This window comes from Mustelus asterias, chromosome 24 (assembly GCF_964213995.1).
Source record: "Mustelus asterias chromosome 24, sMusAst1.hap1.1, whole genome shotgun sequence".
Classification (NCBI taxonomy): domain Eukaryota; kingdom Metazoa; phylum Chordata; class Chondrichthyes; order Carcharhiniformes; family Triakidae; genus Mustelus; species Mustelus asterias.
The window spans coordinates 35786814-35858902 of record NC_135824.1 but is presented as its reverse complement, the minus strand read 5'-3'; the positions used below and the strand labels follow the sequence as shown (position 1 = coordinate 35858902).

General features: G+C 46.6%; 1 protein-coding gene and 1 long non-coding RNA gene across 3 annotated transcripts; one reads left to right on the top strand and one right to left on the bottom strand.

Annotated features, from left to right (window-relative positions):
• Positions 1-27624: 27624 nt before the first annotated feature.
• Positions 27625-39224, bottom strand: LOC144511310 (uncharacterized). Its single transcript, XR_013500790.1, has 3 exons — positions 39137-39224; positions 37256-37392; positions 27625-27975 (listed from the first exon to the last, which is right to left on the bottom strand). It is a non-coding gene; the product is annotated as an uncharacterized LOC144511310 (long non-coding RNA).
• On the top strand, positions 36618-42196 carry tlnrd1 (talin rod domain containing 1). Of its 2 annotated transcripts, none has more exons than XM_078241549.1 (2): positions 36618-38116; positions 38432-42196. In XM_078241549.1, exons 1-2 carry the CDS (start codon positions 37944-37946, stop codon positions 39312-39314), a joined length of 1056 nt encoding a protein of 351 aa, XP_078097675.1. In that variant the 5' UTR covers positions 36618-37943; the 3' UTR covers positions 39315-42196. The 2 variants fall into 2 exon arrangements, with proteins under 2 accessions (XP_078097675.1, XP_078097676.1); XM_078241550.1 differs by having other exon boundaries at positions 36618-38144; positions 38448-42196.
• Positions 42197-72089: the final 29893 nt, after the last annotated feature.

The window sequence follows — 72089 nt, the reverse complement described above, 5'->3', positions numbered from 1 at the left end:
CAGGACTCTAAGGGGCAATTTTTAACCTGGCCAATCAACCTAACCCGAACATCTTTGGACTGTGGGAGGAAACCGGAGCACCCGGAGGAAACCCACGCAGACACGAGGAGAATGTGCAAACTCCACACAGACAGTGACCCGAGCCGGGAATCGAACCCGGGACCCTGGAGCTGTGAAACAGCAGTGCTAACCACTGTGCTACCGTGCTGCCCTTGGAGTGTCGTATAAAGGTCTGGAACAAAACAGGTTAATGTGGACTGAGTACATTACCACCCACACAGTGATGTAAGAAGACACCAGGCCCAGAGCAAGGGCCAGTCTGGAGATGGATACAGTTCTCAGCGACATGGCAGCACAGTGTTTAGTATTGCTGCCTCACAGCGCCAGGGACCCAGGTTCAATTCCGGCCTTGTCTGTGCGGAGTTTGCACTTCCCCCTGTGTCTGTGTGGGTTTCCTCCGGGTGCTCCAGTTTCCTCCCAAAGACCAAAGATGTGCAGGTTAGGGGGACTGGCCAGAGTAAATTGCCCTCAGAGTCCCAAGAGGTGTAGGTTAAGAGGATTAGTGGGGTACGTACATGGGATTACGGAGATAGGGCCTGGGTAAGATTCTCTGTTGGAGAGCTGGTGCAGACTCGATGGGCCAAATGGCCTCCTTCTGCACTGTAGGGATTCTATGATTCTTTGATTCAGTTGGATTACGAACTGGAATGGAATCTGTAACTGTACCTTCTACTGTAAGTAAGTATATAGTTATGACTTGTTAATAAAGCAGACTATAACGCCCACTTCAAGCTGTCTCAAGCAGGATTCTTCAGGGATGTTATGCTACATTTGGATGGAACATTAGTTAGACCACACTTGGAGTTTTGTGTACAATTCTGGTCGCCAACTCTGTAAAGAATACAGAGGCACTGGAGAGGGTGCAGAAAAGATTAACAAGGGTGGGAGCAGTAAACATGAGGTTAGGAAAGGATGAACAGGTTCAGCAGGCTGAAAGGTAACCTGATTGAGGTCATTAAAATTAGGAAACTGTTCAAATACACCGAGAATATTTCCAGTTGTGGGGAAGAGCAAAACTAGACACCATCAATATAAGAAAGTAACCAAGAAATCAGATAACTTCTTTATTGAGAATGTGGAACTCATTACCACACGGATTGGTTAATGTGTTTAGGGAAGTTGGGGGAGGTGAGAGGTAAATATATTAAAGTTTAAAGTTATGCGGGGGAAGGGATTAGGATACGTACACCCACAGTTCAGGGAAGACAGGAAGTGGCTCGAGTGGCATAAGCCCTGTCATGGACAGCTGGGGCCAAATGGCCTGGTTCTGATGCATATTCGGTGTAATTTGTTACCAAGCAAAAGGAGATATTAAGATAAATGATCAAAAAACTTGGTAGGTTATAAGGAGGGTCTGAAAGGAGGAGAAAGAGTTAGGGAGGAGGAGAGGTTTGAGGGGGAAATACCAGAACTTAGGGCCTAGGTGGCTGGAGGCTTGGTCATTAAGGGTGGAGGGAAGGATATTGGAGATGCGCAAGAGTCCAGAACTGGAGGAAGTCCAAGTTAGGGGCGGGACAGTGGCACAGTGGTTAGCACTGCTGCCTCACAGCACCAGAGACCCAGGTTCAATTCTGGCCTCGGGTGTCTGTCTGTGTGGAGTTTGCACATTCTCCCCGTGTCTGCGTGGATCTCTTCCCACAATCCCACAATCCAAAGATGTGCAGGTTAGGAAATTGTCAAATTTGAGATGGTGCACTGGGAGCCGATTTGGCTCAATGAGGAAAGGGATGGTGGGTGAGTCGGACTTGGTGTGAGGATGTGAACAGCAGAGATCTGAATGAGGTGTATAGAGAGTGGAAGATGGTGGGTTGGCCCAGAGAACATTAGAATAGTTCTTCCTGAATGGAGGAAACCTCTCTGTCGAAATCAGGTTTTCTCCAGTGGCAAAGGGTCCTCGAAAGCTCCTCCAATTAAATAATAACTCAGTGTAACTCACTTATTAATAGACATCTGTTGAATTGACTTGAGCGCTGTACCAGGTGTGATTCCCTAACGTTGAATCCCAATTATTTACAAAGGAATGGATAAGGAAGGGGATAATTTTAACACAGGTTTCAGGGCAGGAACCTGATGAGGGGATTGGGCTGGCTGTTCATTTAACAAGCTATAACCAGTTTACTGCCATTGGTTGTAAGGCCCTTGCCTAATATTTAGCAATCAAACAGCATCACTGTAACTGGAGAGCTGGCCGTGATAACATTGCTATTTGTGGGATCGAGCCGTGAGTAAATTGGCTGTCTGCATTACAACATTGACTACACTTCAGGAATACTTCATTGGCTGTTAAACAATGGGATGCCCTGAGGTTGTGAAAGGTGCTATATAAATGCATGTTTTTCTTAACATGGAGAGTAGTTGAACAACTCTGGAATGGCTGGTGCCTGCTTCCTCTGTGATCAGCTTAATCCAGAACTGTGCCCAGAATTATTCCGGAAAATTTGAGTCTCTAGCATTCATTTGTGGGGTGGGATTTTCGCCCCCCCCCCCCCCCCCCCCCCCCCCCCCCATCTCCCCCCACTCCCTGTGGCGTGTCTTGTGGTAGTGAAGATGGCGGAAGATCCAGCTGGCGGGAAAAGCTGGAAAATCCGAGTTTACATTGGCCCTGTTCTCATCAGGTGCAGTCAGTTACAGACACCGGATAGGGGGCGGAGGGAGTTGACGTGTTGACAGCAGCTGCAGCAAAATGCAAGCAATAGATTGGCGTCCATTTCCCCAATGTCAGGTCTGGACAGGACAGGGGACCTTCAACCTCTGGATCACAGAGACATCGCCCTCTCTATTTCACCAAGACGGAATCTGTAATAACCTTGTCAAGGCCAGTCTTCCGGGCGGTGGTTAGCACTGCTGCCTCACAGCGCCAAGGACCCAGGTTCAATTCTGGCCTGGGTGACTGTCTGTGTGGAGTTTGCATGTTCTCACCATGTCTGCGTGGGTTTCCTCCGGGCGCTCCGGTTTCCTCCCACACTCCAAAGATGTGCAGGTTAGGCGGATTGGCCATGCTAAGTGCAAGGGGTTACAGGGATAGGGTGGAGTGGGCCTGGGTAAGATGCTCTTTTGAAGACTCGGTGCCAACTCAATGGGCCAAATGGCTTCCTTCTGCACTGGAGGGATTCTATGGCACCATGTTGTTTTACTTAACACACAGAAAAGGCCTCATGTGCAGCAACACCAGTGCTAATGTCCAGACCTACAATATATCGGTCTGGTTTGAGGGCCCAGGTTTAAGCTCCTGCTGCTCGCCTCTCATTTGGTGACCTTTCGCTTGCTCAATGGGGAAACTCGTACTCCACAAGCCCATGGGGAGATGGATTGATGATGCCTCCTGATCATTATAACAGATTTCAAAACCTGAACTAACGCAAAGCCAACAAGACTTGAATCTACCATTTTAGAATATATTTATATAATCTTTAGATCAAAGAAAAATACCTTTTATTTAGGTTGTGGTCAATGTCCAGTTTTGTTCAATGATTCAAATTAGCTGATCATCTGTATTAAGTAACACAAGTAAGATAAAAACAGCTTATTGCTGAAAAGACTTCAACTTTCAGATGGATTGAATGAAGTAACTTTCAATTAAGAGATGGCTGTATACATTTTTCTTCTGCTTGTGGTGGCACGGTGGCACAGTGGGTTAGCACTGCTGCCTCACAGTGCCAGGCACCCGGGTTCAATTCCCGGCTTGGGTCACTGTCTGTGTGGAGTTTGCACATTCTCCCTGTGTCTGCGTGAGTTTCCTCCGGGTGCTCCGGTTACCTCCCACAGTCCAAAGATGTGCAGGTTAGGTGCATTGGCCGTGCTAAATTGCCCCTTTGTGTGTCCCGGGATGTATAGGTTAGAGGGATTAGCGGGGTAAATATGTGGGATGACAGGGACAGGGCCTGTGTGGGATTGTGGTTGGTGCAGACTCGATGGGTCGAATGGCCTCCTTCTGCACTGTAGGGTTTTTATGGTTTCTATGTTTCTATGATTTTCTGGTCACGCTCACCCAAAAACTGGAAAATCCTGCCTGAGGTCAACAGACCTTTGCATGGTCTGCCTCTTGCCCGTTCCGATTCCCGTGGTGGGTGGGATGGGAAAATTCACCCCAGTAATTCATTATGAAACATGTTGACACAAAATGATGATAAGAACATGATTATTACAGCTTCTATAATCAGGAGCTACACATGGATTATATTTGTAATTCCACAAATTTTGGCCAAAACTCAGTGGGTTGTCAAAGTCATTTTCGAAAAAGGATTCAATTGCAAGAGACAAACCAATAAGGATAGGATTTGTTGGATTTTCTTGCAAGTGACCTAAGAATGTGGATATGTTAGACTTTACCTCAACTATTTTGAGATTGTTGGGTTTAGACTGCTTATCTGTCGTGGAGATAACACACCAGAGAATCTCCATTTTCCATATTTGAACCAAGGCTGTAATGAGGTCGGGAGCTTAGTGACTCTGGCAGAACCCAAACTGGGCATCACTGAGCAGGTTATTGCTGAGCAGGTGCTGCTTAATAGCATTGTTGATGACCCCTCCCATCACTTTACTTTACTTGAGAGGAGACTGATGGGACGGTAATTGGCCAGGTTGGATTTGTCCTACTTTTTGTGTCCAGGACATACCTGGGCAATTTTCCACATTGCAGGGTAGATGCCAGTGTTGTAACTGCAGCTGTAAAGCCTTGTCTTTTCCACTGATGTGTTGGGCCCCTCCAGCGTTGAGGATGGGGTTATTTGTGGAGCCTCCTCCTCCAACGAGTTGTTTAATTGTCCATCACCATTCATGATTGGATGTGGCAGGACTGCAGATCTTAGATTGGATCTGTTGGTTGTGAAATCGCACAGCTCTATCACTTACTGCTTATGCCCTTTGTCATGCAAGTAGTCAGTCCTGTGTCACCAGGTTGACACCTCATTTTTAGGTATGCCTGGTGCTGCTCCTGGCATGCCCTCCTGCACTCTCCATTGAACCAGGTTTGATCCCCTGGCATGTTGGTAATGGTTGAGTGGGGGATATGCCAGGCCATGAGGCTGCAGATTGTGGTTGAGTACAATTCTATTGCTGATGGCCCACAGTGCGTCATGGATGTCCAGTCTTGAGTTGCGAGATCTTTTGAAATCTGTCCCATTTAGCACAGTGGCCAGCTTGGTCTGCAATGGTGCTTTCGAGCCACCCTTGGTATTGGACATTGAATTTCCCCAACTCCAGCTACAATCGCAAGAAGAGGATTTCACCATCATCCTGTCCCAGGAGTCCAGGATCAGCTAAGAACAGGGGTCTCAGGGCAAGCAGGGGGGAGGAGGTCGAATGTGTGTGGGAGTTGCGGGGGGAGGGGGGGTGCGCAGAGAGGGGTGGGGTGTTGGTAGAGAGGCTGGTGGGGGAGGGAGCACCCACAGGGCTGGAACCTTTGAGGGAGCACCTAATGTTGATAGGAGGCTGTTGATGGATAAGCCTCCCCCAATCCACCTCACCCCATCCCGCCCCTCTTCCCCTCCAAGACCTGAGCGGGGTGGCTTTCCGGGCTTCCCACCTACCCTTGAACTCCAGCTGCCAGCCCGAACATTGAGGTTGGCAGGAATCGGACCCTATGTGGTCATTAATTAGCCACTTAAGGGAGTCAATTGGGGTAAAAGCTGGAGGCTGGTGGGCCACTGTAAATTTACAGAGAAGTTGGGGCAACTGAGAATTGTACAGCCCCCACCCACTCCTTCCACCTACAAACGTGTGGGTGGGTGAGAGTAAAATTCTGTTCTGTTTCCATTAACAGTTGCATCAGTCCTGGACCACCCAGATCACGTCATCTCTTTCCAATGTGTGCTGGCTTATCCTGCAGGGAATGCAGGGTGGCCAGTATGTGCTCTGTTGAATGTTGTGTGAGGCAGCTAGGCATGTGTGTTGAAGATGCAGTAAGTGTGATCATGAGATGGATAGAATTCACATTCCTGCCTTGAAATCTAAGTGCGCAACCTCAAGCAGAAAGAGGAGCCGTGAAGAGTCACTTGGAGTTGGAGAAACGCTCGGGAAGCGGGCGTGGGGATATGGAATGATTGCCCCTGGTGCTGAAACTAAGGTCGGATGATGCAGGGCAATGCAGAGGGTAAAAGAGATGTGATTGAGGGGCTTACCTTACTAGCTCTGATGCGGTTATTAAAATATTTTTCCTGCATTTCTCCCAGGTCCTTGGATAAATATTTGTGTGGGTTCCATGTGCAGCTGTCCTCCCTCCATCTCCACGGAGCGCTGGGAAAGGAAGCTTCCTGCTTGCTGCTGACTGGCCTCTCCACACCAGCACCCTCTGGGCTCCCGGGCAACATTCATCGCTGAGTTAATTGGGAGAAACCATTTCCTCTTATTCAAAAAGTCCACTTCCTCTTGAAGTGACCTTTAGGCGGGAATTCCCCGATGTTGTATACCCTGCCCCCGCTGCCAGCCGGAACGGAGAATTTGATTCTCAGCCAAATCTCCATTTGCAGCCGTGGGATAGGAGAATCCCAGCCACAGGTGAGGTCAGAGAATTCCGGCCTTAATATCGGTATCCTGGTTAGATTTCCTCCTCTCCCACCGTGTCAGCTGCCTATCAGAGAGCTCAGTCAGAGACTTTTATTTTATTCATTTGTGGGACATGGGCGTCGCTGGCTGGCCAGCATTTATTGCCCATCCATAGTTGCCTGAGGGCAGTTGCGAGTCAACCACATTGCTGTGGCTCTGGAGTCACATGTAGGCCAGAGCAGGTAAGGCTGGCAGATTTCCTTCCCTAAAGAACATTTGTGAACCAGATAATGGACAATGGTTTCATGGTCATCAATAGGTTCTTAATTCCAGATACTTTTTATTGAATTCAAATTCCACCATCTACCATGGGGGGGATTCGAACCCGGATCCCCAGAACATTAGCTAAGTTTCCAGATAAATAGTCTGGCGATAATCCCGCTAGGCCACCGTCTCCCCTGACTGCAACAATGATGTCTCCAGATAGGCATCACCCAAGCATCACCCAATTTACACAAGGAATCAAAACTACTCCCACCATGTCAACAAACAGGCAGCAGTTATAGGTTAAACCACAGGATTACACAACTCCTCAGTTATTTCATTTCCTTGTATATTTGCTTCTGTTTTGCTTTATAAAGTCCCTTCCCTTTGCCCTGTGGAGCTCGGTTGTTGTTTAGTTAGCAAGCTGTCTACTCAGAGTCCTTGACTCTTTGCTGGTGCAGATACACTCTTGTTCCTGTTTTCTCAATTTCTTCTTTTTCTGGACCCAATGGTTTTCAACTCCAAAAGCAAGAGCTCATTCTTTCATTGTTCATAGAATCATAGAAACCCTACAGCGCAGAAAGAGTCTGCACCGACCACAATCCCACCCAGGCCCTACCCCCATATCCCTACATATTTACCCACTAATCCCTCTAACCTACGCATCTCAGGACACTAAGGGGCAATTTTAGCATGGCCAATCAACCTAACCCGCACATCTTTGGACTGTGGGAGGAAACCGGAGCACCCGGAGGAAACCCACGCAGACACGAGGAGAATGTGCAAACTCCATACAGACAGTGATCCAAGCCGGGAATCGAACCCAGGTCCCTGGAGCTGTGAAGCAGCAGTGCTAACCACTGTGCTACCATGCCGCCCTGTGTTCCTGTAGTTCCAAATACTTCCATTCAAAACCTGAACAGATGGAGACTTTTCAATCAAATAATGGAGCAGACTCAGCACGGTGGCACAGTGGTTAGCATTGCTGCCTCACAGCTCCAGGAACCCGGGTTCAATTCCAGCCTTGGGTCACTGTCTGTGTGGAGTTTGCACATTCTCCCCGTGTCTGTGTGGGTTTCCTTCGGGTGCTCTGGTTTCCTCCCACACTCCAAAGATGTGCGGGTTAGCTGGATTAGCCATGGTAAATTGCCCCCTAGTGTCCCATAATGTGTAGGTTAGCTGGATTAGCCACGGGAAATGTGGTGGGATACGGGGATAGGGCCTAGGTAAGATACTCTGTCAGAGAATTGGTGCAGACTTGATGGGTCGAATAGCTTCTTTTGTACTGTCAGGATTGTATGATTCTATTTGCCAATCGCTCTTCAATTATCATTATGAAGTGCTTTGAAAGGTTAATCATGGTACAAATTAATTCCGGCCTCACAGATTGCCTGGATCCACTACAGTTCGCCTACCGCTGCAACAAGTCCACAGCAGACACCATCTCCCTGGCCCTGTACTCAACTCTGCAACACCTAGATAACAAAGACACCTGTGTGAGACTCCTATTTATTGACTACAGCTCAGCCTTCTACACCATTATTCCTAAAAAACTCATCTCCAAACTTCGTGGCCTGGGGCTCGGCTCCTCCCTTTGCAACTGGATCCTGAACTTCCTAACCCACAGATCGCAATCAGTAAGGATAAGCAACAACACCTCCTCCACGATCATTCTCAACCCCGGGCCCCACAAGGCTGTGTCCTCAGCCCCTTACTATACTCATTATACACCTATGACTGTTTAGCCAAATTCCCCTCCAACTCCATTTTCAAGTTTGCTGATAACAACACTGTCGTGATTCGGATCTCAAACGATGATGAGACGGAGTACAGGAAAGAGATAGAAAATCTGGTGAACTGGTGCGGTCTTGCTCAATATCAACAAAACGAAGGAGATTGTCATTGACTTCAGGAAGCGCAGTGGAGAACATGCCCCTGTCTACATCAATGGGGACAAAGTAGAAATGGTCGAGAGCTTCACATTTTTAGGTGTCCAGATCACCAACACCTGTCCTGGTCCCTCCATACCGACGCTATAGTTAAGAAAGCCCACCAACGCCTCTACTTTCTCAGGAGACTAAGGAAATTTGGCACGTCTGCTACGACTCTCACCAACTTTTACAGATGCACCATAGAAAGCATTCTTTCTGTTTGTATCACAGCTTGGAATGGGCTCCTGCTCTGCCCAAGACCACAAAAAACTACAAAGGGTTATGAAGGAAGCCCAATCCATCACACAAACCAGCCTCCCAACCACTGACACTATCTACACTTCCCGCTGCCTCGGAAAAGCAGCCGGCATTGTCAAGGATCCCACGTACTGCGGACATTCTCTCTTCCACCTTCTTGACCAGGGTATTGAGTTTAAAAATTGGCAAGTCATGTTGCACAGAACCTTAGTTAGGCCGCACTTGGAATATAGTGTTCAATTCTGGTTGCCACACTACCAGAAGGATGTGGAGGCTTTGGAGAGGGTACAGAAAAGATTTACCAGGATGTTGCCTGGTATGGAGGGCATTAGCTATGAGGGAAGGTTGGAGAAACTTGGTTTGTTCTCACTGGAGCGACGGAGGTTGAGGGGAGACCTGATAGAAGTCTACAAGATTATGAGAGGCGTGGACAGAGTGGATAGTCAGAAGCTTTTTCCCAGGGTGGAAGAATCAATTACTAGGGGGCATGGGTGCGAGGGGCAAGGTTTGAAGGAGATGTACGAGGCAGATTTTTTACACAGAGAGTAGTGGGTGTCTGGGACTCATTACTGGGGGAAGTAGTGGAAGCGGATACGGTAGTGACTTTTAAGGGGCATCTTGACAAGTACATGAATAGGATGGGAATAGAGGGGTATGGTCCCCGGAAGGGTAAGGGGTTTTAGTTCAGTCAGGCAGCATGGTCGGTGCAGGTTTGGAGGGCCGAAGGGCCTGTTCCTGGGCTGTAATTTTCTTTGTTCTTTGTCCTTCTGCTGGGAAAAAGATACGAAAGTCTGAGATCACGTACCAACCGACTCAAGAACAACTTCATCCCTGCTGCCGTCAGACTTTCGAATGGACCCACCTCGCATTAAGTTGATCTTTCTCTGCACCCTGGTTATGACTCTAACACTACATTCTGCACTCACTCATTTCCTTCTCTATGTACGGTATGCTTTGTCTGTATAGCACGCAAAAAACAATACTTCACACTGTATGCTGATATGTGACAATAATAAATCAAATCAAAATCAATTCATTATAAATCTGTTGAAGGGGTTTGTTTCACTCAGTCTCTCTTTGTCATACACACTTTTACAACACACTTTTACAACTCCTCCCAGATTTATAGTGTTGATGGAATTGGGGGCATTGATAAGACCATAAGACATAGGACATAGGAGCGGAAGTAAGGCCATTCGGCCCATCGAGTCCACTCCACCATTCAATCATGGTTGATTTCAACTCCATTTACCCGCTCTCTCCCCATAGCCCTTAATTCCTCGAGAAATCAAGAATTTATCAATTTCTGTCTTGAAGACGCTCAACGTCTCGGCCTCCACAGCCCTCTGTGGCAATGAATTCCACAGACCCACCACTCTCTGGCTGAAGAAATTTCTCCTCATCTCTGTTCTAAAGTGACTCCCTTTTATTCTAAGGCTGTGCCCCCGCGTCCTAGTCTCCCCTGTTAATGGAAACAACTTCCCTACGTCCATCCTATCTAAGCCGTTCATTATCTTGTAAGTTTCTATCAGATCTCCCCTCAACCTCCTAAACTCCAATGAATATAATCCCACGATCCTCAGACGTTCATCGTATGTCAGGCCTACCATTCCTGGGATCATCCGTGTGAATCTCCGCTGGACCCGCTCCAGTGCCAGTATGTCCTTCCTGAGGTGTGGGGCCCAAAATTGCTCACAGTACTCCAAATGGGGCCTAACCAGTGCTTTATAAAGCCTCAGAAGTACATCCCTGCTTTTGTATTCCAAGCCTCTTGAGATAAATGACAACATTACATTTGCTTTCTTAATTACGGACTCAACCTGCAAGTTTACCTTTAGAGAATCCTGGACTAGGACTCCCAAGTCCCTTTGCACTTTAGCATTATGAATTTTGTCACCGTTTAGAAAATAGTCCATGCCTCTATTCTTTTTTCCAAAGTGTACAACCTCGCACTTGCCCACGTTGAATTTCATCAGCCACTTCTTGGACCACTCTCCTAAACTGTCTAAATCTTTCTGCAGCCTCCCCACCTCCTCAATACTACCTGCCCCTCCACCTATCTTTGTATCATCGGCAAACTTGGCCAGAATGCTCCCAGTCCCGTCATCTAGATCGTTAATATATAAAGAGAACAGCTGTTTTTAACTTTTTTTTCACCCCTTCAACTCAATATGGGGATTATTTCCCTCCTGTGGGGTGGGTTGGTCACAGTGCTGTCTTCTCCAGTTTGCACATTTCCAGTTTGATGACATTGCATTACGTTGATATTTTGAAGTATTTTGGTGATTGAAAGGTTTGTTTTGAAATTCACTCCCAATTTTCCCTCCAGATCTGACGCAAAGGTTAACTCCTGTGTGTCTAAAGCAACCAATCAGTTTATTTGGAAAGCCACAGGGGTTGATGTTATCTCTTTCATCTCGATGGGAACCATACGAGGCTGGATGGGGCAGGGGGTGTAAAATAAGGGGAGGGGGTGGGGGGAGGGCTGGAAATTAGTGCTCCAGACCACTGTAATTTTAAATTCCAGTATGTGTCCAGTGCGTGTCTTTAAATGGAGTAAGAAGTTTAACAACACCAGGGTTAAACACCTGGTGTTGTTAAACTTCTTACTGTGTTTACCCCAGTCCAACGCCGGCATCTCCACATCATGTCTTTAAATGTACAGATTTTGTTTTGCAAAAATATACTTTACTCATAAACTATCAGAAAGTACATTACAGATTACTGTGATTTATATAAACGATCTGGAAGAAGGTGTAACTGGGGTGATCAGTAAGTTTGCGGACGACACAAAATTGGCAGGACTTGCAGATAGTGAGGAACATTGTCAGAGGCTACAGAAGGATATAGATAGGCTGGAAATTTGGGCAAAGAAATGGCAGATGGAGTTCAATCCAGATAAATGCGAAGTGATGCATTTTGGTAGAACTAATGTAGGGAGGAGCTATACGATAAATGGCAGAACCATAAAGGGTGTAGATACGCAGAGGGACCTGGGTGTGCAAGTCCACAGATCCTTGAAGGTGACGTCACAGGTGGAGAAGGTGGTGAAGAAGGCATATGGCATGCTTGCCTTTATAGGACGGGGCATAGAGTATAAAAGTTGAGGTCTGATGTTGCAGTTGTATAGAACGTTGGTTCGGCCGCATTTGGAATACTGCGTCCAGTTCTGGTCGCCACACTACCAGAAGGACGTGGCGGCTTTGGAGAGAGTACAGAGGAGGTTTACCAGGATGTTGCCTGGTATGGAGGGGCTTAGTTATGAGGAGAGATTGGGTAAACTGGGGTTGTTCTCCCTGGAAAGACGGAGGATGAGGGGAGACTTGGTGGAGGTGTATAAAATTATGAAAGGCATAGATAGGGTGAACGGTGGGAAGCTTCTCCCCAGGTCGGTGGTGACGTTCACGAGGGGTCATAGGTTCAAGGTGAAGGGGGAGGTTTAACACAGATGTCAGGCGGACATATTTTACACAGAGGGTGGTGGGGGCCTGGAATGCGCTGCCAGGCAAGGTGGTGGAGGCGGACACACTGGGAACATTTAAGACTTATCTAGATAGCCACATGAACGGAGTGGGAATGGAGGGATACAAAAGAATGGTCTAGTTTGGACCAGGGAGCGGCGCGGGCTTGGAGGGCCGAAGGGCCTGTTCCTGTGCTGTATTGTTCTTTGTTCTTTGACATTACAAAATGCTCATTACAAATGGTGCAATGGTATATAGGTTGTCCACATGTTGCACTCTGAGATTCTTCAATACAATTAAGATACATTGTATATTTTCACCCTGAGTCATACAACCCGAGAGGTTCGATACAATTCTATACAATTCCAGCCCCCCCTTAAATTTAACTTTTGCAAAAATTATACTTTATTTGTAAAATATCTGAAAGAACATTGCAATCATTTCAAAGTGGCCATCACACAAAATGTAATAACATTCACGCTCTCTACATACATCGGGCGGGACTCTCCGCGCAATCCACCGCGTGTTTCACAGTGGCGGAGACGGACCGCCATTTTCCCGTGGCAGTGTTTCCCACTGAGTGTACCTCTCACTGCCGGCAAACCAGTGGCGGGGGGGTGAACAATTAACGGGACCAGACCAGACGGGACTGCCGGTGTGAATGACCATAAAATTTCAGCCATCAACAATCCCACCCAGGCCCTATCGCGTGGCACAGTGGTTGGCACTGCTGCCCCACAGCACCAGAGACCCGGGTTCAATTCTGGCCTTGGGTGACTGTGTGGACTCTGCACATTCTCCCCATGTCTGCGTGGGTTTCCTCCGGGCGCTCCGGTTTCCTCCCACAGTCCAAAGATGTGCAGGTTCGGTTGATTGGCCATGCTGAATTGCCCCTTAGTGTCAGGGGGACTAGCAGGGTAAATGTGTGGGGTTACAGGAATAGGGCCTGGGTTGGATTGTTTTCGATACATACTAGATGTGATAGGCTGTACTGTACTGTACTGTACTATCGGGATTCTATGAATTCTATGTTACACTCTGAGGTACTTCAATACGGTCAAAGAAACATTATAACCCAATACAAAGTGATCATTACAAACGGTGCAATGGTGTTTAAGTTTTTTACAGAGATCAAGTTACACTCTGAGGGCCTGATCTGCTATTCTAACCAGAGAAGTGATGGTTGCCCCACCTGGCAACACCTCCTGGTAACCAGAGACAGGAGTCACAGTGGAAAGCCTTTAACTTCCCGATTCTCAGTTTCCCTGTGAGGCAGGAGCAGAAATGCTTTTCTGCGTGGGCACTGTAAGGAAAACTTGGGCCTCTCCCACTTCCTGGTCATTTTGGTCAGGACTTGGGAAGTCAGCAAGTGACATGTTAATGAGGCCCAGCCATTAATGTCAGTATGATTCGCTGCTGCTGCACCCACAGGCCTGGAGTTAGAAATGAGCCTCTTGCGTCAGTGAGACTCATTTTAAAGCTGATCTGGATCTCATTGTGTGATACCTTTTGGTTCAAGCTGTCATATCAGTTGGTGGATTTTATAATTATTTGTGACGTAATTTCTGGTATGATTTTCCTTGTAAGAAGTCTCACAACACCAGGTTAAAGTCCTGTTGGATTCCTGTTGGACTTTAACCTGGTGTTGTGAGACTTCTTACTGTACTTACCCCAGTCCAACACCAGAATCTCCACATCATGATTTTCCTTGACATTGCTTTTCATAAGTAAGAGAGAAACAATAAGCTATGTGACCTATAGGCTATAGGGAACGCAGTGGTGTAGTGGTATTGTCATTGGGATAGTAATCCGGAGACCCAGGGTGATGCTCTGGGGACCTGGTTCAAATCCCACCATGGCAGATGGTGGAATTTGAATTCAACAAAAATCTGGAATTAAAAGATTAACAATGATCCTAAAACCATTGTCAATTGTTGTAAAAATCCATCTGGTTCATTTAATGTCCTTTAGGGAAGGAAATCTGCCTTCTTTACCTGGTCTGGCCTACATGTGACTCCAGAGCCACAACAATGTGGTTGACTCTCAAATGCCCTCTGGAATAGCCTAACAAGCTCCCTAGGGATGGGTAATAAATGCTGGCTCAGCTGGTGACGCCTCCATCCCACGGAAGAATAAAAATAAAGTTTAAGTTTAAAGTTTATTTATTAGTGTCACAAATAGGCTTACATTAACACTGCAATGAAGTTACTGCGAAAATCCTCTAGTCGCCACACTCTGGCACCTGTTTGGGTACACTGAGGGAGAAAGAACTTAGCATGGTCAGTGAACCTAAACAGCACATCTTTCGGACTGTGGGAGGAAACCGGAGCACCCGGAGGAAACCCACGCAGTCACAAGGAGAAAGTGTAGACTCCAAACAGACAGTGATCCAAGCCAGGAATCGAACCCGGATCCCTGGCACTGTGAGGCAGCAGTGATAACCACTGTGACACCATGCCGCCCAGGTATCCAGTGGAAAATTCTGCTGACCTGCAATGTTCTGAGTTCCTACCACCGACCCGGCCTACCCCTTCTAACATTTGCGTTACTGCAATTTAGCCACTATACATGATAGATGGTGAAAACATGTATCTTTAGAGTTAGAACATAGAAACTGATCACCAATGCCTGATGTTTGAAAGCAATAGTAGATAGGGTGAACAGATGTCCCAGTTTGGCTGGGACTGTCTGTATTTTTCACTAAGCGCCCTGCTGTCCCCACAACATTTTCCAAAATGTTCAAACGTCCAGGTTTTGAGCTCCTCCTCTTTTCCCCACCTCTCACGTTTCATTGGTTCTCCTTTCAGTGCCCTGATTTGCCAGTCTGTCAGAATGCTCTGATTGACCAATCAATAGAAGAGCCCAATGGGAGTGAGAGGGAGGCCTGTCGTACTTAACATCACTGCAGGGGCAACTTTACCACATAAACCACAGCAGTTCATGAAGGCAGCTCACAACCACCTTTCCGAGGGAAACTAGGGACAGGCAATAAACAATGACCAACATCCACACCCCGTTAATTGATTTGTAAAAAGTTGAAATGGGACAGCCAAAAATATCGAGAGTGAAAAGGGTGAAAATAATCCAAAACCAATGGTTCATGACACCAATACAGCAGCTGAAGACAAATACTGGAAACAGTGAGGGTGAGGTCCTTTCTGTGAATCATCACAGAGCGTGTCCCAGCATGCTGGAGAGACATTTCAGGGCTTGGACAGGTCTCAAAACATCCTACAATGCAATCAACCTAAGGTAACCAGGACTGTCGCAATCTACTCCTGTTGCCATCACTTCACCCTGCAAAGAGTTGTCACCTTGTAAGTTCCTGCAGTTAATTCAGAGGAATTCAGTGGGGCAGGGGCGCGGTGTGGCACATTGGTTAGCACTGCTGCCTCACAGCGCCAGGGACCTGGGTTCAATTCTGGCCTCGTGTGACTGTGTGGAGTTTGCATGTTCTCCCCGTGTCAGCGTGGGTTTCCTCCGGGTGCTCCGGTTTCCTCCCACAGTCCAAAGATGTGCAGGTTAGGTTGATTGACCATGCTAAATCGCCCCTTAGTGTCCAGGGGATTGGTGGGGTAAATATGTGAGGTTAAGGCCTGGGGTAGGATTGTTGTTGGTGCAGGCTCAATGGACCGAATGGCCTCCTTCTGCACTGGAGGGATTCTATGATTCTAAGGTGGCATTGAGAAGGACAAGAGTGGAAATGTCATTGGGACTTTAATTCTCCAAATTACACACAAGCAGTGATTCAGATAAATATCGCTGTTCCTTAATTGTTGCACACACTCGAGGTGACACGATTGTGGTCATTAAAATAACTAAAGGGCTGCATTTCTGGTGAGAGGTTATTTCAGTTTCACAGCTGGTGAGGACCAAGAAACATGTATCTGTGTAAATATAGAAATAGAATGGATGTGCGGAGTAATGAGCCTGTGTAGCTGATTGATGTGTCCATTCTGCATTGCCTCCCAGAGGATGATGGAATGGTTCATGACAGAGATTTCGAAGGTAAGTGGATGAAATTATCATTTTTATGATCAATGTGATCTCCTGGACTGGTTTCTATTGCCTTCGGGGAGGAGGTGGTGCAGGGAGTTGGGGTCACCAGGAGTGCCCAAGGATCTTCCTAAAACAAATTTTTTTTTATTGGTCCTGGGTTTCTTTTTCTCCTCTCCCTGGAGATGACGTGGTTGTCAGGGGCAACAGGAAGTCCCTAGTTGTGATGCTCTGGGCTTTATCCTTATATGTTTGCATGAGTCTGTAAATGAGATCCTGGAATCAGTGGCAGAAAACATTTGCCAAAATTCTACAGAAGACCTTTTCCTGAAGTGAAACTTTGTGCATTCTTGCCTGACAATGTCTGCGCTTTCCACTCAGCTCTGCAAATTCCCGTAAGTTGCAGTTTTTAAAATTCATTTGTGGGACATGGGCGTCGCTGGCTGGCCAGCATTTATTGCCCATCCCTAGTTGCCCGAGGGCAGTTGAGAGTCAACCACATTGCTGTGGCTCTGGAGTCACATATAGGCCAGACCAGGTAAGGATGGCAGATTCCCTTCCCTAAAGGACATTAGTGATCCAGAAGGGTTTTTCCGACAATCGGCAATGGTTTCATGGTGATCAGTAGATTCTTAATTCCAGACGTTTTTTTAATTGAAATTAAATTCCATCCTGAGATTCGAACCCGGATTCCCGGAACATTAGCTGCGTTTCTGGATTTATCGACTAGCGATAATACCACGAGGTCATCGCCTCCCCCCCCCCCCCCCCCCCCCCCAAGTTAATATTATACTGGAATTACTGTTACATTTTCTGGAGTATTATATTACTATTTACATAATATTACGATATAATATTACTATATATACTGTATAGAATTCAGACAGTGCAGAAGGAGGCCATTCGGTCCATCAAGTCTGCACCGACCACAATCCCACCCAGGCCCTATTCCTGTAATCCCACATATTTACCCTGCTAATCCCCCTGACACTAGGGTCAATTTAGCATGACCAATCAACCTAGCCCGCACATCTTTGGACTGTTGGAGGAAACTGGAGCACCCGGAGGAAACCCACGCAGACACAGGGAGAATGTGCAGACTCCACACAGACAGTCACCCAAGGTCGGAGTTGAACCAGAGTCCCTGGCACTGTGAGGCAGCAGTGCTAACCACTGTGCCACCGTGCTGCCCCCAAATATAGTATATTTACTACATATAATGTTACTATTACAGTTATATGGAATATCATGCAACCCTGTGCAAGACCTAACTTAAGTCCAAACATGTTTTTAATAATCCTCCGTGTAATAGCTGTGAGCACCTACTGCTCGCTTCACCGGTGCTTCCTCTTGTTGACATCTGTGACATTCACAGAGAGAAAAACCTTTAATTTCCATAATTGTATTTCATGTCCTCAGAACACTAATTAGTTTGGGAGTGCAGTCACTGCTGTCACGCAGGGAAATGCAGCAGCAATGAGATAATAAAGCAGGCAATCTGATTTTACCACTGGCTGTGGGGTAGTTGTCCCAGACACCAGGACAACTCTCCTTCTCTTCTTCAAATAATACCACCTGATCTTTTGCACCCAGTGAAACAGACAGTTTAAAATCCTCTCCAAAGGATACGACCATCCAACAATACCACATAGTCCTGGCCTGAATCATGTGGTCAAGTCCAGAGGTGGGATGGGTTTACTGAGCCAAGTCACTCTTATAGCCTGTTGGATCTTACCCTGTGATCTAACCTGGAACAATAGCAGATGCTGCCAGCAATAACAGCTTGGAGTTGAGGTGATGCTTCACATCCACAAGAAGCTGGAGTTTGATGGCCACCTGCCCCCCAACCCACTCCACCACCAATGATAGAGTAAAGGAAAGGAGGGATGCACAAGAGCCCCCCCCCCCCCCCCCCCCGCGCCCCCCAACCCACTCCACCACCAATGATAGAGTAAAGGAAAGGAGGGATGCACAAGAGGCCAGAATAGAAGAATAGAGGCGCAGAATGAGTGAGATTGATGGTGACAAAGACAAGCAGCGGCAAGGGATTTAAAACTGAGGATGAGAACTTTACATTGGAAGCATTCAGGAAGCAGAAGCCTCCATGGTTTAGGAATGACACGGATGGTGAATGAGCCAGACTCGATGTAGGAAAGGATGTGGGCAGGAGCTGAGCTTTGATAGGAGAATGGGAAATCAGCCAGGTCAACATTGGATTGTCTGGAGCTGAGAATTGATGAGCATTCATGTGAGTTTCAGAAACAGTTGGGTTGATGAAGGAACGGAGATGAGCAATGCTTTGTCAGTGGAAGCAGGAAATCTAGACTACTAAATTTCACAATGTGAGAGAGCCAAGAGGATTAGAAACACAGTAATTGGTTTCAGATTGTTTCACATATCAAAGCTAGTTCTGATTACATTAAAAATCTCTGCATTCTCTGCTTTATAACGATAGGCTTAGGACCACGACTCTTTTAATACATATTAATGACTATAACTTGCGTGTACAGAGCATAATTTCAAAGCTTACAGGTGATGGTGAACTTGGAAATGCAGTAAATATTGAGAAGGATAGTAACAGATTTCAGAAGGGCATCGGCAGACTGAGGAAATGGCTAAAAGCAAATTAATGCGGATGCTGGAATCTGAAACCAAAAGAGAAAATGCTGGAAAATCTCAGCAGGTCTGGCAGCATCTGTAAGAAGGGGCTCCGGAAGCTTGTGTGGCTTTTGCTACCAAATAAACCTGTTGGACTTTAACCTGGTGTTGTTAAACTTCTTACTGTGTTTAACCCAGTCCAACGCTGGCATCTCCACAGCATCTGTAAGGACAACATTTGTGTAGGCAGATGAAATTTAACACAGAGAAGTGTGATATGATGCATTTTCTTTCAGGAAAAATGAGGAGAGACAATAAAAAAGAAATGTTACGATTTGAAATGGAGTACGGACATACCTGGGAGCGAATGTACACAACTGCTTGAAGGTGACAGGACAAGTTGAGAAGGCTGATTTAAAAAAATATGGTGCCCTTGGTTTTATTAATTGAGGAATGGATACGAAAGCAGGGAAGGTATGCTAAACCTTCACAAAACTCTTGTCTGGCCTCCGCAGGAACTTTTGTGTCAATTTTGAGCACCATATTTAGGAAGGATGTCCAAGACTTCCAGAGGGTGCAGAGGAGGCTGATCAGACCCACACAGGGAAGGTGGCAGGTACGTGGAGAAACTAGAAAAGTTGGGATTCTTCTCCTGAGACCAAGAAGAGATTTATTAGAGGCATTCAAAATCATGAATGGCTTTGTTAAGAGTTGGGAAAGGGTAACTCTTTTCAGGAAGAAGTCAGTCACCAAAGAACACAAATTTAATGTAGGGGATGAAAGAAGCAGTGGTGACCAAAAGTGGTTTGTTACTGCTTGGAAAGGTGGTGGAGACAGATTCAATTAAGAAATCATAGAAACCCTAGAGCACAGAAAGAGGCCATTCGGCCCATCGAGTCTGCACTGACCACAATCCCACCCAGGCCCTACCCCCACATATTTACCCACTAATCCCTCTAACCTACGCATCTCAGGACACTAAGGGCAATTTTAGCATGGCCAATCAACCTAACCCGCACATCTTTGGACTGTGGGAGGAAACTGGTTAGATACCTGACGGTACAAATTAGATTCTTCTCTGAAGATTTGACACTGCAGCAATGGGCCAAATGGTCTCTTTCTGTGGCTATCTCATTCTATGATTAAATTCAAATACTGCTATTAGATCATGAAGGGCTTTGGGACATCCTATTTATTTATTCTTTTGATGTGGACGTCACTGGCTGGGCCAGCATTTATCACCCGCTCCTAACTGTCCTTGAACTGAATGGCTTGCTGGGTTATTTCAGAGGGTATTTAAGAGTCAGCCAATTGCTCAGTATCTGGAGTCACGTGTATGCCACACCAGATTTGCTCCCTTGAAGGATATTAATAAACCCGTCTGATTCAATCAGTCGACAATGGTTTCATGAACTTTTAATTCCAGATTTTATCTTTATTGAATATAAATTTCACCATCTGGGATTTGAACCCTGGTCCCCAGATCTTTCTCTGCGTCTCTGGATTATTAGTCCAGTGACAATACCACCACATCAGCACCTCCCACTAAAATCCTGAAGTTGTGAAAGGTGCTATATAAATGCAAACTCTTGGTCTTAGTTGGCAGCTTGTTTTGGTATAATTTTGGTGATACTGTGTCAGATGACATATTGCGAGAATTGGGAGTAATAACTGGGAGCAATGGAGTTGCTCGGTTAGGATCAGGTCGAGGTAACACTTGCTATTCTTGGCCAGAAACAACACTCTCCTTGCCACTGTTGCTTGCTTGGGTCAAGGCCACCTCACCAATAAGTCACATGGTCCTTTGTGACAATGGCATCACAGAAAGCTATGCACCAAAAGAAACTTCTGGAAATATATTTTTGGCCTGTTTTTGGTTTTTAACCCTTCATGACAGCTGATCTTAGTCACTGTTTAAAGCCTCTGAAATGAAAGTGTACTAGCAGATGCATGGTGGCACAGTGGTTAGCACTGCTACCTCACAGCACCAGGGACCCGGGTTCAATTCCGGCCTCCTGTGTGAAGTTTGCACATTCTCCCCGTGTCTGCGTGGGTTTCCTCCGGGTGCTCCGGTTTCCTCCCACAGTCCAAAGATATGTGGGTTAGGCTGATTGGCCATGCTAAATTGGCCCTAATGTCAGGGGGATTAGCAGGGTAAATATGTGGGATTACGGGAATAGGGCCAAATGCCCTCCTTCTGCACTGTAAGGATTCTATAATTCTATGCACTGCTCCATTGGTGTCTTTGGTAGAATGCGAAGCATGGTACAGTACTTAGCCACTCAGGATGAATCTGGGGTTCGTTCCTGTATATATTATTGATTCCAGCCAGGAATGTGTTATAATGGCAGCTCTGAATCCTATGCAAACATTCTGGAGAAACAATTCCTGTTGTTGGTTAATATTTATCCTTCAAGCAGCAACATTAACAGAGATTATCTGAATATTTTATTAGGTTTTTCATCTTGCACTCATCAGGACATATATGTCATTTAATTGTTGCTCCCTTTACAATTGGTATTCTTGCAAATCTATTCTGATGAGTGCAAGATGAAAACTTCAGCAGCCTATCTCTTTTTTCAGCTCTGAAATACTCAAGCTCTGTTCAGCCAAACGACTATCTGGATATTTACTCCATTGCTGTTTGTGGGAATTGCTGCCACATTATCTATCACAATGGTGACTACACTTCAAAACACACTTCCCTGGAGCTTTGAGGCATGCTCAGGTCGTGAAACGGGGTTGTTGATGCAAGCTCTTTTCTATTTTCTTTTCTGGTCACTACTCACCATCTCCTGCTGTAACAGGCATGAGTCGACCTCTGGCTCAGCACAGCACTCTGCTGATGTGGCATTTCCCACAGTTGAATAAACTACCATCATTCACTGTCCATTGGCTTATACTTGTGAAATGAACAGCTTTCAGCCTTGAGACAGTCCAAGTAGGCCACAGTGAATGAGTTAGGTTATGTAGTCAATTCAAGTAACAACTTTGTGCTCCACAAAGGAAACAGTCCCTGCATTTCTATAGTGCCTTTCATAGAATCCCTACAGCGCAGCAGGAGGCTATCTGGCCCATCGAGTCTGCACCAACTCTCCAACACAGCATTTTACCTAGGCCGACTCCCTGCCATATCCCCGTAACCCCATACATTTACTGTGGCCAATCCATTTAATGTACACATCTTGGGACACTAATGGGCAAGTTAGCATGGCCAATCCACCTGACTTGCACATCTTTGGACTGTGGGAGGAAACCGGAGCACCCGGAGGAAACCCACGCAGACACGGGGAGAATGTGCAAACTCCACACAGACAGTGACCCAAGGCTGGAATTGAATCTGGGTCCCTGGCACTGTGAGGCAGCAGTGATAACCAGTGTGCCACCGTGCCACCTCATGACTTTGGGATACTTCAAAACAGTTTAAAGCCAATTGCTCTTGAATTATTGTTGTAATATAGTTAACACACAGCCAATTCTGGCACAGCAAGATCCCACAAACAGCAATGAGATACATGACCAGCTGTAAAAACTGAAAGCACTAGAAATATTCAGCCGGTCAGGCAGCATCTGTGGAGAGAGAAACAGAGTTAGTTTTCAGGTCAATAACAATCATAGAAATCATAGAATCATAGAAACCCTACAGTACAGAAAGAGGCCATTCGGCCCATCGAGTCTGCACCGACCACAATCCCACCCAGGCCCTACCCCCATATCCCAACATATTTTACCCGCTAATCCACACATCCCAGGACACTAAGGGACAATTTTTAGCATGGCCAATCAACCTAACCCGCACATCTTTGGACTGTGGGAGGAAACCGGAGCACCCGGAGGAAACCCACGCAGACACGAGGAGAATGTGCAAACTCCACACAGACAGTGACCCAAGCCGGGAATCGAACCCAGGACCCTGGAGCTGTGAAGCAGCAGTGCTAACCACTGTGCTACCGTGCCGCCCAAACAAAGAACAGTACAGCACAGGAACAGGCCCTTCGGCCCTCCAAGCCTGCGCCGATCATGTTTACCTATCGAGACCAACCGCTTATATCCCTCTATTCCCCGTTTGTTCATGTGCCTATCAGGATAAATCTTAAATGTGGCTAATGTAACTGCATCAACCACCTCACTTGGCAGTGCATTCCAGGTCCCCACCACCCTCTGTGTAAAAACCTTCCCCGCACATCTGTATTGAACCTTTCCCCCCCTTACCTTGAACTTGTGCCTCCTCGTAATTGTCATTTCTGCCCTGGGAAAAACTTCCAACTGTTCACCCTATCCATACCTCCCATAATTTGATAAACTTCAATCAGGTCGCCCCTCTTTCCAGGGAGAACAATCCCAGTTTATTCACTAACCCTTCATCAGAGTTGGGGAATTGAGAAACCTGGGAGGTTTTAAGCAGATGAAATGGGGAGAATGGAACAGCGTCAAAAGGGAAGCTCTGTGATGGAGGATGAAGTTTGGAGACATTAAAGAGTCGGTTGTGCAGAGCCAAAGGGAATGGTAATGGGACAGGTAAAGAAACCAAAGACGCTGGTGGAGGAGGTGTGAATGGCAGAATGATGAACAGCTGCTGTCTAAAAGCAAAAACAAGAAGAAAAAAACAAGAGAAGGCACAAAAAACATGCAAAGAAAAGGGAACAAAATGGGGGCAATGGTTTAGGATCTGAAATTGTTGAACCCAGTGTTGTGAAGTGTTGTGAAGTGTCTAATGGAAAGCTCCAGGGTCCCGGATTTGATTCCCGGCTTGGGTCGCTGTCTGTGTGGAGTTTGCACATTCTCTCCGTGTCTGTGTGGGTTTCCTCCGGGTGAAATCATAGAAATCATAGAAACCCTACAGTGCAGAAGGAGGCCATTCGGCCCATCAAGTCTGCACCGACCACAATCCCACCCAGGCCCTACCCCCACATATTTTACCCGCTAATCCCTCTAACCTACACATCCCAGGACTCTAAGGGGCAATTTTTTAACCTGGCCAATCAACCTAACCCGCACATCTTTGGACAGTGGGAGGAAACCGGAGCACCCGGAGGAAACCCACACAGACACGAGGAGAATGTGCAAACTCCACACAGACAGTGACCCGAGCCGGGAATCGAACCCGGGACCCTGGAGCTGTGAAGCAGCAGTGCTAACCACTGTGCTCCGGTTTCCTCCCACAGTCCAAAGATACGCAGGTTCGATTGATTGGTCATGCATAATTGCCCCTTAGTGTCCTGAGATGTGTAGGTTAGAGGGATTAGCGGGGCAAATATGTGAGGTTACGGAGAGAGGGCCTGGGTGGGATTGTTGTTGGTGCAGACTCGATGGGCCGAATGGCTTCCTTCTGCACTGTAGGATTCTATGAAAAATAACAAGCAAGATTCTCTGACCTCCCAGTCATGTGATTCCCACCGGTGGGAGGGGGCACGAAGCTTGCTAGGGGTGGGATTCTCTGGTCCTACCGCTGTCAATGGAAATTCCCAATTACATCACTCCACATCGGCGGGAGACCCGCGGCGGGACTGGAGAACCCCCCAGGGTGAACAACTGGAGAATTCCAGCCAAAGTGTCTCCCATTTAAGACAGAGATGAGAATTGCTTTCTTTCAGAGGGTCATAAGTCTGTGGAACTTCTTGCTCTGATGAGCAATGGAGACAGGGTCATTGAATATTTTTCAGGCAGAGCTAGATAGATTCGTGATTAAAAAGAGGTCAAGTGTTATTGGGGTAGAACATAGAACATAGAACAGTACAGCACAGAACAGGCCCTTCGGCCCACGATGTTGTGCCGAGCTTTATCTGAAACCAAGATCAAGCTATCCCACTCCCTATCATCCTGGTGTGCTCCATGTGCCTATCCAATAACCGCTTAAATGTTCCTAAAGTGTCTGACTCCACTATCACTGCAGGCAGTCCATTCCACACCCCAATCACTCTCTGCGTAAAGAACCTACCTCTGATATCCTTCCTGTATCTCCCACCACGAACCCTATAGTTATGCCCCCTTGTAATAGCTCCATCCACCCGAGGAAATAGTCTTTGAACGTTCACTCTATCTATCCCCTTCATCATTTTATAAACCTCTATTAAGTCTCCCCTCAGCCTCCTCCGCTCCAGAGAGAACAGCCCTAGCTCCCTCAACCTTTCCTCATAAGACCTACCCTCCAAACCAGGCAGCATCCTGGTAAATCTCCTCTGCACTCTTTCCAATGCTTCCACATCCTTCTTATAGTGAGGTGACCAGAACTGCACACAATATTCCAAATGTGGTCTCACCAAGGTCCTGTACAGTTGCAGCATAACCCCACGGCTCTTAAACTCCAACCCCCTGTTAATAAAAGCAAACACACTATAGGCCTTCTTCACAGCTCTATCCACTTGAGTGGCAACCTTTAGAGATCTGTGGATATGAACCCCAAGATCTCTCTGTTCCTCCACAGTCTTCAGAACCCTACCTTTGACCCTGTAATCCACATTTAAATTAGTCCTACCAAAATGAATCACCTCACATTTATCAGGGTTAAACTCCATTTGCCATTTTTCAGCCCAGCTTTGCATCCTATCTATGTCTCTTTGCAGCCTACAACAGCCCTCCACCTCATCCACTACTCCACCAATCTTGGTGTCATCAGCAAATTTACTGATCCACCCTTCAGCCCCCTCCTCTAAGTCATTAATAAAAATCACAAAGAGCAGAGGACCAAGCACTGATCCCTGCGGCACTCCGCTAGCAACCTGCCTCCAATCCGAAAATTTTCCATCCACCACCACCCTCTGTCTTCGATCAGACAGCCAGTTACCTATCCAATCGGCCAACTTTCCCTCTATCCCACACCTCCTCACTTTCATCATAAGCCGACCATGGGGGACCTTATCAAACGCCTTACTAAAATCCATGTATATGACATCAACTGCCCTACCTTCATCAACACACTTAGTTACCTCCTCAAAAAATTCTATCAAATTTGTGAGGCACGACTTGCCCTTCACGAATCCGTGCTGACTATCCTGGATTAATCTGCATCTTTCTAAATGGTCGTAAATCCCATCTCTAAGGACCTTTTCCATCAATTTACCAACCACCGAAGTAAGACTAACCGGTCTATAATTACCAGGGTCATTTCTATTCCCTTTCTTAAACAGAGGAACAACATTCGCATTCTCCAGTCTTCTGGCACCATCCCCGTGGACAGCGAGGACCCAAAGATCAAAGCCAAAGGCTCTGCAATCTCATCCCTTGCCTCCCAAAGAATCCTAGGATACATTTCATCAGGCCCAGGGGACTTATCGACCTTCAGTTTATTCAAAACTGCCAGGACATCCTCCCTCCGAATATCTATTTCCTCCAGCCTATTAGCCTGTAACTCCTTCTCTTCCTCAAAAACATGGCCCCTCTCCTTGGTGAACACTGAAGAAAAGTATTCATTCATGGTTGCTATGGTAGACGGAATGTAGAGTTGAGGTGTCAATCAGATCAGCCATGATCTTATTGAATGATGGGGCAGGTTCAAGAGGTCAAATGGCCTACTCCTGTTCATAATTTGTTTGTTTGTACAAATGTACTTGTTGATAACCTATCCTGAGGAATGGAGAATTAAGGAAGGAAAGGGAAGAGTCAGAGATGGAGCAGATGAGGGTGAGAAAGGGTGAAAATTGGAAGAACCGTTCAGGTTGACAGCAGCGATATAGTCATCAATATACTGGGAAAGGAGCTGAGGGAGGAGACTCAGGTAGGACTGGAACAAGGAATGTCCTACATATTCCACTGAAAGGGCAGACATAACTAGGAGCCGTATGGTGACCGATGGCAAAACCTTTCATTTGGAGGAAATGTGTGAAGTTAAGGGAGAAGCTTGTCAATGTGAGAACAAGTTCAGCCAGGTGGAGGAGGGTGGTAGATGCGGATTAGCTAAACCGCTGTTCGGAGAACATGCAGAGAGCTCTCAGATTCTTCTGGTGGGGGCTGGAGGTGCAGAGAGACATTGATAGTCCATGGTGAAAAGGAGATGGTTAGTGTCGGAATATCTGGTTTTCCGGTGAAGGTGGAGGGATGAATAATGGGCAGGCCGGAACACCTCTGCTCTAATTCTTTAAAATCTTGTACACCCACCTGATAGTCCAAAGATGTGCGAGTTAGGTGGATTGGCCAGGCTAAATTGTCCCTCAGTGTCCAAAGATGTGTAGGTTAGCAGGGTAAATATGTGGGGTTACAGGGATAGGGCCTGGATAAGATGCTCTATTGGAGAGGCGATGCAGACTCGATGAGCCGATGGCCTCCTCCTGCATTGTAGAGATTCTATAATTCTATGACAGGGCAGGTAGGGCCTGGGCTATCTGAAAGGCAGCAATTCCCAACAGTGCAGTATTCCCACAACACTGCACCAAAGTATGAGGTTGAATTCCATTCTCAAATCCCAAACGTCAGCTGTAATCCCCAACTATCTGATTCGATTCAAGCTTTCATTCAACCAGAGTTAACACTCTATTCTTGTCTGAATAGCCAAAACATCCTCAGGCAAACGTTTTTGATTTGATTTATTATTGTCACATGTATTAGTATACAGTGAAAAGTATTGTTTCTTTCGCTATAGAGACAAAGCATACCGTTCATAGAGGAGAGAGTGCAGAATGTAGTCATAGCTAGGGTGTGGAGAAAGATCAACTTAATGGAAGGTAGGTCCATTCAAAAGTCTAATGGCAGCAGGGAAGAAACTGTTCTTGAGTTGGTTGTACGTGACCTCAGACTTTTGTATCTTTTTCCCGGCAGAAGAAGGTGGAAGAGAGAATGTCCGGGGTGAGTGGAGTCCTTGATTATGCTGGCTGCTTAGTTGCTATGGTTTTTCATTTAAACTCTCATCTGAAAGACAGTACCTCTGATAATCTGAGGAGAATGTCATGTTTTTCCCTTGATTCTGGCTTTTCCAAATCATAGAATCCCTGCTGTGCAGAAAGAGGCCATTTGGCCCATCGAGCCTGCACCGACAACAACCCCACCCAGGCCCTATCCCTGTGCCCCTGTGCCAATCCACCTAATCCACAGATCTTTGGAGTGTGGGAGGAAACCAGAGCACCTGGAGGAAACCCATGCAGACACGGGAAGATCGTACAAACTCCACAGAGACAGTGATCCAAGGCTGGAATTGAACCCGGGACCCTGGCACTGTGAGGCAGCAGTGCTAACAACTGTGCCACAATTACCAGAAGATTTTTATGCTTTTGAAAACTTTTGGGCTGTGTTATTTGGGGTGATGTGGAGATGCCGGCGTTGGACTGGGGTAAACACAGTAAGAAGTTTAACAACACCAGGTTAAAGTCCAACAGGTTTATTTGGTAGCAAAAGCCACACAAGCGTGGATGGTGTTCTCACGTGAGATGATGGCATCTGTGTCGATGATCCGGCACGTCTTGCAGAGGTTGCTGTGGCAACAGGATATGGCGCTAGACTCATTGATCAACAGTTCCAACGTGCCACAGCGAAAAACCGCACCGACCTCCTCAGAAGACAAACACGGGACACAGTGGACAGAGTACCCTTCGTCGTCCAGTACTTCCCCGGAGCGGAGAAGCTACGGCATCTCCTCCGGAGCCTTCAACATGTCATTGATGAAGACGAACATCTCGCCAAGGCCATCCCCACACCCCCACTTCTTGCCTTCAAACAACCGCACAACCTCAAACAGACCATTGTCCGCAGCAAACTACCCAGCCTTCAGGAGAACAGTGACCAAGACACCACACAACCCTGCCACAGCAACCTCTGCAAGACGTGCCGGATCATCGACACAGATGCCATCATCTCACGTGAGAACACCATCCACCAGGTACACGGTACATACTCTTGCAACCCGGCCAACGTTGTCTACCTGATACGCTGCAAGAAAGGATGTCCCGAGGCATGGTACATTGGGGAAACTATGCAGACGCTGCGACAACGGATGAATGAACACCGCTCGACAATCACCAGGCAAGACTGTTCTCTTCCTGTTGGGGAGCACTTCACCTGTCACGGGCATTCGGCCTCTGATATTCGGGTAAGCGTTCTCCAAGGCGGCCTTCGCGACACACGACAGCGCAGAGTCGCTGAGCAGAAACTGATAGCCAAGTTCCGCACACACAAGGACGGCCTCAACCGGGATATTGGGTTCATGTCACAATATTTGTAACTCCCACAGTTGCGTGGACCTGCAGAGTTTCACTGGCTGTCTTGTCTGGAGACAATACACATCTTTTTAGCCTGTCTTGATGCTCTCTCCACTCCCATTGTTTTGTTTCTTAAAGACTGGATTAGTTGTAAGTATTCGCATTCCAACCATTATTCATGTAAATTGAGTCTGTGTCTTTATAAATTCTGTTTGTGAACAGAATTCCCACTCACCTGAAGAAGGGGCTTAGAGCCTCGAAAGCTTGTGTGGCTTTTGCTACCAAATAAACCTGTTGGACTTTAACCTGGTGTTGTTAAACTTCTTACTGTTATTTGGGGTGGGCAGGATGTGAAAAAATCACATGATCAATGACACACTACAATCCTTTTACCAATCATACAACTGCAGCTATTACAACTAAAAAAATCTGCACAGGTTCAAAATCTCAGAACAGAAAGTGCTGGGACAGTGCAACTCACTCAACATGTGAAGAAAGGAAAGCATTACACATTCTCTCCTTGCGATAAGAGCTTGTTTTCGAACCCATTCAAGCAACTACTAATTTATTTTACCAGGAGGATAGATTCCCTGTACTCTAACGATGTTCTATTTTATAATTTAGATTGCAATGCAAAAGCTATATATTTTTCGCTAATTAAACAAATTATGTTGAAACAAAAGAAAAATACGATGAATGCTGGAGATAAGATAAAGAAACAGAAAGTGCTGGGAAAAGTCAGCAGGTGTGGCAGCATCTGTGGAGTGAAACACAGCCAATGTTTCAAGTTCAATATGAGTCTTCGGAGCTGGAGGAAGAGTCATTTTGGACTCGAAACTTTAGCTCTGTTTCTCTATCCACAGATGTTGCCAGACCAGCACTAATTTAAAATTTCGGTATCACACAGAGCTCTCGGCTGATGTTTCACAACTTGCTTTCAACTGCGACAGTGTCAGTAGCTCCTACTTACCCCCTCTATATTCACCGCTCTGTATTTGCCCTCTCTGTAGTCATAGAATCATAGAAAAGTTACAGCACAGTAGGAGACCATTCGGCCCATCTTGTCCATGCCAACCCAAAGACATGATGTGGAGATGCCGGCGTTGGACTGGGGTAAACACAGTGAGAGTTTTAACAACACCAGGTTAAAGTCCAACAGGTTTATTTGGTAGCACTACTAATGGCATTTGCTACCAAATAAACCTGTTGGACTTTAACCTGGTGTGGTTAAAACTCTCACTGTGTTAACCCAAAGACACCCAGGAGCCCTTTCTAATCCTACCTTCCTGCACCCAGTCCATAGCCCTGTAGCGTACAGCACTTAAGGTGCAGATCCAGGCACTTTTTAAAAGAGTTTAGGATCTCTGCCTCCACTACCAACTTGAGCACCGAATTCTAGACACCCACCACCCTTTGAGTAAAAATGTTTCTTCCTCATACACCTACTACATTCCCTGGAAAGGGAAACAATTTTATCCCTGTCCACTCTAACTTTTCCACTCATAATTTTGTACACTTTTATCAAGTCGTCCTCAGCCTTCATTGTTCCAAGGAAAATAATCCCAACCTATCAAATCTCTCCTCACAGCTACATTTTTATTTGTAGGAAGTCTTAAAGCGCAACAAGGTAGATAAATCCCCGGGACCTGATGAAGTGTATCCCAGGACATTGTGGGAGGCTCGGGAGGAAATTGCGAGTCCCCTAGCATAGATATTTGAATCATCGATAGTCACGGGTGAGATGCCTGAAGATTGGAGAGTGGCAAATGTTGTGCCTTTGTTTAAAAAGGGCTGTAGAGAAAAGCCTGGGACTACAGGCCGGTGAGCCAAACATCTGTGGTGGGTAAGTTGTTGGAAGGTATTTTGAGAGACAGGATCTACAGGCATTTAGAGACGCAAGGACTGATTAGGGACAGTCAGCATGGCTTTGTGAGTGAAAAATCATGTCTTACAAATTTGATTGAGTTTTTTTGAAGGGGTAACCAAGAAGGTAGATGAGGGCTGTGCAGTTGATGTTGTCTACATGGACTTTAGCAAGGCCTTTGACAAGGTACCACATGGTAGGTTGTTGCATAAGGTTCAATCTCACAGGATCCAGGTGAGGTAGCTAATGGATACAAAATTGGCTCGATGACAGAAAACAGAGGGTGGTTGCAGAGGGTTGTTTTTCAAACTGGAGGCCTGTGATCAGCGGTGTGCCTCAAGGATTGGTGCTGGACCCACTGTTATTTGTCATTTATATTAATGATTTGGATGAGAATTTAGGAGGCATGGTTAGTAAGTTTGCAGATGACACCAAGATTGGTGACATAGAGGACAATGAAGAAGGTTATCTCCGATTGCAACGGGATCTTGGTCAATTGGGCCAGTGGGCTGACGAATGGCAGATGAAGTTTAATTTAGATAAATGTGAGGTGATGCACTTTGGTAGAGTGAACCAGGGCAGGAGTTACTCAGTTAATGGTAGGGCGTTGGGGAGAGTTACAGAACAAAGAGATCTAGGGGTACATGTTCATAGCTCCTTGAAAGTGGAGTCACAGGTGGACAGAGTGGTGAAGAAGGCATTCAGCATGCTTGTTTCATTGGTCAGAACATTGAATACAGGAGTTGGAATGTCTTGTTGAAGTTGTACAAGACATTTTGTCTTTTAAAAAGCATTTAGACAGTTACACGGGTAAGATGGGTATAGAGGGATATGGGCCAAATGCGGGCAACTGGGACTAGCTTAGGGGTTAAAAAGAAAGGGGTGGCATGGGCAAGTTGGGCCGAAGGGCCTGTTTCCATGCTGTAAACCTCTATGACTCTGTGACAGAGATCCAACCCACCATAGTGGGTGAGATCTCAAATTATGATGAGACGGGAGTACAGGTAAGAGATAGAAAATCTGGTGAACTGGTGTGACGACAATAATTTCTCCCTCAATGTCAACAAAACGAAGGAGATAGTCATCGACTTCAGGAAGCATAGTGGAGGACATGCCCCTGTCTACATCAATGGGAACGAAATAGAAATGGTCAAGAGCTTCAGGTTTTTAGGTGTCCAGGTCACCAACAACCTGTCCTGGTCCCTCCATGCCGATGCCAGTTAAGAAAGCCCACCAACGCTTCTACTTTCTCAGAAGACTAAGGAAATTTGGCATGTCCGCTATGACTCTCACCAACTTTTATAGATGCACCATAGAAAGCATTCTTTCTGGTTGCATGACAGCTTGGTATGGCTCCTGCTCTGTCCAAGATGGCAAGAAACTACAAAGGGTCATGAATGAAGCCCAGTCCATCACTCAAACCAGCCTCCCATCCATTGACTCCATCTATACTTCCCGCTGCCTCGGAAAAGCAGCCAACATAATTAAGGAACCCCATGCACCCTAGACACTCTCTTCTACCTTCTTCTACCAGGAAAAAGATACAAAAGTCTGAGGTCACGTACCAATCGACTCAAGAATAGCTTCTTCCCTGTTGCCATCAGACGTTTGAATGGACCTACCTTGCATTAAATTGATCTTTCTCTATATCCTAGCTATGACTGTAACACTACGTTCTACACTCTCTCCTTTCCTTCTCTATGTACGGTATGCTTTGTCTGTATAGTGCGCAAGAAACAATACTTTTCACTGTATACATGTGACAATAATAAATCAAATCAAATCACTCTTCTAACCTTGACAACATGCTTGTATACTTCTTCTACACTCTCTCCAGAGCAATTACATCCTTCTTGTAACATGGTGACCAGAACTGCACAAAATTCTCCAGCTATGGCCTCACCAGTATTTTATACAATTCCAACATTATATCTTTACTTTTATATTCTATCCTCTGCCAATGAAGGAGAGCATTCTATATGCCTTCTTTACAACCTTGTCTACTTGAACTGTTGCCTTTAGGGACCTGGGTATACTTGTACGCCAAGATCTCTCACTTCATCTATCCCTTTTAGTATATTCCTATTTACGCTGTATTCCCTTTCTCTGTTTGACCTCCCTAAATGTATTAGCTCGCACTTCTCTATGTTAAAATCTGTCTGCCACTTTACTGCACACTCCACCAATCCAGTTACATCATTTTGTAGATTATAGCTATCCTCTACACTATCCACTACTCAGCCAATCTTTGTGTTGTCTGCAAATTTTTCAATCGTGCCCCCACGTTCTCGTCCAAATCGTTAAAATGTAACACAAACAGCAGTGGTCCCAACACCGAACCTTGTGGAGCACCACTTCAAACACCTTTCCATTTATAAGAGCATCCATTGACCTTTGTTTCCTGTTACTAAGCCAACTTCCAACTTTTGATCCAGTTTGCCACATTATTCTCCATCCTGTGGGCTTTTGCTTTTTTGACCAATCTGCATCAACCCTTCCTGTCACTTCCTCAAAGAATTCAATCAAGTTTATGAGGCAAGACCTTCCTTTAACAAGTCGATTCAGACCATCCCTGACAGTCCAGATCATTCCACGTGACTGTTAATCCTATCTCTCAGAACTGATTCTACTAATTTGCCCACCACTGATGTGAGACTAACTGGCCTATAAATGTTCGGCATTTCCTTCGATTCCTTTTTAAACAGTGGAACTATGTTTGCATTTCTCCAGTCCTCTGGAGAAAAAGATTAGCAAGTATATTAGCAGATATAATAGTCCAGGAGGAACACTGTGAGATAGTGTACAGGATAATCATAAAGAGAGAGGAAGTACTCGAGAGGTTATAATCCTTGAAAGTTGCTAAATCTCCAGGACCAGGTGGAGGGTTTCTAAGGCTGTTGAAGGATTTGATTTGATTTATTATTGTCACAAGAATTAGTATCCAGAATTTCCATTCTGTACCTCCCCTGTATCTAGTGAAGATTGGAAATTCATCCTCAGAGCATCTGCTATCTTCTCCCTGACGTTTAAGGAAATTTGGCATGCCCGCTACGAGTCTCACCAACTTTTACAGATGCACCATAGAAAGCATTCTTTCTGATTGTATCACAGCTTGGTATGGCTCCTGCTCTGTCCAAGACCGCAAAAAACTACAAAGGGTCGTGAACGAAGCCCAATCCATCACTCAAATCAGACTCCCATCCATTGACTCTGTCTACACTTTCCGCTGCCTCGGAAAAGCAGCCAGCATAATTAATTACCCCATGCACCCTGGACACACTCTCTTCCACCTTCTTCCATCGGGAAAAAGATACAAGTTTGAGGACATGTACCAACTGACTCAAAAACAGCTTCTTCCCTGCTGCCATCAGACGTTTGAATGGACCTACCTCGCATTAAGTTGATCTTTCTCTCCACTGTAGCTATGTCTATAATACTACATTCTTCACCCTCTCCTTTCCTTCTTTACGTATGGTATGCTTTGTCTGTGTAGCATGCAAGAAACAATACTTCTCACTGTATACTAATTCTTGTGACAATAATAAATCAAATCAAATCAAATTCTTCAACAGCCTTAGAAACTCTCCATCTGGTCCTGGAGATTTAGCAACTGTCAAGGATTATAACCTCTCGAGTACTTCCTCTCTCTTTATGATTATCCTGTACACTATCTCACAGTGTTCCTCCTGGACTATTACATCTGTATAATCCCTTTTCTTTGTAAACACAGACACACAATATTTAATTTTAAATCCTTCCCACAGCCGGTACATCTACACACAAGCTCCCTTCTTCATCTCTGATAGGTTCCACTTTTTCCTTAACTAACCTTTTACCATTAATATATTGGTAAAACATCTTTGGGTTTTCTTTAGCTTTACTTGCTAATCTTTTTTCATGCCCTCTCTTTAATTTCCTTTTTTTCTTCATCTCTGCACGTCCTATATTTGTCTAGGCTGTCTGAAGTGCTTAGTTCTTTGTAACTATTGTACACTTTCTTTTTCTATTTGATCTTCCCTTGTAGTCTTCTAGACAAGCAAAGGGGTCTAGATTTGGCAGTACCACTCTTATTTCTGGAGGGGACATGTCTACATCGTACATTTAGGATCTCTCTTTTTAGTGCTTCCCACTGGTTTTCCACTGACGTATCCCTTAGCAGCACTGTCAAATCCAGTCCACCTCAGCCAAGTCCTTTCTCATTCCAGCAAAATTTGCCTTCCCCCAGTTCAAACCGTTTTTCCTGCTTTATTTCTGTCCTTTTCCAATAATAATGCTAAATCTAACTTAATTGTGATTACTATCCCCAATATGTTCGCCAACTATCACTTCATCCACTTGCCCTTCTTCGTTCCCGAAGATTAGGTCCAGAATTGCATCTTCTCTCATTGGGTTTGTCACCAATTAGTTGAAAAAACTTTCCTGGACACATGCATGAATTCTACTCCCTCAGTGCCCGTTATATTGTTTGAATCCCAGTTGATATTGGGATAATTAAAGTCTCCTACTATTATTGTTCTCTTGTTCAGGCAGATGTTTGTCTACATATTTGTTCTTCTATCTCCCTTTCACTATTTGGGGGTCTGTGGTATACTCCCAGTAGTGTGACTGCTCCTTTTTTATTTCTAAGCTCAACCCATAAAGCCTCGTTTGTTGACCTGTTCAGTGTATCGTCCCGTCTCACAACTGGAATTGACTCTTTAACCATTAGTGCTACTCCCCCTTTTTTATCTTCCACTCTATCGTGTCTGAAGACTCTATAACCAGGGATATTGAAGTGCCAATTTTGCCCCTCCTTTAGCCAGGTTTCCATTATAGCAATGACGTCTTGCTGCCATGTATCTATCTGTGCCCTCAACTCGTCTATCTTGTTGGTAATATTCCTTGCATTTATGTATAAACAGTTTAACCCTGTCGCTTTTCCTTGCTCGAAACATCCCTTCTCCTGTAATTCCAAATCTATCACTACATCTTTAACATCGCTAACTAATGATCCACCTCCATTATCCTGATGTGAATCTGACGTATCTGATCCAAATCCTGGGATCCTATCCCCCTGCAACGTATTTGCTCTCTCTGTATTTACTGCTCCTTATATATTCATTGCCTATTTACCCTCTCTTTACTATTTACTCTCTTTGTTCACTATTTACCCTCTCTCTGTATTCCCTATTTACCCCGTGTTCACTATTTGTCCCCTCTCTGTGTTCACTCTGTGCCCCCTGTGTGTGGAGGCAGAGCCCGGGGTGCGCACAGCGACAGCAATGAATGAGCCCAATGGAACCTTTAACACGGAAGACCCGCCCCTGCCGGCCTCCCATTGGTTGCCGCGCGAGTATCAGGATTCCATTTGGAACGTCCGTGCCGGCTGCCCGGCCGCTGATTGGCTGCCGCCGCGTTACAGTGTAGCCAGTGTCAGCTGGCTCCTGACGTTCCATTCGGTGCCGGAATCCCGGGGCCGCGGGGCGGCTGCTGTCCGGAGAGCAGGGGGGGCCGGGGCAGCCTGTGTCCGGAGCGGGGCGGCTGCCGTCCGGAGAGCGGGGGGGCCGGGGCAGCTGGTGTCCGGAGAGCAGGGGCCGGGGCTGCCTGTGTCCGGAGCGGGGGCGGCGGCTGCTGCTGTCCGGGGGCGGAGGCCAGGGAACCGGGACAACTTGTGTCCGGAGCCGAGGCCAGGGGGCAGCTTGTGTCCGGAGCCGAGGCCAGGGGGCCGGCGGGGGTCAAGCAGCGGCCACGGAGGCAGTTTCTGACCGTTCCCAATGGATCAGCATGGGGCAGCGCTGTAACCGGGTGGCCGCACCCACCGCCAGTCGGATATGCCCACGGTGGGGCCTCAGGAAGGGATGATGGATCCGGAGATCAGGGCGCATTAACGCCAGGGGATCACCAGAGATTTCTCGCTCGCCCCCACCCCATATCCCCCCTCCCAGCTTCCGAGAGGAGAGGGCGGCCGGTGCAGCAGACTCTCCCCCATGGCCGCTTCTCACTGACTCTACTAGCGGCTCTGAAGTTGGAAAGCTTGCTCCTCCCAAACTGTTAGTTTCTTGGTCTTTCACAGAGCGAATTGCAGCCACACCCTCACTGCTTCCTGATAGAGAGAGGGGGGAGATCCAAGGCTGCTCACTGTGACTCTCCCATTCCAACAAAACCCACTCCAACTGCTGACACTTATAACTGCTGGGTTGGTTTATTTTAAATCAGGCAGTTTAAAAAAAAATATACATACGAGAAGCAGCCTCCTCAATAATCTGCAGCCATCGAAAGACGAGAACAAGGTGCAAGAAGAGGAAAAGTGGAATCGTGTGTGTGTGTCTATAACTGGGAGTCGTCTTTGAATTCTCGTCCGAAATCTACACGACCTGGGGAGAAATAAGTGCCGACAAGAAGTGAAAAGAGTTATTTTTGTTCCTCTCCCCTAGGGTTTGTGTGGCAGCAGCTGGGGGAGGGGAGAGATTCTCCCCCTTTTTAATATTCCCCCCTCTCCACCCCAGCCTGGAAAGGACATCGCCGGACGGACAGACAGACAGAGGAGCAGGAATCGCAGCCAGAGGAAAAGGATTTCCCGCACAGACACAAGTTGAAAGCAAGATTTGGGCATCATGTACCGAGCCAGGAGGCGGTGGACTTGCAGAGAGAGGACATGCACCTTGGCCTGTGCTGCTCCAAGGGATTAGAAAGGGTGTGTGTGTGAGAGTGAGTGAGGGACTGAGCTCCACACCGCCTGCAACCCTCCTGGCAGAGAGAAGGATCATCACCATTATTATTATTATTATTTTGCTTGTTGGTTTAATTGATTATTTTTTGATTCTTGCTCCCATTGATGGAACCATGATGCGCGCAGACACACACCCTGGGCTCAATCGGAACTGCGCTGCTCTCCCAAGCGGTATGCCAGAGGCCACTCGGCGCTATGGCTAGTAGCGGCTCGGCCCAGTCGGCGAGCAGCAGCAGCGGCGGCGGTTCGGGCTCCCAGCAGCGGCGGAGACTGGCTTTCGTGTGCGACATGTGCAAGAGCAAGATGCAGCTGGTGGCCGACCTGCTGCTGCTGTCCAGCGACAACCGGCCGGTGCACAGCGACAGTCTGCCCGAGGCGGCGGGGGGCGAGAGCCCGGCGGGACCGGAGAAGCTGGTGGCGGGGGGCGAGAGCCGCCTGTCCGAACTGGGGAGGGCGGGACCGGAGAAGGAGGCAGGGAGCGAAAGTCTGTTGGGGCCGGCGGCGGGACCGGAGAAGGGATCGGGAAGGGCGGCGGGACCGGAGAGCCTAGCGGGACTGGGGAGGACGGCGGGACCGGACGGCTTGTCGGGAGTGGGGCGGGCGGCGGGACCGGAGAGCCTGTCGGGAATGGGGCGGGCGGCGGGACCGGAGAGCCTGCCGGGGGTGGCGGCGGGACCGGAGAGGGTGGCCGGGGGCGAGTCCTTCGACAAGATCCGCGACACGGTGATCGCCCGCACCAAGGGGCTCTCCATCCTGACCCACGACGTGCAGAGCCAGCTGAACATGGGCCGCTACGGCGAGGTGGCGGACAGCCTGGGCGAGCTGTGCGACTCGGTGGTGGCGCTGGTCGAGTGCTCGGCCCACGCCGCCTACCTGGCGGCGGCCGAGGCGCCGGGCTCGCAGGCGGCGGTGGCGGGGCTGGTGGACCGCTACCGCCTGAGCCGGGCCCGCCACGAGGTGGAGCAGAGCTGCGGGCTGCTGCGCACGGCGCCGCTGGGCGAGCTGAGGCCGCCGCTGCTGCTCGAGGTGTCCCGCGGCCTGTCGCGGGGCCTGCGCGGCCTGACCGAGGCCTGCGCCCTGGCCTCGGAGCGCAGCCGCGACCGCTTCGCCCGCCAGCAGTTCAAGCTGAGCGTCAAGTGCCTGAGCGCCGGCGCCGCCGCGCTGCTGGCCTGCGTGCGGGAGCTGAAGGGGCGGCCCAGCGAGGCCAGCCGGGGCCGCTGCGTGCTGTTCGGCGGCTCGCTGCTGCAGGCCGTGCACGCCCTGGTGGCCTTCGCCACCGAGCCGCAGTTCCTGGGCCGGGCCGCCTCGCTCAGCCCCCAGGGCCGCGCCGTGCAGACCGCCGTGCTGGGCGGCGCCATGAGCGTGGTGTCGGCCTGCGTGCTGCTCACCCAGTGCCTCCGGGACATCGCGCTGCACTCGGACAGCAGCAAGGTGCCCGACTACCGGCAGCGCCTCCACCACTCCGCCCTGGCCGTGGCGGACGGCTGCCGGCTGCTGTCGCAGGCGCTGAGGGAGCGCTCCTCGCCCCGGACCCTGCCCCCGCCGCCCGGCAACCCGCCCGACTAAACGCCCGGACCCCCCCACCCCCTCTCCCTGAAGCGCACACAACCTGGGTGCAACCTCACACCGGCGGGATTTTCCGCTCCCGCCCGAATCGTTGGACTCATTTTCCAGTCCTTCCGAGGTAGGGCCTTGACATGGTGGGATTTTCCAGCCCCACCCATTCTGCCCTTTGGGTGGGATCTTACGCCCACAGGGTTTTCCGCTCCTGCCCAAGTCAATGGACTCATTTTCCAGTCCTTCTGAGGTAGGGCCGTGACATGGTGGGATTTTCCAGCCCCACCCATTCTGCCCTTTGGGTGGTATCTTGCACCCACAGGGTTTTCCGCTCCTGCCCAAGTCAATGGACTTATTTTCCAGTCCTTCCGAGGTAGGGCTTTGATATGGTGGGATTTTCCAGCCCCACCCACTCTGCCCTTTGGGTGGGATCTTACGCCCACAGGGTTTTCCGCTCCTGCCCAAGTCAATGGACTTATTTTCCAGTCCTTCCGTGGGTAGGGCCTTGAAATGTAGCCTCTTGGGTGGGATTATCCACTTCCACCCATTCCGCCCTTTGGGTGGAATCTCATGCCAGCGGGATTTTCCGCTCCTGCCCAAGTCAATGGACTTATTTTCCAGTCCTTCCGTGGGTAGGGCCTTGATATGTAGCCTCTTGGGTGGGACTATCCACTCCCACCCAGTCCGCCCTTTGGGCGGAATCTCATGCCAGCGGGATTTTCCGCTCCCGCCCAAGTCGATGGACTTTTGAATGGCTCGTCGCATTTTCCAGTCCTTCTGTGGGGCGGCCATTAAATCCAGTCCTTTGGTGGAATTCTATACCCGTGGGCTTTTCCGCTCCGGCCCAAGTCAATGGACTTCTGAATGGCTCGCCGCATTTTCCAGTCCTTGGGGGGAATTCTACACCTGCAGGAATTTCCACTCCCACCCATTCCGCCCTTTGGGTGGAATTCTACACCCACCGGGTTTCCTGTTCTCACCCAAGTCAATGGAAGCATTTTCCAGTCCTTCTGTCACATGGCCATTAAATTCAGCCCTTGGGTGGAATTCTGCACCTGCGGGAATTTCCACTCTCGACCTTCGGGTGCAATTCTACACCCATGGAGTTTCCCACTCCCGCCCAAATGGGACTTCTGAATGGCTCAACACATTTTCCAGTTCATCTGTGACACGGCCATTAAATCCAGATCCTTAGGTGGAATTCTACACCTGTGGGGTTTTCTGCTCCCGCCCAAGTCAATGAATGCATTTTCCAGCTCTTCCATAGTAGGGCCTTGAAAGGCAGCCTCTTGGGTGGGATTTTCCACTCCCACTCGTTCTGCCCTTTTGGGTGGAATCTTACTCCAGCGGGATTTTCCGCTCCCACCCAAGTCAATGGACTTCGAATGGCTCACCACATTTTCCAGTTCTTCTGTGACATGGCCATTATATCCAGCACTTGGGTGGAATCTTACACCTACAGGATTTTCCACTCCCACCCATTCCACCCTTTGGGTAGAATCTGACACCCACAGGCTTTTCCGCTGCTGCCCAATTCAATGGATGCATTTTCCAGCCCTTCTGTGGTACGGTCTTGAAATGTAGCACCCTGGGTGGGATTTTCCACTCGCACCCATTCTACACCCTTGGGGATTTCCGCTCCCGCCCAAGTCAGTGGGACTTCTGAATGGCTCGCCACATTTTCTAATCCTTCTGTGATAGGACCATGAAATCCAGCCCTGTGGTTGGAATTTTACACCTGTGGGATTTTCTGCCCCAGCCCATGTCAATCGAATAGCTGGCCACATTTCCCAGTCCTTTTGTGATGGGGCAATGGAATTCAGTCCTTTGGGTGGTATTTTACACCCCTGGGGTTTTCCACTCCCGCCCACTCAACCCTTTGGGTGGAATTTTACACCAAATGGATTTTTGGCTCTCATTGAAGCCAATGGACTTTAGAATGGCTCACCCCATTTTCCAGCCCCTCTGTGACATGGCCATGAAATTCAGCCATTTGGGTGGAATTTTCTGTTGGGATTTTCCCCTCCTGTCCAAGTCAATAGACTTGAATGGCTCACCGCATTTTCCTGTCCCTCTGTGACAGGGCCATGGGTGAAATTTTACCCTGATGGGATTTTCTGCTCCCGTCAAAGTCAGTGAGCTTTTGAATGGCTCGCCATATTTTTCAGCCCCCACCCCCTCCCGCGGCAACAGGGCCATGAAATTCCGCCCAATTGTTTTCCTCTTTATACCAAAGAATCCTCTCGGACACCGCTGTGTTTTTAATCTGTGTGTGTGTGGGTGTGTGTTTCTGATTTCAGACTGAACCACCTTGCAGTTTAGCAGAGGATGATGCAGCACAGGAGAAGGCCATTTGGCTCAAAGTGCCTGTACTAGCTCTTTGAAAGAGTTCATCCTGCCCCCCCAGAGAAGGACTTTTTTTTCTAAACCTAGGAGTTTAAATTCATTAAACAGACTAATCAAGGCTTTAATCGTGCTGGGTGCGGTTCCAAGTCAAGTGTCTTCCGGATAGCCCATCATTTGTCATTAACTGAAATGATAATGCAGTTGCTGTCATGGTTCAGAAAGGGTTTTTTTTTACCTCAATAGTGAGTGTGCGCACACACACACACACACACACACTGCCAGCGGGGTGGAATGTAGCTCCGTCAAGTATGTGTTATCTGTGGAGTCAAATGGTAAGAGAGAGAAGTGAGCTTGGTGTTATTGAAAGGGAGTGTGCAGTTGTAATCGTGATCTTTTCACGTCTTAATTTCAAAAAGTTGGGATAAAGCTGCTGTGAGTGTTTTTTTTTTCAGTTTTACACTATTTGCCAGACGTGGAAGTCGATGTCAAGTTTTCTTGCATGTACTGGAGTATTTATTTCAACATTAAAATGTTATGTTTCTCATGAGCCTTTGTTAAGTCTGTTTGGTAGGGTTTTTGTTCAGTACGGTATAATCTGGTTATATATTGGACAACTTAATGTGAAGTAAATATCTTGCAACGGCGAGGGACTTTGTGTGTTAGCTGCTGTTCTGGTTGTCTAAATGAACATTTAACCGGGTGCTCTAGATGCATAAATGTGATCTATAATACCTCTTTGATTTCTAACCAGTGCAGTTAGAGCTTTTTAAATACTGCCATATCCTCCACCACTGAGTAACTATAGTCCTGATGTGGAGATGCTGGCGTTGGACTGGGGTGAACACAGCAAGAGTTTTAACAACACCAGGTTAAAGTCCAACAGGTTTATTTGGTAGCAATGGTATTTGCTACCAAATAAACCTGTTGGGCTTTAACCTGGTGGTGTTAAAACTCGTACTAACTATAGTCCTACAGAGAAAAGATTGAAGTGTTTTCATAAACTGAAGATTGTCTCTTCTGTTTCTGATCTTCCTCTTTCTGCAATCATATACTCCATTGGGCTGTGATCTCATTGTTGTTCCTTGTCATAGAAACATAGAAGATAGGAGGAGGCCATTCAGCCCTTCGGGCCTGCTCCGCCATTCATGATGACCATGGCTGATCGTCCAACTCAATAGCCTAATCCTGCTTTCTCCCCCATAACCTTTGATTCCATTCGCCCCAAGTGCTACATCCAGCCGCCTCTTGAATACATTCAATGTTTTGTCCCTGCTACTCTGCCTCCATGTCCACTTTTCACCTGTGTGTGTGTGTGTGTGTGTGTAAGTCAAGTAAGTGTGTAGACTGGACACTTGAACCTGTATGCGGTGCACATTGAGGCACCAAGAGGGCTAAAACCTTGTCTTTCCTTTCGAAGAGGCTTGTTTAAAATTCATGCCTGGGATGTGGGCTTCACTGTTGAGGACAGTTTGTTTCTCATTCCCAAGTCTTAAATCGCTGTGTTGTACTAACGTTTGGTACAACTGAGTGGCTTGCTGGACCACTTCAGAGAGCGGTTTAGCATCAGTCTCCTTGGATGCAGGATGCATCACCCAAACTGGGTATAACAACAGCAAGTTCCCTTCCCTCAAGAGGCAATAGTGAACCAAGTGGGCTTTATGACAGTCCCACAACTTACTGGAAGTAGTTACAGCTACTAACTTATTTATTTCCACTTTTTAAAAAAACAATGAATTTAGATTGCAAATTGCCCAAGGAATTAGAACTTGCTTTTGTGAGTGCAGAATATAACCGCACCCGGGTGGGAATTTACAGCCTCGCTCGTCCCAAAACCAGAAAATCCCCGTGGACTCTTCCATGTTCCACTCCTCGCCCCCTCCGATTCCCATGGCGGGCAGTAAAACTCCAGTCCAAGTGCCTGAATTTTGTCTGGCGTTTGCTGCTTGAAGTTTGTCAGGCTGCCAATCAAATGTGGTCAATGAATGTGATGGTTCAATATTCTACAGTAACAGTGTAGTCACTCTTGTAAGAAACGCAGCAGCAAATCTGTCCATTTGATTTTTTTAAGAAAAATCCTTATGATGCAGAAGGAGGCCATTTGGCCCATCAAGTGTGCACTGACTCTCCAGAACACAACCAGGCCCACCCATCCCCTGTCCTATTCTGTAACGCCACACATTTACCATGGCTAATCCTCCTAACCTACACATCTTTGGACACTAAGGGGCAATTTAGCATAGCCAGTTGATCTAACCTGCAAATCTTTGGACTGTGGGAGGGAACCGGAGCATCCGGAGGAAACCCACACAGACACGGGGAGAATGTGCAAACTCCACACAGACAGTGACCCGAGGCCGGAATTGAACCCGGGTCGCTGGAGCTGTGAGATAGCAGTGCTAACCACTGTGCCACTGTGTGGTCCCTGCACTCAGCAAGGTCTCACAAACTAATAAGACACTAACCAGGTAATCTGTAATGTTTTGAGCTGTAGCTATTGGTTATATCACTGGTTCATTTGGGATATTGCAGCAGGATCTTTTATGGTCGTCTAAGCAGGCAGGTGGGAACTCAGTTCAACGTCTCATCTGAAAGACATGTCCAACAATGCAGCACTCTCTCAGTACTGCATTGACATATCAGTTTGTGCTACACGCTGAAGCTTCTGGACCGGATCAGGAGTCGACAACCTGCTTGAGAGGCCGGAGAGCTGGCAGCTGCTCTGAGCTGACACCTAACACTCAGAGTTAGCTGTTTTTCAAATGTTTTGGAAAATTCTAACAACTTTAAAGAAACCCTTCCGCAGTTGGAAGTATTTCTTTTTTTAAAAAAAGTTCCACAGAATTGGGCAGCATGGTGACACAGTGGTTAACACTGCTGCCTCACAGCGCCCAGGGACTTGGGTTCAATTCTGGCCTCGGATCATTGTCTGTGTGGAGTTTACACATTCTCCCTGTGTCTACGTGGGTTTCCTCCAGGTGCTCCAGGTCCAAAAATGTGCAGGTTAGATTGATTGTCCATAGTAAATTGACCCTAGTGTTATGTAGGGTTGGGGAATAGGGCCTGGGTGGGGTTGGGGGATAGGGCCTGAGTGGGATTGTGGTTGGTGCAGATTCAATGGGCTGAATGGCCTCCTTCTGCACTGTAGGGATTCTATGATTCTATAATTAATAAAGGAACCTCAGTCGCAGTTAGTTTGATGAGAAGCACACATCTAATTTTTAAAAATATGCTTTATTTAATTTAAGACTATTTAGGACCTGTTTATGAAGATAGCAATTTATGCATCTTCTGATTTAAACAGTGCTCTGACTCAGCATTTCAGAATGACAGCATTGTACAGAATCTCACTTCAAACAAAATGGATTAGACTTCTAAACTGTCCTGCTGCGTGGGTGAAATTTAAGCAGGTATCTAATGTGCTGTGGCTTCTGACTAAAACGTCCTACACTTTGATCAGGAATTTGATGCAATAGTATTGATAATGGTGGGTTATGTTACAGTGCCCTGGAATTGAATATTATAATGGGTGTATATTGTTATATAGGGCCTTGGTGCAATACTTTGACCAGAACCTGCATTGTGTCAAAATGTTTTAAATTCACTGATGGAATCTGGATGTTTGCTGGCAGGCCTACCATTTATTGCCTGTCACTTGTCCTTGAGAAGGTGATGGTGTGGCACCACCTTGAGCTGCTGCAGTCTTGTGTGGTGAAGACACTTCCACATTGCTGTTATGATGGGGAATTCTGGACTTTTGACCTAGAAATTAAGATGAAATAGCAATCAGTACATCTCCAAGCCAGGGTGGGGTATGTGACTCAGAGGGGAACTTTGCAGGTGGTGCTGTCCCCTTGTGTCCTACAGCCTTTGTAGGGGGTAACAGCCATCTGTTTGCAATCAAAGAAGTCTCGGTGAGTTGCTGTAGTGCCTTTTGTAGATGGTACATACTGCAGCTATGGTCTGCTGGTGGTGAATGCGTACATATCATTTGTTCTGTTAGATACTGAAAGAAAATGTACATGCTTTGATACAATTAGAAACTGTCAATCTTCCCCAGGCTTTGGATTTTATGGGTCAGTGCAAAGAAATACCTCGCCCTCTCCCTGTCTAGGCTGAAGTTTTGAAATTCCCCCTCAATGTTTCTCAAAACAACTTATTTAGCCAGGTTTTTGGTCACCTGTCCTAATATCTCCTCATCTGTTTCAATTTGTCCGATCATACTGCCACTACCACTTTAAAGATGCAATAGTTGGCTTGATAAACATGACAGCTGTTCTCAGGCCTATTTGCCATCTTTTCTGGGATTCAAGAGGGAATTGGATTATTATCTATAAAAGAAGACGGAGAAAAGTGGGGGAATGGCAGTACCTGCTCTGCTGGTTAGGAGAGCTGGTAGAGACATGACAGGCCAAATGGTAACAATTCTGCATCACGTCCACTGAAATTTGCCCCAGTGCGTGTGAACCCATTATTTACAATGGAAATGGCCTTTACCAAGTGACAGCACAGCCACATATCAAGCTAAGAAATGACAGTCGTGACTTTGAGGGTTTTTAACCTAACTCACTGGGAAGGATGCCCAGGCGATTGGGTAGACTGTCACTGGGAAGGATGCCCAGGCGATTGGGTAGACTGTCACTGGGAAGGATGCCCAGGTGATTGGGTAGACTGTCACTGGGAAGGATGCCCAGGCGATTGGGTAGACTGTCACTGGGAAGGATGCCCAGGTGATTGGGTACTGTCACTGGGAAGGATGCCCAGGCGATTGGGTAGACTGTCACTGGGAAGGATGCCCAGGTGATTGGGTAGACTGTCACTGGGAAGGATGCCCAGGCGATTGGGTAGACTGTCACAGGGAAGGATGCCCAGGCAATTGGGCAGACTGACACTTTTGTACCTTGTCCAACATTACATTCCACTGAGCATGTAAAATTAGTGTCTCACCCACCAATTCCATCAGTTTCCCAATGGGATAGGTTAGGATATTTCTGCTCTTCGAGAACATTCCCTAATCAGGGTGGGATGGGGGCAATGCCCCCTTTACTTGATTTTTAAAAAACTTGTGCACAGCCTCCTCATTTGATCATCCACCCTCCATTAACTTCAGTTCTTCGAGAATTCTGCTGCCCATATCCTAATCTCCAAGTCCCATTCTCCATCTTCCTTGGATGCAATGTAGCTCAGCAAACACGAGTAGAGCAGTGTTGTAATATACAAATCCTCACCTATGTTTTCAGATCCCTCCACAGTCTCTTCCCTCCTGATCTCTGTGACTATCTGCAATACTAAAATCCTCGAAGATATCTGCACCCCTCCGATTCTAATCTCTCACTCATCCTGAATTTTAATCGCTCCACCATCAACCGCCATGTTTTCAGCTGCCTTGGCTCTTAACGCTGGAATTCTGCCCTGAACCCCTCTCTCTGCCTCACTCCCCCCTCCTTTATTATGCTGCTTAAAACCTACCTCTCTGACCATGCTTTCAATGCTTTTTGTGCTTTTGAGAAGGAGAGGTGATCTCATTAAAACATAGGTTATCAGGGGTAGAGGGGATTTGAGCTTATTATCAGGTGAAATGACAGAGCAGACTCGAGGGGCTGAGTGGCCTGCTCCTCTCATTTACAGGATCCTGAGAGGTTTTGAGAGGATACACAGCTGGAGAAACTAGAATCAGGGGATACAGCTTAAGAATAAGAGGTTTATTGTTTAAGATGAAGATGAGGAGAGATTATTTTCTCTTGAAGGATAGTGAAGATGTGGCATTTTCTTCCCCGGAAAGCAGTGGAGGCTGGCTCATTGAATTTATTTAGGGCAGAGTTAGATTTTTTAATAGACAAGGGGTGGGGATTTATGTGGGGTGGGGGGAGGGTGGGGGGAGGGTGGCGAACAGGAAAGTGAGGTTAATCACAACCAGATCAGCCATGATCTTACTGAATGGCAGAGCAGATGCAATGGCCTCTCCTTCTCCTAAGCCCTGCATTAGTCATTGATTTTTAGGTGGTTGTGTTAAATTCTGTTTAATCGCCGGGGAGGCGATGGCCTAGTGGTATTATCGCTGCGCTATTAATCCAGAAACTCAGCTAATGTTCTGGGGACCCGGGTTCGAATCCCGCACTGCAGATGATGGAATTTGAATTCAATTAAAAATATCTGGAATTAAGGATCTACTGATGAAACCACTGTCAATTGTCGGAAAAACCCATCTGAGTTTACTAATATCCTTTAAGAAAGGAAATCTGCCATCCTTACCTGGTCTGGCCTACATGTGACACCAGAGCCACAGCAACGTGGTTGACTCTCAACTGACCTCCAAGGGCAACTAGGGAGAGGCAATGAATGCTGGCCAGTCAGCGACGCCCACGTCCCACCAATGAATAAACCAAAACTCCTGTGACGTGGCTTGCGATATTTGAAATCATTGTTTATTATCTTCAAGTTGCTGCATGCCTGACAGCAAATCCAAACAATCTGATCATTTCAGTCGAAATATCAGCAGACTTTGTGGTGTTTGTGTCTTTATCGGTTCTACCAGAATGTAATCTTTACCAGGACTTTTTTATGGTTAACTGGAGCACAGGTATTTGGCCGCAGGGGAGTAGAGTGCTGACTTTGTGTGGTTGTTACCTGTCCCAGGGACATCTGATGTTTGCTGGGGAAGCAGGTCTCTGAGTAAAACACTGAAAGGGTACAGAGACACATCATGTTGCTTGGTGTGAGCTTTACTGCCCAAGCAAGCATGTGTTAATGTTTGTTTTACATTTGCAAAGAACAAACTTGTGTTTGGAAAGCATGTGTCATATTTTCAGGATATCCCAGTACTCTTAAAATACTTTTAAAGCTTAAACATTGTTGAAAAGCAGGGAAATGCAGCAGCTAATATGTGTACAGCAGGATCCCATAAAGAGAAACTCCTAGCTTGAAGGGGTTATTTACATAAGGAAAGGTTGAGCGAGTTGGGCCTTTTTTCATGGGAGTTTTGAAGAATGAGAGGTAATCTCATTGATTATACGATGGGGTAGATGCTGAACGGGTTTTTTTCCCCTCGTGGGAGAATTCAGAACTCGGACACTGTCTCAAAATAAGTGACGTCCCGTTTAAGACAGAGAAAGGAAGGAATTTATTTTCTCAGCAGGCCATTAGTCATAGAATCCCTACAGTGCAGAAGGAGGCCATTTGGCCCATCGAGACTGCACCGACCACAATCTCACCCAGGTCCTATCACCGTCACCTCACGTATTTACCCTGCTAATCTCCCTGAAACTAAGGGGCAATTTATCATGGCCAATCCACCTAACCCTCACATCTTTGGACTGTGGGAGGAAACTGGAGCACCCGGAGGAAACCCACGCAGACACAGGGAGAACGTGCAGACTCTGCACAGACAGTGACCCAAGGCTGGAGTTGAACCCGGGTCCTTGGCGCTGTGAGGCAGCAGCGCAAGCAGTAGAGGCTGGGTCATTGATTGTATTCAAGGCTCAGTTAAATGTTTTTATTAACATAGGAGTTGAGGCTTATGGGGAGCAGACAGGAAAGTGGAAGTAAGGCCACAGTCCAATTAACCATGATCTTGTTGAAGTGGAGTGGGCTTGAGGGGCTGAATGGTCCACTTCTGCTCCTTTTTATGATTTTATTTTTAAATGATCACACAATCCGTATTAAAGATGTTGGTTGAGAAACGTGTGGCTTAGCACAATTCCCTGTCATAGGATCTTTTCTGTTCATCTTTTTATTATTTTATGTGACGTGGAATTTGCTGGCTAGACCAGCATTTATTGCCCATCCCTAATACCCCTTGAGAAGGTGATGGTGAGCCACTGCCTTGAACCATCACAGTCCATGCTGGGTTGGTGCACCCACGGTGCGGTTAGGGAGGGAGTTGCAAAATGTTGACCTAGTTGACGGTGACGGAGCAGCAATACATTTCCAAGTCAGGATGGCGTGGAGGGGAAACTTGCAGGTGGTGGTGTCCCATGCATGTGCTGTCCTAGTCCTTCTAAGTGATGGGAAGTTGTGGGTTTGGAAATTGCTGAGAGAGCAGACTTTGTTTCTTGTCTAGTCTGAAAGGAAGTTGCTTTGATATAGCAGTAGCCCCTCAGTACTGCACTGAATTGTAAGACTGGACTAGTTGCTCAAGTCTTTGCCGTAGGGCTTGAACTCTCAATCTTCTGACTTTGGCATGAGTGCTACCAATGATGTTTAAATGCTACCAATTTTCTTTGGGTTATGGGGAGGGATGTGGTAGTGGGAGCATCTATAAATCTGGAAACTTCAATGCAAAGTCATTATTGGGAGTGTGCAGTGGGACCTGGGTGTCCTTGTGCACCAATCACTGAAGGTAAGCATGCAGGTACAGCAGGCGGTAAAGAAGGCAAATGGTATGTTGGCCTTCATTGCAAGAAATTTTGAGTACAGGAGCAGGGATGTGTTGCAATTATACAGGGCCTTGGTGAGGCCACACCTAGAGTATTGTGTGCAGTTTTGGTCTCTTTTTCTGAGGAAGGATGTTCTTGCTCTCGAGGGAGTGCAGCGAAGGTTTACCAGGCTGATTCCGGGGATGGGGGGACTGATGTATGAGGAGAGATTGACTAGATTAAGATTGTTTTTGCTGGAGTTCAGATGAATGAGGGGGAGGGAATCTCACAGAGACTTATAAAATTCTAACAGGACTAGACAGGGTAGATGCAGGAAGGATGTTCCTGATGGTGGGGGTGTCCAGAACCAGGGGTCGCAGTCTGAGGATTCAGAATAGGTCATTTAGGACTGAGGTGAGGAGATATTTCTTCACCCAAAGAGTGGTGAGCCTGTGGAATTCATTACCACAGGAAGTAGTTGATGCCAAAAATTGAATGTATTCAAGAGGTGGCTGGATATAGCACTTGGGGCGAATGGGATCAAAGGTTATGGGGAGAAAGCAGGATTAGGCTATTGAGTTGGATGATCAGCCATGATCATAATGAATGGTGGAGCAGGCTCGAAGGGCCGAATGGCCTCCTGCTCCTATCGTCTATGTTTCTATTATGTTTTGGCTCCATTAAAAGTAAACTGGTCCGACTCTCTGAGCACCCAAACCGAAATACCATTTACTTTTTAATAAAATCTCAGTGCATTCTGGAATGATCTTGTGGCTTAAAATTAAATGAACACTGAACAAAAATATCTTGGTTCCTTAAAATCATAGATATGACGAAGCCACGCTTGAAAAAATAGAAGCAAAAGTGATGCAGTTTCCCACACACCCTGTTCTGAATGCCGTCATTTAGCATGAAACTTGTCCTTTGTTGAGCTTTTTAAATTCTTTCCTGGCACGTGGGAGTCACTGCCAAGGCCAGCATTTACTGCCCGTTCCAAGGTGACGGTGAGCCGCAATCTCGAACTCCTGCAATCTCTGTGGTGTAGGTACACCAACAGTGCTGTTAGGGAGGGTGTTCCAGCACAATGAAGCCAATTACCATTAATGTGCGTAAACTTACTGTACTGTTGATTACTCTTATTTGTATAAAATTATTGTTGGGGGAAGTGTTCACCTTAGGACATTGTTACGACCAGGTTAGGAGGGGTGAACTTGCTCTTCTCTTTGTCCCTATTTGGGGCAGTTATAACGGAGTTTGGATTTAAATGGGAGGTTCCAGGATTTTGGCCCATTGACAGTGTGCGCAGTATTGGTGTCCTTATCTGAGGAAGGATGTCCTTGCGATAGAGGGAATACAGCAAAGGTTTACCAGGTTGATTCCTGGGATGGCAGGTCCGTCATATCAAGAGACTAAATCGGTTAGGATTGTATTCATTGGCGTTTAGAAGAGTGAGAGGGGATCTCATAGAAACTTATAAAATTCTAACAGGAGTAGACAGAGTGGATTCAGAAAGAATGTTCCCAATGGTGGGGGAGTCCAGAACTAGGGGTCATAATTTGAGGATAAGGAGTAAACCTTGTAGAACTGAGGTGAGGAGCAATTTCTTCACCCAGAGGGTGGTAAATCTTGTAGAATTCACAACCACAGAAAGTAGTTGAGGCCAAAACATGTGATTTCAAGAAGAAATGAGATATAGTTCTTGGGGCTAAAGGGATCAAGGGATATGGGGGGGTGGGGAGTAGGCAGGATCAGAATATTGAATTTGATCTAATCAGCCATGATCAAAATGAATAGCGGAACAGGCTCGAAGAGTCGGGTTGCCTGCTTTATTTTCTGTGATATTCCCAGTTCAATATATGTATATTTAACTGCGAGGAGCTTGATGTAAGAAATGAGCAGAAACTCACTCGGGTAAAGATGCAGAAATTATTAACCAAAGGTTTAAAATGTACAAATATGTCCAACTACGCATTTTTGCAAAAACAGCAAACCACCTCCCCTCTTTCAAGCAGGGAAAAATGAAATAAAATTCCGCCGATCTTAAAACATGGCCAAGTAAAAAGTAAAGGCAGAAACTTTATTTCATGGATTGTCCATTGCTTGTTTATAGCTGAAGGGTCACTTTCCAACATTGCTGTTGGTACTTCTCACTGGAGCTGCCATTCTGCAGTTGTGGTACATTCAGTTTATTTTCTCAGACAGTGATGTTGATCTGGAATCTTCCTTTAAGGAGTCTTGCTTTGCAGCAGTGAGATCTTCTGTGGGTTTTCAAATCACAAACAGTTCAGTTTTGATGAGAGAGATTTCAGAGAAAGAGCGAGGGGGTAAGGAACCTTTGCCTTCCGGTGGGAGTCTCCTTGACTTGGTTCAAATCCAGTATATTTTACACCCAAGAGCTGGGTGGCATGCCCTCTCTCTGGTTTCAATCTGGGTTTATCTTTGCTGCTGTCTGAGTGCCGTAAGCTCTGTGGCCGTAATATTAACAACCTGCCCGCCACGGGAATTGGAGCGGGCGAGGGGCAGAGCATGGGAAGGTCCATTGGCCTCGGGCGGAAGTTTACAGTTTCGGGATGAGCGAGGCCCTAAAATCCTGCTATTTGTCTCCATAAGCAGCTTGTGTCCTTTGCAAATGCAGCATAGTGGCTGTTGTCGGCTAGTGGCCTTTGCTTTGCAAAAGCGTTCTTTTCAAAAATTACACCCATCTGATGACATACATGATAAACTGTGTAACATCATTATAATGGTCAGAATTTCCTGGAGCTTGCATCCAACTTGAACTTAAATGAAAACAGGCGAGTAGACCCCAGGCGTGTGACCCATCATGGCACCCTCGTGTGATACTACAGCCAGCGGGTATGCACAGGAGTCTCTAGCAATTAAACCCGTTAAACATGCAATTGTCCCACATCTTACATGGCCTGCAAGCTTTTACATTTGGTGCATGGGCAGTCATAGAATAGAATCATAGAATCCCTACAGTACAGAGGGAGGCCATTCAGCCCATCGAGTCTGTACCATCTGCAATCCCACCTAGGCTCTTGCCCTCCTAATCCCCCTGACAGTAGTGTCAATTTAGCATAGTCAATCAACCCAAGCTGCACATCTTTGGAGTGTGGGAGGAAACCGGAGCACCCAGAGGAAACACGGGGAGAACGTGCAGACTCCACACAGACAGTGGTCTGAGGCCGGAATTGAACCCGGGTCCCTAGTGCTGAGAGTGTTCATGATTTTTCACCATTCCCGATCCGGGGTGGGATGAAAGGGCAGGGAAAGGGGGTGACTCATGGCCAGACTCCAGGAACGAGTCTCAGACATTGTTACACCCCAAATTCCTTTCAATGTGAGGTGGGCCTGGGGGCTGGTTTATCCTCAGTGGAGGGACGACCCTGGTTGCCCTACACACTTTGAAATAAGCTAGCCTCACCACTGAACACTTCCTGTTCAGAGAAAAAGAAAGCATTGAAACTATTCTCTCTCTCATACCAGTATCTAACCGTCCTGGTTTAGTGATATAGGAAATGCTCTCTCTACTGGGGTATAGGCAGAACGAGAGTGGTTTCCTGAGAGCCACTGGCCTGGTGGGAGGTGGGAGGGGATGGCAGCCGAGATACAGCGTCTAACACGTACTCGGAACGACAGCAGCGCAGGCTGCTCTCTGAGGATTTGACATTTCACATCCAACCTGCGGCCGACTCTCTGCCGTCCAATTTCACAATCTCATCTGATACAGAAGCTGTGAGAGGGATCATTTTCTTTTGGCTGCTGCTAATTGCCTTTTGATTCATTCTTTGCATCTTTTGAGTGTGGGAGTGTGGCATCCTGACAGGAGACTGGTTGGTTCAATGGTGTTCTGTCCTGAAATATTAGGGCGGCACGGTAGCACAGTGGTTAGCACTGCTGCTTCACAGCTCCAGGGTCCCAGGTTCGATTCCCGGCTCGGGTCACTGTCTGTGTGGAGTTTGCACATTCTCCTCGTGTCTGCGTGGGTTTCCTCCAGGTGCTCCGGTTTCCTCCCACAGTCCAAAGATGTGCGGGTTAGGTTGATTGGCCAGGTTAAAAATTGCCCCTTAGAGTCCTGAGATGCGTAGGTTAGAGGTATTAGCGGGTAAATAAGTGGGGGTAGGGCCTGGGTGGGATTGTGGTCGGTGCAGACTCGATGGGCCGAATGGCCTCCTTCTGCACTGTAGGGTTTCTATGATTCTATGATTCTATGATATCAGAAGCTGCATTGATGAATGCCAGTCATTGGATAAAATAATCCAGGAACCGGTTGGACAAGGGGGAATTGTTATAGTTTTTGATATAGAAAGCAGTTTCTCGTGTTGTGTTTAAACTGGAATAAAATGAAAATATCCTGGATTGTCCCAGGTTAAACCAGGATTGTAACTCGCACCAAGCTGAAGGGATCTGTATCCATTGGGATACAGTCTAAACACCCGCCATTGCAGTTCATTGGGCATTATTTATATAAACCCATCTGAAGTGACCATGTTTTAAACCTCCTGTATCTTGCATTGAATATATTGAGAGTGCAATGACTCTCAACATACCAGTACCTAGTCATTAAATATTAGCATGGCACAGAGAAGAGACATAGACAGGACTGAACTTGGCGAAGAACTCCATTTTTACTGTCGGGGACAAATGAGAATTTGTTCCTGGAGAATTCTGTTGACTCTAAGGCGGCACTGAACATTATACCCCTTAAGATGTTGTATATTTATTTCTGAAGTAAAATTTCAGAAGCAAAACCACGGAATTCTATTACCTTTCTTTCCTATGAGGAAGTGTTAGAGCTTGTTTAATTTTTCTTATTTGTTCATGGGATGTGGGCATTGCTGGCTGGCCAGCATTTATTGCCCATCCCTGAAGCCAGTTAAGAACCATAGAATCCCTACAGCGCAGAAGGAGGCCATTCAGCCCATCAAGTCTGCACTGACTCTCTGACGGAGCATTTTACCCAAGCTCTACCCGCCATAACTCCACTAATTCCCCTATGCCTCTTAGGACACTAAGGGGCAATTTAGCACGCCAATCCACCTAACCCGCACATCTTTGGACTGTGGGAGGAAACCGGAGCACCCAGAGGAAACCCACACAGACTTGGGGAGAACGTGCAAACTCCACGCGAAGTATAACTCAGATATCAGAGGGATGTTTTTTACACAGAGGGTGGTGGGGGCCTGGAATGCGCTGCCAAGTAGGGTGGTGGAGGCAGGCACGCTGACATCGTTTAAGACTTACCTGGATAGTCACATGAGCAGCCTGGGAATGGAGGGATACAAACGATTGGTCTAGTTGGACCAAGGGGCGGCACAGGCTTGGAGGGCCGAAGGGCCTGTTTCCTGTGCTGTACTGTTCTTTGTTCTTTGTCCACGCAGACAGTGACCCAAGCCGGGAATTGAACCCAGGTCTCTGGCGCTGTGAGGCAGCAGTGCTAACCACTGTGCCACCGTGCTGCCCACAACCATGTTGCTGTGGGTCTGGAGTCACATGACCAGTTAAGGACAGCAGATTTCCTTCTCTATAGGGCATTAGTGAACCAGATGGGTTTTTCCTACAATCAATGGTCATTATTTGACTTTTAATTCCAGATTTTTATTCAATTTGAATTTCACCATCCGCCATGCTGGGATTTGAACCCGGGTCCCACAGCATTACCCTGGGTCTCTGGATTACTAGTCCAGTGACAATACCACTACACCACTGCATCCCCTATAGCCTATAGTTCAGCGGCAATACCACATTGCCACCGCCTCCCCATTGTAGGTTTACCTGGGAAAAGTTTGCATTATTACATGTTGGAATGCCAGCCTGCCCCATAAGTGTTTGTGACTGTTGGACTAAGACTGGTTTACATAGAGTTTAATGCTGGGCAGTATAAGTTGAGGAGGATTCTATTCTAACCCTGGCTTTTCTCTCAATTCCATGATATTCCAAAACACTTTAAATCCATGAAGTACGCATGGTCACTGCTGCGGTGAAGGAAGTTTGACCAGCGATTTAAACAGTCAATGTGTTTTGGTAATGTTGATTAAGGAATAGATGTTGGCTGGGTCAATGAGTATGACTGCTCTGATCCTTTTCAAAATAATGCCATGGGGCCTTATACCTGAGAGAGCGTACAGGGCCAAGGTTTAACACCTCACCCAAAAGAAATCAGTACCACCAACAGTGTAGAGCTCCCTCAGTACTGCATCTGGAACTTTGGCCTAGCTTTTATATTCAGGTCTCTGTAAAGGAAGTCAAACCCTTTGATATCCAGTCTCAGGTGAGAGAGCTACCATTGAGCCAAGCCTGACACAACACTACTAATGCTGTTAACTTCAAATAAAACAAAGTGCTAGGAATACATGGCAGGTCTGCCTGGCTCTGTTTAGGAAAGCGCAGCTCAGTACTTCAGCTTTTAGCAGCTTCTCATAAACGAATATTTGTTAGAGAGAGGGAGGGAGGGAGGCGGGGGAGGGGAGTGCCTGTGTTCACATTCTCAGTGGCACTGCCTCAAGGTGAGGAGAGAAACATTCGTAGGAAACTGCTTTAAAGTTTAAATTTATTTATTAGTGTCACAAGTAGGCTTACATTAACACCGTAATGAAGTTACTGTGAAAATCCCCTCGTCACCACACTCCGGCGCCTGTTCAGGTACACTGAGGGAGAATTTAGCATGGTTAATGCACCTAACCAGCACGCATTTCAGACTGTGGGAGGAAACCGGAGCATCCGGAGGAAACCCACGCAGACACGGGGAGAACGTGCAGACTCCACACAGACAGTGACCCAAGCCGGGAATTGAACCCAGGTCCCTGGCACTGTGAGGCAGCAGTGCTAACCACCCTGCCACCCATGTTGTCGATACAGGCTTGATGGGCCGAATGGCTTCTTTCTGCACTGTGGGGATTCCATGATTTGAAATCTGGGATATAAAAGCTGGTCTCAGTAATGATGACAATTGCCATAAAAATCCATCTGGTTCGCTATCGGCCTTTATGGAGGGTCTGGCCTACATGGTGACTCCAGACTCACGGCAATATGGCAACTTTGAATCATCCCGATTATGAGGGGTTGAGTTAAAATGCTTCTTATAAAATCTGATTGGACAGGAGAATGGACTACATTTAGTTTCCAATTGAACACACTGCGCAAACTTTAACCTCTTCTCCCAGTTACATCATGTTGTTTATACCTTGGTGCTTCCTCCATTGAGAGTAGCTTGAACACCACCAGTTACCCAATATCATTTCCCATGCACTGTAATTTGAGAGCTTGCTTGATGCGAGCTATATACAGAGGCAGCAGCCTTGACGGCTTCATGTAAACACAAGTCTGTTTAAATGCTCCAGTGCACAAGGTGCCTGACCACCGATTCAACTATTCAATATACAAGCTAAATTCCTGGTATTTTTATGAATGAAGCAACCATGAACTGTGGGAGTAAATCGGTGAAATGGGGATGTGTTCACCAATGGAGTGGCAATCCACTGGCCAATTTAACACCCAAACGGAGGAGGCAAAAATCTTGTCCTTTTAGTTGCAGAGTTTTGGATAGAATGGATGAACACATGAATCTAGTCTAGTAGTAACATTCACCTAGAGTTTTGTATCTTGGTTTATGGAGACAGTTTCATCTTAGCTCCAAGTCTCTGAAGTCCTGGTTTGTTAGCAGTTGCCACAAAGGTAAAGTGATATGTGCAGTTTTAAAGTATTAAGGAAATTTCAACCAGTCCATTTTGCTGTCTTTCCAGTGTGAGTGGAACATTGTGTGTTCCCCTTGTCACATACCCATGCTCTGCACATACAACAGTGCTGGCATCGCATTGTGTCCCAGTGAGGGGAAATTTCATCAGTTACAAAGGCTCACTCCTAAAAGGCGGATATGCATTTTGATGATGGAGGCTGAATAATTTAAGTGGGAACCACTGCACCCAGGTTCTGAGTTTCTTCCTTTAGGATAAATGATATCACGATGGCAAGTAGCGATCAGGTTTAGTCACTGGATCACCCATCGGGACTAGACATTATATCACCCATCAGGATTAGACACTAGATTGCTGATCATAATTATTGTAAGAGGGAGGTCGTGCCTTACAAATTTGGTGGAGTTTTTTGAGGAAGTGACAAAAACGGTTGATGAAGGAAGGGCCGTGGATGTTGTCTATATGGATTTCAGTAAGGCATTTGACAAAGTCCCACATGGCAGGTTGGTTAAGAAGGTTAAGGCTCATGGGATACAAGGAGAAGTGGCTAGATGGGTGGAGAACTGGCTTGGCCATAGGAGACAGAGGGTAGTGGTCGAAGGGTCTTTTTCCGGCTGGAGGTCTGTGACCAGTGGTGTTCAGCAGGGCTCTGTACTGGGACCTCTGCTATTTGTGATATATATAAATGATTTGGAAGAAGGTGTAACTGGTGTAATCAGCAAGTTTGCGGATGACACGAAGATGGCTGGACTTGCGGATAGCGAAGAGCATTGTCGGGCAATACAGCAGGATATAGATAGGCTGGAAAATTGGGCGGAGAGGTGGCAGATGGAGTTTAATCCAGATAAATGCGAAGTGAAGCATTTTGGAAGAAATAATGTAGGGAGGAGTTATACAATAAATGGCAGAGTCAGCAGGAGTATAGAAACATAGAGGGACCTAGGTGTGCAAGTCCACAAATCCTTGAAGGATTTTCCTCACATTCTTTTCTCTGCTTTTTTAAAAAGTTAATTCAAGGGTCAAGGGCGTCGCTGGCTGGCCCACATTTATTGCCCATCTCTCGTTGCGCTTGGAGGGCAGTTGAGAGTCAACCACATTGCTGTGACTCTGGAGTCACATGTAGGCCAGACCGGGCAAGGACGGCAGATTTCCTCCCCAAAAGGACATTAGTGAACCAGATGGGTTTTTCTGAAAATCGACAATGGTTTCATGGTTATCAGTAGATTTTTAATTTCAAATTTTGTTTTATTGAATTCAAATTCTACCATTTGCCATGGGGGATTCAAACCCAGGTCCCCAGAACATTAGCTGAGTTTCTGGATTAATAGTCTAGTGGCAATACCACTTGGCCACCACCTTCTGCTGAAACATTGAAAGAAAAACATGAATTAGCAGCAATCTCCAAAGGTTCTTTTTTTGTTTAGTGAGTGACTGTGACTTCAGGGACTTGTTCACAGTGCAGGCACCAATTAGCCAAGGCAATCATGGCAATGGTTATGAGTGCTCTCAGTGTCAGACTATCCCCACTCTCTTACACCAATATCAATCAACCCACAACTATGAGATGGACCTGGCCTGCCATTTGGATAGTCTGCATTTTTCCAGTTTACACATTATCCATTCAGTGGACTGAATGACTGCATACTTTGCAATACACATCAGGCCAGATGTTCTGTGAGGGCATGAGATTCTTTCTGGGATTCCCATCTCTGAATCCAGATGCCCACTTCTCCAGATGCCCACTCGTGTTTGCAGTCCCCATCGCAGAGGGAAATAACTGTGATTGTTATAAAGGATTACTGCACAGAGATCGCTAACTGGGATAATCAGAATGATTCTCGTATGAATGTGCGTTACGCTGACAGCTTATTATTGCCTCTATTGCAACAGTGATGCTTCTAACATGTCTCAGCTGTGCATCCCTCCTCATGTGGGAATGCAGGTCTCAGAAGGTGACACCTTTAATTGGTCTCCCAGTGCTGGGCTCCACTCCTCCCAGAACCCCACTAGCCCTCTCTAGCTGTGTTGGTTTTTGTTTTATTTTCCACTGCTCCATTGCCTGAGGTTCCAAGATGGTGGTTCTCAGGTTTTATCACCAGACCAGCTTCAGCCCTCCCTGTGTGACCATGGCAATCCCTCCCATTGTCCTGGAGGAGGTTATTGTTCAGGTTTCCCTCCCTCCACGAGGGGTCACGGGCTCAAGGTGAGAGGGGCGAAGTATAACTCAGATATCAGAGGGACGTTTTTTACACAGAGGGTGGTGGGGGCCTGGAATGCGCTGCCATGTACGGTGGTGGAGGCAGGCACGCTGACATCGTTTAAGACTTACCTGGATAGTCACATGAGCAGCCTGGGAATGGAGGGATACAAACGATTGGTCTAGTTGGACCAAGGAGCGGCACAGGCTTGGAGGGCCGAAGGGCCTGTTTCCTGTGCTGTACTGTTCTTTGTTCTTTGTACACACTAGATCACAAGTTAGGACTAGATGCGAGTTGGCAAATGGAGTATAATGTGGAAACAACACGTTGGCACAGTGGTTAGCACTGCTGCCTCACAGCGCTCGGGACCCGGGTTCGATTCCCAGCTTAGGTCACTGTCTGTGTGTGTGGAGTTTGCACATTCTCTCCGTGTCTGCGTGGATTTCCTCCGGGTGCTCCAGTTTCCTCCCACAGTCCAAAGATGTGCGGGTAAGGTGGATTGGCCATGATTAAAAAATTGCCCCTTAGTGTCAGGGGGATTAGTTAGGGTAAATGCATGGGGTTATTGGGATAGGGCCTGGGTGGGATTGTGGTCGGTGCCGCCTCCTGCACTGTAGGATTCTATGAAAAATGTGAAGTTTGGAAGGGAGAACAAAAGAACAGAATATTGTTTAAATGGAGAAAAACTGCAGGAAGCTGCAACACAAAGGGACTTGGGGATACTTAGAACAGTACAGTACAAAACAGGCCCTTCGGCCCACCATGTTGTGCCGAACAAAAATACTTGTGCACGAAAATAAAGCAGGCACACAGATAACCAGGAAGGCTAATGGAATGTTGGTCCTTATTTCAGAGTGGTTGGAGTATTAGAGTCGGGAAGTTTTACTGCAGCTGTAATGGTGAGACTGTGGGGATGATTCTCCCAGCCTGCTGCATTGCTCTAGTAGCGCAGTGGGCTGGGAAACGTCAGCGGAGGCTGTGTAGCAGGCTTCCCGCTGGGTGCCACGGCCTCCACGCTTCTCCGGCTACCGGATTTCCAGCGTCGTCAGCTCCGCGCTGGAAATCGCCGTGGAGCTGAATAAATAATGTAAGTGGTGATTTTAATATCATCAGCAGGCCCGGGACTGAAGCCTCCGGGCCCGCGGGCGTCTCCCCCCTCCCTGCCTGGAGTGTTTCACTCCAGCGAGGTTTACAACAGCTCCCCACTAGCTGGCGGCACCAGCTGGAGTGAAGGGGGCCACCATGGCCCCCCAGGAGGTCAGGGGTAAGGGGGTGCACCCTGGGCGTTGGCAGCTTTGCCCAAGGGGCAGAGTGGCAATGCCTGGGGCCACATTAGCACTGCCCACCGGGCATCGGGCAGTGCTAAGGGGGCAGGGCCTGCGGGGGTGATCGGTGGGGGTGGTGGGTCCTGCTGCCACTCTGCAGTCGGGATCGGTGACGGAGGGAGGGAGGTCAACAATCAGAGCTGGACATTGGGGTGGGCGGGCGGGGGGGGGGGGGGGGGGGGGAACGGTGGGGGATGGGGGGGGGGGGGGGTGCTGACCAGCAATTGAGCTGACAGATTGGCGCATGCGCAGTGGCCCACTCAGCACTATGCTGCCGCCTCTCCAGCAGGAATCGGCCCTGCCCACAGCTTTTTAATGAAATTCACGCTGGGGCGCTCTGTGATGCGCAGAGTGTGGCAGATTCATTTTGAAAATCCCGCTGAAAAGAACAGCGGGGTTTACTCCAGATTTTACATAAATTCGGCACTTAGAATTATTTTGGGAGAATCCCACACCACATCCGGAGTTCTGTGAGCAGTTTTAGTCCCCTTATTTAAGTAAAGGTATTTAATTGGAGGCAGTTCAGAGAAGGTTCACCAGGATGATCCCCGGAATGGAGGCATTGTCTTTTGAGGAAAGGTTAAACAGGTTGGGACTCTACTTATTGGAATTTGGAAGAATGAGAGGTGGTCTCATTGAAACATATCGGATTCTTAAGGTGCTTGACAGGGTAAATGCTGAGAGGATGTTTCCACTTATGGGAGGGTCTAGGATCAGAGGGCATAGTCTCCGAATAAAGGGGTGCCGATTTAAGACTGAGATGAGGAGAAATTTCTTCTCTCAGAGGATTGTGAGTCTTTGGAACTCCTTGCCAAGTGAGCTATGGTGGCAGAGTCCTTGTGTATATCTAAGGCTGAAATAGATTTTTGATCAGTAAGGAAATTGAGGGTTACGGGGAAAGGGCAGGACAGTGGATGTGAGGAATGTCGGATCAGCCATGATCCTATTGAATGGCGAAGCAGGCTTGAGGGGCTGAATGGCCTATTCCTGTTCCTATTTCTTATGGTCTTATCACCCATGAGGGTTAGACACTAGATCACCCATTTGGATTAGTCACTCACTGATAATAGTTACACACAAGATCACCAGTCAGGACTAGGCACTAGATCAGCCATCAGCACTATCACTAGATCACCCAATGGGACTAGGCACTGGATTACCAATCAGGAATAGTGGAATCGGCTGCCGTCAGTGGTGGTGGAGGCAAACTCAATAGGGTCTTTTAAGAGACTCCTGGATGAGTACATGGGACTTAATAGGATGGAGGGTTATAGGTAGGCCTAAAAGGTAGGGATATGTTCGGCACAACTTGTGGGGCCGAAGGGCTTGTTTTGTGCTGTAGTTTTCTATGTTCTACGTTCTATACTAGATCCCCATCGGGATCAGACACAAGACTGTCCATTGGGACTAACACCAGATTAACAGTTGGGATCAGACACAAGATCACCAACTGGGATTAGATATTAGATCACACATCAGGACTGGACACTAGATCACCCATCGGAACTAGACACTAGATCACCCATGGGGATCATCTACCAGTGGGATCTGATGCTAGATCTCTCATCGGGATCAGATCCCAGATCACCGACCAGGATTAAACACAAGATCAAATGATCAGTTGTCCAAATCTGTGTTCTGTTTCTACAATCAGTGGATCATTTTTTGTTGTCATCAAAACCTGTTACATGGTTTGTCTGATTATTTCTGTTAGTTGAAACTATTGACTGAAGGAATTTTAAACCCAATCTCTAAATAAAGTGTTAGATTACACTTTCAATTTTCCACACGCTTGATCTTCTGACGTCTCTGCACAAGACTTTGATCTGGGCGAGACAGCCTTGTGCTGTGAACCTAATTGAAAACTGAACTAAGTGCGGGTAGAGATTCATCCTGGTTGGCAACTAATGGTGGAGGTATCACAATGACCACTGGATAGGATGTCAGTGCAACTGGGTATCGAGCGGGACTTTAATGGACGGTTGGGGGCAACACCACCCGATGTGTACTTCCACCTAAGATTAACTTGTGCTCCAAAATTTCCAAACTTATTTTCTTTACCAATATTTCAGCCACCCTTACATCTGGTTTCCAGCTAAAATATTGCAGAAAGACCATCCATCAATCATTCCAGATCAAAATAAACATGGCCTCTTTAGAAAACTTATTGCAATTAACTTTGAGAGATACCATGAATATTTTGCTCCATAAATACAAAGAAAAACATTAGTTTAAAAATGTCCTGAAGTTATCATTATCACTGTGCAAAGGATAAACATTTTACATTTCAGTTCTGTAAAGTAAGAAGTTCTTCGGTACAGAAGTTGAGTATTGAAAAAAGAGACAAGCTGCCAAATCTTTTCCTCTTGCACTCATCAGGACAGATGCAAAAATACCACAGGGAGCAACAACTTGGACAGCATGGTGGAACAGTGGTTAGCACTGTTGCCTCATGGTGCCAAGAACCCAGGTTCGATTCCAGCCTTGGGTGACTGTCCGTGTGGAGTTTGTACATTCTCCCCGTGTCTATGTGGGTTTCCTCTGGGTGCTCCGGTTTCTTCCCATAGTCCAAAGATGTGCAGATAAGGTAAATTGCCCCTTAAAGTCCCAAGATGTGTTGATTAGGGGGACTATTGGGATAAACATGTGGGGTTACACGGATAGGGCGGGCGGTGGGCCTGGGTTAAAGATGCGCTGTCGGAGAGTCGGTGTAGACTCGATGGGCTGAATGGCTCCCTTCTGCATATCGGGATTCTATGAGAAAAGGGTTTTGTTACAGCCAGTTGAGGATTGGTTGAATGGCCCCATTCTTTGCCCTCTCCTTGTTTAACTGCAACAGGTTTTTGTTTGTGTGAGAAGAATATACTTGCCAATTCAGTGAGTACTTAACCGTTTACCTGCTGTGATCATAAATTAGCCAACAGGATGGGTTTCCTTGAGTTTAACAAAGAGGTTAGCTTTAATATGCTTAAACCAATCAAAGTAAAACAATAAAACCGACTTTTGCATACGCACATGCAGACTCATACAGTTGAAATTCACACACAGAGGAGACGTGGAGTGAGAATGGACCTGTCCTGGGTAAATTGGAATGCTAGATTGGTCAGTAAAATTATAATGGAGCAATGGGCTGCAGTTAAAGAGATCATTAAGATCCAGCTGAGGAACATTTCAACTGGGGGAAAGGTAGGGCATCGAAAATACAGCTCCTTGAATGATGAATGAGGTAGAGAGTTAGATGGAACAAGAAAAAGGGAGTGTATGATAGATACCAGATTGAAAAAAGAAATGAAAAACTATTAGCTAACCTAAAGGGGTTAAACTTATAAATAGTAAAAAAAGTAGTAAAGGGATTGAGGATAAGGGTGGGCGTTGGTGTGGGCTGATTAAGGACAAAACTACCTGGAGATACAGAGCATGGCTGAGGTTTGAAATAAATATTTTACATCTGTCTTTACCAAGGAAGAAGATGCTGCCAAAGTCATAGTGAAGGAGGAGGTAATTGGGATACTGAATGGGCTAAAATTGAGTAAAAAGGAAGTATTAGAGAGGCTGCCTGAACTTAAAATTGATAAGTCACCAGGACCAGACAGGATTCATCGAGGGTGCTGACAGGAGTAAGGGTAGAAATGGTGGAGTACTGGTCGTAATCTTCAAAACCACTTTCAACCCTGGGAAAAAGCCTCTGACTATCCACCCTGTCTATGCCTCTCATAATTTTGTAGACCTCTATCAGATCGCCCCTCAGCCTCTGTCTTTCCAGTGAAAACAATCCGAGTTTATTCAGCCTCTCCTCATAGCCAACACCCTCGAGACCAGGCAACATCCTGGTGAACCTTCTTTACACTCTCTCCAAAGCTTCCATTTCCCTCTGGTAGTGTGGCGACCATAACTGCATGCAATGTGCCAAATATGGTCTAACCAAGGTTTTATATAGATGCAACATGATTTTCCAACTCTTGTACTCAATGTCCCAGCCAAGAAGGCAAGCCTGCCATATGCCTTCTTAATCACCTTGACCACCTGTGTTGCCACTTTTAGGGAACTGTGGACCTGCACACCCAGAACCCTCTGGATGTTAATGTTCCTAAGGGATCTGCCATTTACAACATAATTCACACCTAAATTTAATCCTCCAAAATGCACCAGCTCGTGTTTGTCTGGATCTCCAATCTATCTCTATCCTGTTGTATCCCCGGCACTATCAGCAACTCCACCAATCTTCATGTCATCCGCAAACTTACTAATTAGACCACCCACATTTTCCTCCAGATCATTTATATATACTACAAACAACAGAGATTCCAGCACTGATCCCTGCGGAACACCACTAGCTACAGATTTCCATTCTGAAAAACACCCTTCTACCACATATCCCTGTCTCCTATAACCAAGCCAGTTCTGTATCTGTCTAGCCAACTCACTCCCAATCCCATGTGATTTTAGTTTTTGTACCAGTCTACCATGTGGGACATTGTCAAATGCCTCACTGAAGTCCATATAAACAACATCCACAGCCCTTCCTTCATCAATTACCTTTGCCATCTCTTCAAAAAACTCAATCAAGTTAGTGAGATGTGACCATCCACGTACAAAACCATGCTGCCTGTCACTAACTAGTACATTTCCCTCCAAATGTTAATATATCCTGTCCCTCAATATCTTCTCCAAAAGCTTCCCCACCAAAAATGTCAGGCTCACTAGCCTATCATTTCCTGAATTATCCCTGCTTCTTTTCTAAAACAAGACTTGGATGCACTGGGTACAATATTTACTTTTCAAATGTCACAAAACTTGGAAGTATTGTGAACTGTGAGAAGGATTGTGATAGACTTTACCAACAGGCTGGTGGAACAGACGAACATGTGACAGATTAAATGTAATGCAGAGAAATGTGAAGTGATACAGAAGCAAACTAAACTAAAAACTATAATTCTAAAGGGGGTGCAGGAGAAGGGAGACCTAAGGGTATCTGTACATAAATCACTGGAGGTAGCAGGACAGTTAAAAAAAAGTATGCAAGATCCTGGATTTTATCAGGAAAAGGATGTCTTACAAAAGCAAGAATGAACATTTATAGAATATGGTACAGCCTCAACTTGGGTCCAATTCTGAGCACCTCACTTTATAAAGGATGTGAAGGCTTAAGAGAAGATGTAGGTAAGATTTATGTGAATGGCAACAAGGACTTCAGTTACATGGGTAGAGTGGAGGAGCTGGGGTCGTTCTCCTCAGGGAAGAGAGGGTTGATAGCATGAATAAAGTGAACTTGTTCCCACTTGGCAGAAGAGTTTGAGAATTGGAGGGCACTGTTTAAGGTCAATGGCAACAACGTCAAAGGGGACATGAGAAGGCTTTTGTTTTGTGCAGGGAGGGTTTAGGATCTGGAAAGCACGGGCCCAGACCGTTGTGGAGGCAGATTCAATAGTGGCTTTCAAAAGAGAATTGGATAATTATCAGAAGATAGGAAATTTGGAAGACCATGAGGAAAGGGTAGGGAGTGGGATGAGTTGAATTTTTCCTGAAGAGAGTTAATATAGACTCCACAGGCTAAACAACCTCCTTCATTATTGTTACCATTATACCACTTAGCGATAAACCTTTCAAAGGTCCTTGCTGAAATGTACAGGTAAGGAACAATTTGTCTTGCCATATTGGTCCATGCCATGTTTGCTCCTCTTGAGCCACCAGCCCCCCCACCACCCCTGCCCCCACTGCTTGCAGTACATGCATTCCTGTAGTATGTTTTATGCTTCCCAACCCCAGGTAAATATAAGTAGGCAATCCAGATCCAGAGCACTACAGGTAAATAAGTTGAAAATTCCAAGTTGGGAAAGTTTCAGTCCTACTTCCTTGAGTGACACTCTTGCCTCTAGGTCAGAAAGTTGTGAGTTCAGGTCCCGCTCCATTTCTTGAACATAAAAGTCAAGGCTGACACCCCAATGTAGCACCGAGGGAGTGCTGCATTGTCAGACCTGTTTTGTCTTGGATGAAACATTAGACTGAGGCCCCATCTGCTCTCTCAGGTGGACACAAGATCCCATGACCAGTGGAATTCTCCCTGAGGTCCCTGTCGATCATTTATTCCTCTCTCAAGCAACAATCACAAAGGTAGTTTATCTAGACACCTAGCTGTTTGTGACTCGGTGGCCTGCATCCCGGGCATCATGGCGGCACAGTGGTTAGCACTGCTGCCTCACAGCGCCAGGAACCCGGGTTCAGTTCCAGCCTTGGGTCACTGTTTGTGTGGAGTTTGCACATTCTCCCCGTCTGTGGGTTTTCTCTGGGTGCTCCAGTTTCCTCCCACAGTCGAAAGATGTGCGGGTTAGGTGGATTGGCCCTGCAAAAATTGCCCCTTAGTGTCAGGGAGATTAGCAGGGTAAATGCACGGGGTTGCGGGGATAGAGCCTGGGTGGGATTGTTGTTGGTGCAGGCTCGATGGGCTGAGTAGCCTCCATATGCACTGTAGGGAATCTATGATCCCAGGTCTTAAAAGAAGCGACTGCCAAGATATTGGGTACATTGGTTGTAATCTTCCAAATTTCCCGAGATTCTGGAAAGGTCACAATGGATTGGAAAACTATAAATGTAACACTTTTTTTCAAGAAAGGAAGGTTACGGAAAACAGGAAACTATTGGCCATTTAGCCTGTCTTTGAGAATACGTTGGAATCTAGTATTAAGGAAATTATATAGCAGAACTTTTCAAAAATCTTAATACAATCAAGTAGAGTCAATGTGGTTTTATCAAATAGAAAGCGTGTTTCACAAATTTATTTTTTGAGGCTGTAACAGACTGGAAGGATAAAGGGGAACATGTAGATGTAGTGTATTTGGATTTCAAAAAGGCATTTGGTATGGTGCCACATAAAAGGTTACTACACAAGATAAGAGCACATGGTGTTGGGGATAATCTATTAGCTTCGACAGCGGATTGACTCGCTAACAACAAACAGAATTGGATTAATTAGGTCATTTTCAGGTTGGCAAAGTGTAACTAATGGAGTGCCATAGGGATCAGTGCCTCAATTACATACTATCTATGTTGGTGACTTGGATTGAGGGACCGAGTGTAAAGTAGCCAAAATTGCTGACAACACAAAGATAGGTGGGAAAATAAATTGTGAGGAGGACGCACAGACTCAGATTTTCAATATGATGGAGAAGCTCCCCCTTGTGACAAAATTCCCAGAAATGGCCCCCAACCTGGCATTTTCCATCTTTAAATAGGCAGGATTGGAGTTGAACTGGGGTTTATTGTGGAGGTAGCTGGCCACTTAAATCACCAGCTCCCTCCACTGACTTCCAATTTTTGAATGCTAGCTGTTGAGTCCCGGAGTGTGCAGAGCAGACCAGGAGGTCTAAACTTTGGATAGCCAGTATACCCTTTTGGAGAAGTAGTGTACTCCTTTGGATAGGATCCCGGAGCATCTTTGAGAGAGGTAAAGCATCCTTTAGAATTGTTAGAACTGACCATGATTTGCACTTTTTATGCATACATTTATTGGAACTGCCCAGCTGTTAAGGAACTGTCAAGTTTTAAAGGAACTGTAAAGGAAAAGTCGAACTAATCAGCAAGTGTCAAAGTTGTACAGGAAGCGTCAGAGCTGTCCAAGGAAGTGTCAGAGCTGTCCAGGAAGTGTCAGTGCTGCATAGAAAGTGTCCAAGGATACTAGGTGAGTTGTCATAGGGTGGGTAAGGGCAAAGGGTGGCATGTGGAGGACATGGGTTAGTATGAGTTGGCAATAAGTTGACATAGGAGGCATTAGGGGCCTTGGGGATTGGGTAGAGGGATATGGGTTGGCATAGGTTGACATGAATGGGGCATAGGGAGTATGTGGGGTTTAGGGGTGTGTGCTGGAGGGGTGTTTTTGTATTTTTAAGTCTATTTAAATACAGTGCCAGACCGTGCCAGCCTTTCTCCAAACCCACCTTCGCACCCGACATTTGGTCCAGGGTCACCCAGCCTGGATCCTATTTCAACAACTGCGCCCCCCCCCCCAGCAATGACCGAAAATCTAAACCGTGGTTTTAATGGTCGTGTTCGCTAAACTGGGAAGTCTCTCGACTCTGTGCAATTGGGAAAGAAAATCTGGGCAAAAGGACATGGATAGATTAAATGAACGTTGGCAGAATGGAGTATGATGTGGGAAAATGTGAGGTTGTCACATTTGGCAGGAAGAATAGAAAGCAGATTATTAATTAGGGAGAAATTGCAGAATGCTGTGGTACAGAGGGACTGGGTGTCTTAGTACATGAATCACAAAAAGTTAGCACACAGGTACGGCAAGTTTTAACGAAGGCAAATGGAATGTTGGCCTTTATTCAAAGATAGATGAAGTATAAAAATAGGAAAGTCTTGCTATGTCTGTACAGGAGGCATTGGTGAGGCACCTGGAGTACTGAGTACAGCTTTGACCTCCATACTAAAAGAAGGATAGATTTGCATTACAGACAGTTCAGAGAAGATTTGCTCAGCTGATTCCTGGGCCGAAGGGGTTGTTTTGTAAGGAAAGGTTGAACAGGTTGCTCCTATAGTCATTGGAAGAATGAGGGGTGATCTCATTGAAGCATATAGAACTCTGAGGGGGCTTGCCAGGGTAAATACTGAGAGGATGTTACATCTTGTGGGGGAATCAAGAACGACGGGGACATGTTTTTTAAAAAAAAGGGGTTTCCCATTTAAGGCAGAGATGAGGAGAAATTTCTTCTCTTAGAGAGTCATTAATCTTTGGAATTCTCTAAAGTAAAGTTTAAACTTTATTAGTCACAAGTAAGGCTTACATTTAACACTGCAATGAAATTACTGTGAAATTCCCCTAGTCGCCATACTCCAGCACCTGTTTGGGTCAATGCACCCTAACCAGCACATCTTTCAGACTGTGAGAGGAAACCGGAGCACCCGGAGAAAACCCACGCAGACACGGGGAGAATGTGCAAACTCCAAACAGACAGTGACCGAAGCCGGGAATCGAACCCGGGTCCGTGGCGCTGTAAGGCAGCAGTGCTAGCTCACTGTGCCATCGTGCTGCCCAGAGATTAGCGGAGGCTGGCTCATTGAGTACATTCAAGGCTGAGTTCGATAGCTTTTTGATCTACAAGGAAGTTAAGGGTAATGGGGGGGGCAGGTAGGCAAGTGGAGTTAAGGTCACAATCAGGTTAAAGTCACATTAGCCCTGATCCTATTAAATGGCGGAGCAGGCCCTAGGAGCCAAATGGTCAATTCCTATAGAATTTGTATATTCTATCTGGTGGTCATGAAAGAATCTGTATAAACACAAGTGTTTTATTCTTTAAAACGAGTACATCTGAACTAATTAAGCTGAAGATCATTCAAGACTTACTTCATGGTTCAGGATAATCAGAAATAGTGTAAATTCCACTTAGACATGGATATTACTGCAGCTATTCTGAAAATCCAGGAAGACTATTGGAACATGCCAATGTTCTGTTAGTACGCCCCAGTCAAGTCAGAGTTCCCTATATTAGCAATGGTCTCACATGCATAAACTCATACAATGGGATGTCTATAGACCCACTCGAGCCATGTGCAATTCATTCTCAATCTCAAATGCAATGGGCTGTGAAAGTTTGTACATTTACTCATGATGTTCAATGAAAACCCTAAGATCATTGAAAGGAGAATAGCTTTCATCCTGTGCACACATGGAGTAGAAATGGCCCGTCCTGTCCAGGCCCTGACAGATATTTCCACAAACTTAAACCCAACTTTTTGACCGAGCATTGTCTGAATCTGTTGATTGGGCAGCAGGACTCCTGACCAAGGAATAGTGGAAAGAATGTATACTCTGAGCAAAACTGTCAATGGTTTATCCAGAATTGGCCAAACGCAGCATGCTACCTCCTCATTTGTTGTTAATGGCCGGAATTTTACCATCCCGCCCGTTATGGGAATCGGAGTGGGCTAGGGGTGGACCATGGAAAGGTCTGTTGACCTCAGGTGGGATTTTACGGTTTTGGGGCGAGCGAGACCATAAAATCCCACCCTATTTGCCTGAAAAATCAGTAACATACAAGCAAAATATACTTGCTTTGAACTTTAAACATTGGATCTCCAAATGACCTGCGATGATTTGCCCTTCCTGCTCACTCCTGGTGATGCCAAAATTGTTAGTACACAACAGGAAACCAATAGCCTGTGATACCAGGAGACATTTCCTTAAGTACAAAATGTCTGAGTAATAATTTCAAGTAAGGGTTCGCCCATTTCCTGGAAAAGGAGGAAAGTTTGCTTATCCGAGTCACTCAACTATTTATCCTGTCCTTTCATGATGTAATGGATTAAATATAGAGGGCAGGATAATTGCCCTTTTCTCGTGTGCTAATTCCCTTATTCAAAAATAATAGCTCTTTACAATTCTTCACCTTGTGGGGATTAAAAATATAAAAGAGGCTTCAAATTCTAAATATTAAATAGTGTTACAATCATTGCAACCGACCAATTGGATGATCAGTCCTGCCTGATATTCTCAGCTGATCTGACACAAGGAAAAGGAGCAATGTGTGCAACATTCCAAATGCCCTCCTAAAAATGTCCCTTGATCTGTAATAACACATCTATGAGGAAGTCTTCAGCAGTATATGCCCAGTGTCATTATACGTACATGCTGGACTGTTGCAGCCAGATCTTAACTTTCAGTCGTGTCAGAAAACAGGGAAAAAACTACAACAACTTACATTGACATAGCACCTTCAATGTAGAAACAGAAAATCCCAAGGTACTTCAGAACTACTTAATCAGTCAACGTTTGACACTGTGCCACATATTAGGACAGCTGACCGAAGGGTTCAGTCAGTGAAGTATTTTTCAAGGAACATCTTAAAGGAGGAGAAAGTAATGGGAAGACAGA

Excerpts from the sequence above, each read along its gene's own strand:
- tlnrd1 (XM_078241550.1), top strand. The coding sequence starts at position 37,944 with ATGGCTAGTAGCGGCTCGGCCCAGTCGGCGAGCAGCAGCAGCGGCGGC. Across the intron at positions 38,145-38,447 it reads CGGCGGGGGGCGAGAGCCCG|TCCTTCGACAAGATCCGCGA; the intron begins GCGGGACCGGAG and ends GCCGGGGGCGAG.